General features: G+C 35.7%; 1 long non-coding RNA gene across 1 annotated transcript; it reads right to left on the bottom strand.

Moving 5' to 3' along the window:
• Positions 1–14981: 14981 nt before the first annotated feature.
• LOC145671828 (uncharacterized) lies at positions 14982–43799 on the bottom strand. Its single transcript, XR_014128535.1, has 3 exons — positions 43455–43799; positions 20094–20206; positions 14982–15746 (listed from the first exon to the last, which is right to left on the bottom strand). It is a non-coding gene; the product is annotated as an uncharacterized LOC145671828 (long non-coding RNA).
• Positions 43800–72089: the final 28290 nt, after the last annotated feature.

Genomic DNA, 72089 nt, shown 5'->3' with positions numbered 1-72089 from the left:
AGAATTACATGAGTCTCAAATAACTCCTTAACTTGATCTAACGCTCTCTGTTCTTCATCACCCCACCTAAATTGTACTTTAGGAGACCTCATTCTATTTAATGGTTCTACTACTTCTTGAAAATGAGGAATAAACTTAGCATGGTATTGTAGAAAACAAAGAAGGCTAATTAATCCCCTTCTATTAGGCGGAGCTGGTAACTTTCTAATTACTTCAACCCTGGAAGGATCCAGTGACATATTCCCGTTCTCTAAAATATATCCCAGATAAGATATTTTAGTCTGGAAGAATTTTGATTTATTCAAAGAAATTGTTATACCATACTCTTCAAATTTATTTAAGACCTTATCTAATAGTTTCTTATGACTCTCGACATCGGGAGTGAATAATATTACATCATCGTAGAACCATTCAAGACCTTCATTTTTCAAAGGATATAATATGTCAGTTAATACCTTGGACAACATAAAACTACCAGAAGATAAACCAAAAGGTAAAAATTTAAATTCCATCAGACCTCGGTGAGTCATAAACGCTGTATATTTATACGAATCTTCTGATAATCGTAAATGTAGATACGCTTTTTAATATCAATAGCGGAAAATACTTTCCCACCAGATACGTTAGCTAATACATCCTCTATACGGGGGTAAACTGCGGATTTAAATATAATCTCCGATTAAGACATTGGTAATTAATAACAAGACGTTTCTCTCCAGACTTTCCTTTCACTAAAAAACATGGGAAAGACCAATCACTATTACTCTTTTGAATTATTCCCTGTTTTAACCAATCATCTAAAATGGAATCAAGTTGTTTTTGATCGCATCTACTCATAGGATAAGCTTTCTTCCTTATAGGATCCTCATTGTTCACCTTAATTTCATATTGATATCCTTTAATTTCACCTATTTTATCTTTAAACACACTAGGAAATCTATTAGGGAGACCATCAACATACCTTTCCAATGAGGGATCATCTTCAGCTAGCAGTGGATCGACCCATATCTGTTTGGATGGCTCTTTTACTTCCGCAACTTGAAACAAATAATATTCCCTAGGACATTCCATATGGTTGGCAACACTGCTGGTCTGCTCCCTTGTTCCTTGTACCTTATCCCCTCGGTCTGCTATAGAAGACTTTAAATTGCCCGTATGACTCGAAAAGCTACGGAATAAAAATTTTACGGCAGAATCATTTAATTCTTTAAAGTCACTATTAGGATAATAACTTATGGGAATGACCACTTTTTCACTTGCCAGAACTAATTTTTCTCGATTAAGTCTATAAATGCACGCATATATTTTAATTGCTGAATTCCAATTATAAAAGTGGGCTCTAACTGGTCCATCAAAAAGAATTTAAGTCTATAAACTTTAGAGCGAAAACGTATTGGAATAATCACATATTGAGTCAATGTTATTGTTTGTCTATTAACACCTGTCCCTGTAAACTTTTCATTCATCACTTTAACAGGCACTTTCAATTTAGTATTCCAATCCAAAAACTTTCCACGATTTATAATCGAAACCGACGCACAAGTATCAATTCCTCCAACATAGTCATTCCCTAAGACGTATCCCTTTATAAACACTGCTACCAATTTATCTGAACTGTCCCTCGGTTTGCTAGTCGCATTATTAAGTTTATTTAATGTTGACCCTGAAGCACTAACATCCAAAGGATCATTCAATTGTCCAGTCAGTTTACTATCTTTTTCTCCCTTTAAAGTACTTGTACCTAACCACTGCACCTTTCTCCTCGAGGTAGTCAAGTCTTGTTGTTGTTTTAACCGCCTACGTAAATAACAGTCTTTTTCCCTATGTCTTCCACCGCAGGAATAACATTGAATAGGTTTTTTCTCAGGAATCTGTCCCATTCTAGTGATCGCCTGGTAAACCTCAACATTCTTTTGATATAATTCATAACGCTGCACTTCACTTATTAGTTCATATAAAGTTGCAGGTTTTGAATAACGGAATAGTTCGTGTTGTATTTCCGGTTTAATCCCTTTCCGTACATACTGAAGTATGTCTCTATCATTACGTATACCCATACATATAGTATAACTATCTACTATACTGTTAATATAAATAGAGGTCAACTCTGTAGGTGATTGTAACCTATCTACATAACTATGGATTAATTGCCTTTTTGCCAAAGGCGATATAAACTTATCAAATAGTTGACCACATATCTCAATCCAATCATGAGTAATACAGAAAATATTCATTAATTCCTGATGCAAACAATTACTAGTTTTTCCTAATGCAGCTATTAATACAGACTCAACCGGAAATAAGTTCAGTTTTATTATCTTATAAACCTCAATAGCATACAAAAACAATTTGTGGTGCTCTGTTGCATCACATTCTGGAATTTTATTTATATATTCCTGAAAACTATACTTCGCTGCATCAACGGTCAGTTTAGAAAAAGAAGTGCAAAAAGGAACAAACGGGTTACTAGTATTATGACTGGGAAATTCTTTAGTTTGTTTATTTTCAACGCCTGAATTCCTTTTCAATAAACTACCAGAACTAACACTTCCTAACAAGCACCTGCTTTGTTCTTTTTCCTGACCTACCGCAAACAGTACATCACCACCAGCTGTTCCCTGGGTCATCGCCCGCTGAGTCGTACCAGCTAACACCTCCGGGCTGTCGCTCATCGCAGTACTTCTCCCCACCCCTCTTTCTACAAACGAGGTGTTTTCTTGCAGAAATGCTAAATCCCAAACATCGTCTGTTCTATCGACAAACAATCCATGATCACCATTATCGAAATTATTTAAATTCAACTGAGAATGAGCCATAACTAACAATAAACATATAATCTTAACAACCAACATATAAATCTTGATAATTTATACAAAATACAGCTATATTAATATGGATGTTATATACGGCAATCATATATACTGCTGTAAATGAAAACTGCAACCGAATGTTGAGATAGTCTCTTTCTTATTCTTTCAACAAAATGATAATTGATTACTGTCAATCGGTAAGGTATTTCTATACTTTTCCTTCCACTAATGCAAAGTCCATATAATAGTATCAAATTCCATATAATGTACCTCATAAAACCCAACCTGCTTCTAACTGCAAAAATGTAAGCAGTATAGAAAAGATAAAGAAGCTATATTTTTTATGTAACGTACCTACTACCCGATATAAGTTCAGACTTCGGTATCGTTCCTGGGAAAGGGAGCGTTTAAAACTCCCTCCATATTTTATAATTAATAATAAAGGCAAGTATGGGTCTATCAAAAGGAATATATATATTCTAACTGGGTTAACCAATCCCCATAAACTATCGCAAATACGAAAAATTCCGCTCTCTCGTAGAGACTGCAAAGTGAATTGATTATTATACATAAATATATCTTTAAATCTAAAAACACAGTGGATTCTAATTGAGGAAAAAGAAAAACTATATCCATGTGATTTAATAACAAATTTATATGATTAAATATCAAAATTGAGTAGATCCAACAATAACTTTGGCGTTATCTTATTCAAATAGGACCTTACAAAAAGCCTGAAGGGCTGGTTACTACATCTCACTTAAAAGAAAAAAAATATATGCAAATTGGTCCCAATTATCTTACAAATTAAATATTTTAAACAATAGCGATATAATATGTAAATTTTACAACTTACCAATACTGCAGATTAAATAAGTACGTAATATATGAAAACTGTGCCAACTTACTTACTTCACACTTAACAACATCGAAGATTTTAATTTAAATATCACATCTTTTAATTTTTCCACCCATAACTATAACTTTTAAGAAACGTATACCATATGGAACTAGGATGAACTACACATGAGTTGAATACACAAATACACAACCATGCACTTAACTTTTATGCTTATATTGTGTTTTATAAATTTGACTTCCATTACATATCACAAACGTAGACCCGAAGGTAACCATGAACTAGTACAGTAATTCGACGTAATTCATTATCAAAATCTGATGTTCCCAGTTTGAAATATAGCTTCATTATGACGCTCGCCTGTTATACACCAAATCATGTACAGGATAGTTCATCATAACGCCGCTAATGGCGCTACTAGTTTTCCACTAATCGTAACAGGATTTTTTTTCCGAATAAACATGTAAGTCATTACATCAACTAACACCCCCCTTAAAATCATTATGATTTTCCGGAAGGATGATAGTCTAGTTGTCGACAATAGTCATAATTAACCCAAGAATCTATTCTACTAATACTAATTCCAATTCATTCTACCATTCATTCCAAATAATATATAAAGAAATTAAAAATATCCCCCTAATAATCCATTCACGCAAACATTCATTCATCCTTACATTCTATCTACATCTATACCTAATATTAGTAAATTCTAAAGTCCCAGGTCAAGCCCTTCCTAGAAATTCATAACCTTACTTGTACAAAATGAAAATAGAATATATATATCCATTAACCAACCATATACATTATAAATAAATATCTTACTTTGAATATCCATAGTAATCCAAACAGGTCATGCATGACGTACATATATTCATAATATGAGACATACCAATCTAGGTTACAACTCCAGTAGTCATTCCTATTACAATCCATACGTATATCCAAAAAATACATATATGATATTTTCCACGATTACAAACATTCAAGGTTTAGGGATTTTTCCAGGCCTGGAATTTAAAAACAGACATTAGCACAGAATAACAAATACATTGACAAAAACATAATAACAATATTTATATTTTCTAATATAATTAAAATTCAAAAACACATTAAAATCCTCTAAAAACCATTCATTTGAAAGAGACTAATTAAAACTGACTATTTAACGCCATAACATCTAGTTGCAATTATTAAATAATAATATAACCAAAATATTATCCATACACACACATATATATGTATGTATAATTAGACCAAAATTAAGAATATACCCAAAATTTATTATTGTTTATCGAAATACACTTCATGTTACACCTGCGTTACGAGGTTGACGGTACAGTTTAGTTTGAGAAACATGAGCCTTCCTAATATCCAATGGATCGTCAACAGATTTTAATTGAATTGAGTTAGTCCCCAATAGTCTTTCGATCCGATAAGGGCCCAGCCACCTTGGGCACAATTTCCTGGTTATCTTGTCAGCCAAAGACGACTTATAATGCGACTTTAATAAAACTTGGTCACCCACTGAATATGAAGTAGCAACTTTAGACTTATCATATATACGTTTGCGTCGAGACCAAGCTAGTTCCATGTTCTTCATGGCATTGGCCCATACATTAGGGTCTTTTTTACGTATATCTAACTCATCTATTTTCCAGCGGATATCCATTGGGTCGCACACATTATAATTAAATGTCATCTCCATTGGGGAACATTTTAATTCCGAATGTTCGGCAGAATTTATTGAAAACTCTATTTCATGAATGCCTCTGTCCCACATCGTCTGTTCGTTGGAAAAATAAATTCTAAGACTATCACCCAATACTCTTAGATATCTTTCAGCATTATTAGAAGCACAATGATATGGAGAACTACGAATATCCTGTATACCATGGCTATACAAGAAATCTTTAAATCTAGCTGATACATATACTGACCCATTATCATGACTGATCGAGTAAGGGAACCCAAACCTACACATGATCTTATATAGCTTATTAATGATCGCTTGACTCGATAATATTCTTAATGGTTCCAGCCAAACTCGTTTAGAACAAGAGTCAACTATGATCAAACAATATCTTCCCGATTGGGATTGACATAACGGTCCATAAATATCAGTGTACCATCTTCCATTCACAGTTTTATCCAAAGTGGACACTAATTGACCCATTTTCTTACGATTATCGCTTTTATTGAGCTGACAAGATTTACAACAGTGGACATATTCACGTACCTGATCTACCATCGAAGGCCATGTATATCTAGCGGATATTCTACTAATAGTTTTCCTTGCTCCCGAATGATTTCCCGGCAATATCGAATTATGATAAAATTCTATAATAGGTAATACAAGTTCTTTCGGAATACAAACTTTCCATGGATTCTTTTGCGCTTTAGTTTTCTTACATAATGTACCTTTAATTAATTTATAATCATCAATTTTTTCTTTCTTTTCTAACCTATCGATTATATTCATCAATTCTACATCTTTTCTTTGGTGTTCATTAATTGACATACAAGCATATGGCATGTTCCACATATTGACTAACAACAAATTCTTTACCTCATGATCGTGTGTTTGCTCTATCTCCATAGGTTCGAACATTTCTCGATCATGGACCCTTGATAGGTAATCTGAAGAAATATTTAAATTAGATGGTACATGTTTGACATCAAAATCGAATGAAAACAATCGATACAATAAACTGCCATATTTCTTAATACGCTTAATATTTCTTATGGCATACATTAACCCTAAATTATCTACTCTCAGTTCGAACTTTGAGTACAAATAGGTACTAAAGCGTTCAATAGTCTCAACAACTGCCATAAGTTCCAACAGATAGATTGGTTTATTTAAATCATAAGGTTTCAAACGTCTGGAATAAAACCTAACAGGTCTTAATATATTATTCTCAACATATTGTTGTATCGTTCCGCCCAAACTTTTGAGTGTTGCATCAGAACTGACGAAAAACTTAGCATTTAAATCTGGTAATTTCAGAATTACATGAGTCTCAAATAACTCCTTAACTTGATCTAACGCTCTCTGTTCTTCATCACCCCACCTAAATTGTACTTTAGGAGACCTCATTCTATTTAATGGTTCTACTATTTCTCGAAAATGATGAATAAACTTAGCATGGTATTGTAGAAAACAAAGAAGGCTAATTAATCCCCTTCTATTAGGCGGAGCTGGTAACTTTCTAATTACTTCAACCCTGGAAGGATCCAGTGACATATTCCCGTTCTCTAAAATATATCCCAGATAAGATATTTTAGTCTGGAAGAATTTTGATTTATTCAAAGAAATTGTTATACCATACTCTTCAAATTTATTTAAGACCTTATCTAATAGTTTCTTATGACTCTCGACATCGGGAGTGAATAATATTACATCATCGTAGAACCATTCAAGACCTTCATTTTTCAAAGGATATAATATGTCAGTTAATACCTTGGACAACATAAAACTACCAGAAGATAAACCAAAAGGTAAAAATTTAAATTCCATCAGACCTCGGTGAGTCATAAACGCTGTATATTTATACGAATCTTCTGATAATCGTAAATGTAGATACGCTTTTTTAATATCAATAGCGGAAAATACTTTCCCACCAGATACGTTAGCTAATACATCCTCTACACGGGGGGTAAACTGCGGATTTAAATATAATCTCCGATTAAGACATTGGTAATTAATAACAAGACGTTTCTCTCCAGACTTTCCTTTCACTAAAAACATGGGAAAGACCAATCACTATTACTCTTTTGAATTATTCCCTGTTTTAACCAATCATCTAAAATGGAATCAAGTTGTTTTTGATCGCATCTACTCATAGGATAAGCTTTCTTCCTTATAGGATCCTCATTGTTCACCTTAATTTCATATTGATATCCTTTAATTTCACCTATTTTATCTTTAAACACACTAGGAAATCTATTAGGGAGACCATCAACATACCTTTCCAATGAGGGATCATCTTCAGCTAGCAGTGGATCGACCCATATCTGTTTGGATGGCTCTTTTACTTCCGCAACTTGAAACAAATAATATTCCCTAGGACATTCCATATGGTTGGCAACACTGCTGGTCTGCTCCCTTGTTCCTTGTACCTTATCCCCTCGGTCTGCTATAGAAGACTTTAAATTGCCCGTATGACTCGAAAAGCTACGGAATAAAAATTTTACGGCAGAATCATTTAATTCTTTAAAGTCACTATTAGGATAATAACTTATGGGAATGACCACTTTTTCACTTGCCAGAACTAATTTGTTCTCGACTAAGTCTATAAATGCACGCATATATTTTAATTGCTGAATTCCAATTATAAAAGTGGGCTCTAACTGGTCCATCAAAAAGAATTTAAGTCTATAAACTTTAGAGCGAAAACGTATTGGAATAATCACATATTGAGTCAATGTTATTGTTTGTCTATTAACACCTGTCCCTGTAAACTTTTCATTCATCACTTTAACAGGCACTTTCAATTTAGTATTCCAATCCAAAAACTTTCCACGATTTATAATCGAAACCGACGCACAAGTATCAATTCCTCCAACATAGTCATTCCCTAAGACGTATCCCTTTATAAACACTGCTACCAATTTATCTGAACTGTCCCTCGGTTTGCTAGTCGCATTATTAAGTTTATTTAATGTTGACCCTGAAGCACTAACATCCAAAGGATCATTCAATTGTCCAGTCAGTTTACTATCTTTTTCTCCCTTTAAAGTACTTGTACCTAACCACTGCACCTTTCTCCTCGAGGTAGTCAAGTCTTGTTGTTGTTTTAACCGCCTACGTAAATAACAGTCTTTTTCCCTATGTCTTCCACCGCAGGAATAACATTGAATAGGTTTTTTCTCAGGAATCTGTCCCATTCTAGTGATCGCCTGGTAAACCTCAACATTCTTTTGATATAATTCATAACGCTGCACTTCACTTATTAGTTCATATAAAGTTGCAGGTTTTGAATAACGGAATAGTTCGTGTTGTATTTCCGGTTTAATCCCTTTCCATACATACTGAAGTATGTCTCTATCATTACGTATACCCATACATATAGTATAACTATCTACTATACTGTTAATATAAATAGAGGTCAACTCTGTAGGTGATTGTAACCTATCTACATAACTATGGATTAATTGCCTTTTTGCCAAAGGCGATATAAACTTATCAAATAGTTGACCACATATCTCAATCCAATCATGAGTAATACAGAAAATATTCATTAATTCCTGATGCAAACAATTACTAGTTTTTCCTAATGCAGCTATTAATACAGACTCAACCGGAAATAAGTTCAGTTTTATTATCTTATAAACCTCAATAGCATACAAAAACAATTTGTGGTGCTCTGTTGCATCACATTCTGGAATTTTATTTATATATTCCTGAAAACTATACTTCGCTGCATCAACGGTCAGTTTAGAAAAAGAAGTGCAAAAAGGAACAAACGGGTTACTAGTATTATGACTGGGAAATTCTTTAGTTTGTTTATTTTCAACGCCTGAATTCCTTTTCAATAGACTACCAGAACTAACACTTCCTAACAAGCACCTGCTTTGTTCTTTTTCCTGACCTACCGCAAACAGTACATCACCACCAGCTGTTCCCTGGGTCATCGCCCGCTGAGTCGTATCAGCTAACACCTCCGGGCTGTCGCTCATCGCAGTACTTCTCCCCACCCCTCTTTCTACAAACGAGGTGTTTTCTTGCAGAAATGCTAAATCCCAAACATCGTCTGTTCTATCGACAAACAATCCATGATCACCATTATCGAAATTATTTAAATTCAACTGAGAATGAGCCATAACTAACAATAAACATATAATCTTAACAACCAACATATAAATCTTGATAATTTATACAAAATACAGCTATATTAATATGGATGTTATATACGACAATCATATATACTGCTGTAAATGAAAACTGCAACCGAATGTTGAGATAGTCTCTTTCTTATTCTTTCAACAAAATGATAATTGATTACTGTCAATCGGTAAGGTATTTCTATACTTTTCCTTCCACTAATGCAAAGTCCATATAATAGTATCAAATTCCATATAATGTACCTCATAAAACCCAACCTGCTTCTAACTGCAAAAATGTAAGCAGTATAGAAAAGATAAAGAAGCTATATTTTTTATGTAACGTACCTACTACCCGATATAAGTTCAGACTTCGGTATCGTTCCTGGGAAAGGGAGCGTTTAAAACTCCCTCCATATTTTATAATTAATAATAAAGGCAAGTATGGGTCTATCAAAAGGAATATATATATTCTAACTGGGTTAACCAATCCCCATAAACTATCGCAAATACGAAAAATTCCGCTCTCTCGTAGAGACTGCAAAGTGAATTGATTATTATACATAAATATATCTATAAATCTAAAAACACAGTGGATTCTAATTGAGGAAAAAGAAAAACTATATCCATGTGATTTAATAACAAATTTATATGATTAAATATCAAAATTGAGTAGATCCAACAATAACTTTGGCGTTATCTTATTCAAATAGGACCTTACAAAAAGCCTGAAGGGCTGGTTACTACATCTCACTTAAAAGAAAAAAATATATGCAAATTGGTCCCAATTATCTTACAAATTAAATATTTTAAACAATAGCGATATAATATGTAAATTTTACAACTTACCAATACTGCAGATTAAATAAGTACGTAATATATGAAAACTGTGCCAACTTACTTGCTTCACACTTAACAACATCGAAGATTTTAATTTAAATATCACATCTTTTAATTTTTCCACCCATAACTATAACTTTTAAGAAACGTATACCATATGGAACTAGGATGAACTACACATGAGTTGAATACACAAATACACAACCATGCACTTAACTTTTATGCTTATATTGTGTTTTATAAATTTGACTTCCATTACATATCACAAACGTAGACCCGAAGGTAACCATGAACTAGTACAGTAATTCGACGTAATTCATTATCAAGGTCTGATGTTCCCAGTTTGAAATATAGCTTCATTATGACGCTCGCCTGTTATACACCAAATCATGTACAGGATAGTTCATCATAACGCCGCTAATGGCGCTACTAGTTTTCCACTAATCGTAACAGGATTTTTTTTTGGAATAAACATGTAAGTCATTACAATATCTATTAGGGAGAAAGTGTATCGTTGGTTAACCATTTATGGCTTTTCAGAAAGTGTAGGGTTCAACTACATTTTGAACTATAAATTCACTAAAAGATTTTGAGCTTCTAAGTTCTTGTATTCTACGTGCTTATACAAAACCAAGGTTATGAACGACATGATGCATTATTAATGTGGGCTCCGTGCCACAACCGGTGGTTTGAATACAGTGTAGTTAGTGGGTGCACATACCATCATGTAAGATCAACCTTCACAGTACTGGTCGTTCCCCACCCGATTACAAGGGAGCTGAATTACCGCATATGGTTCCCACCCTGGCCATCACAAGATTGTCAAGTTAAAAGTAAGTAATAAGATGCATATACGAAGAAAAATGTTTGTATCTTTTGAGAGACTTAATAATCTCAAACAAACTAACACCTTTCTTAGTTTTTTTTCTTTTTAAATTTCATTTACAGTAGTCTACTACGCGAGTACGTTATTTAAAGAAATAAACGGAATATGTAAATCTGAGTAATTGTCGGATCATAAACATATATACGAAGACAACGTTCACTGACTTGCCAAAACATTATGACCTCCTACTTTATTAACGAAGTCGTTAGGCTCACATAAGTCAAAGGGGGCGAAACAGAACCGCTTGCCAGAAGATTACAGAGATCTCATTCAATCACTCAGCTGCGTGTATAATGGGGAGGGCCAGCGATATGTCAAGAGTTTGAAAGGGGTCAGTTTGTGATGACCAAACAACTACACTCTAAAAACGGTATTGTTATATTCAACCATAATTATGGTTGAATGTAACTATACAGTATTGTTAATATAGCGCCAGCAAGAATTATGACTGGGAGTACAATATTATATTGTTAAAAAAATTTAGCTGGGTCAACAATAATTATGGTTGTCCTAGACATATTTATGATATTAACAACTATGCCAATTATTGTACTTGCAACCATACAGCTGCTATATAGTTGGAAATACTATATGATATGGTCATCGGAACTATCCAAAAATGTATTGTGTTTGTCCCTACCATACAATATATGTTGTGACACCAACATGTATAGTTGTTGTAACTATACTCGAAGTGCTAAAATAGTTGGTGTGACGTGTCCTGATGCTTTCACGACTATACTTTATGGTTAGTATAAATATCTGCGTTGTTAGTAAAACTATATTGTTGTGCTGCACTTACCATAAATATTGTTGTCCAAGAAATGTGGTATTGTTATCGCAGCTATAGTTTTAGGCTGTCTGTACTATGCATATCATGTTAATAACTATACCAGTATTGCTAAGGCAACAATACTGGTATGGTTATGGCCATACTATTATTGTTGCCCTAACAATACTGGTATAGTTGCCCTAACGATACTGTTATGTTGTCTTAGCGATACGGGTGTAGTGAGTGCTGCCATACTGTGAGGTTATACGCGCCGAAAAAACCTACGAACTTAATGCAATTTTGGCTAAGAAAATTATCTGACTTGGTAGACAGTGTTGTTTAATTTTGAAGACGGAAATATTTACGCATAGGCATATGTGGGTTCTGATATTTACTGTTGGATCGCTTCCCAGCAATAAAGACGAAACCAAACAACGCTGTCTACCAAGTCAGATAATTTTCTCAGCCAAAATTGCATGAGGTCCGGAGATTTTTTTTTTCGACGGGTTTATATTGCATGGGATTGTTATTATGTAACATGTCTTAAGGAAGGATGTTGACACACACAACTATGCACAAGTATTAAACTAGTTTAATGATAGTTAGCATTTTAGATGCAATCTTGTGCAGCAGCTCTCAGACTACAACGGCACCAATATTGCATATAGGTAGATTGTATCTAAAATGGTAACGATCCATGGTGGTATGTGTCGTCATCCTGTTTCTTAAATGTGTTACATAATAGCAATGCAGTGCAATATAGGTAAAGTCCACAGTACGGCAACAGTCACTATAACAGCACTGGAATTGGCACAATGAACAGCAGTAGTAAAACTATACAGCAGCACCTGTAAGAATAATGTACAGACTACATGAGTTGATAGAATGCATATTTAATAATCTGATGAACCTTCCAACGTCACTTAAGCAACCGTTTTATTAATTTATCCCTATACATTTCGATGATTTCTTTATCATCATCCGTGGCTCAATGGTAGAGCGCTCACTTCTAGAGCGAGGGTTTCTGGTGTGATCACAGCTCACATGAAGTGGCCTTTTATTGGATAAACACTATGTACGTGTCCTTTCTCGTGATTTCACCATTTCCTCAAACCTGATTCATCCCACCATGTCGTTCATTATCATCATCATAGTTTTCATTTGCCTGGAAGCATATACGTGTGACGTTAAACAAAGAAGTGACTTTAATGAATATTTATATTCACGAATTCACATAATGGTAAATTTTTCAGTCGTTAGAAAGAAGAAACACTATTATATTTCATTAACAGAAACCACAACTGAGGATTTATAACTTGAATGAACCGCTTGAAGTGTACAACTTCGACGTCACACAATACGTGACTTCCTGTTTGCGTCCTCGTATATAGTATATACATTCCTAAACTATATGTAAAATTAGATGGCTTACCAGCAAATATTAAAGTTGAAAGTGCAACAGCGATTTTTAAACAAGAAAATCATTGTACAATAATATAATCGAACAACAGACTGAAAATTTAAAAATTTAAAAGTGGAAGCAACTGCTATTATAGTAATTCGAACTCAGAAAGCGTTTAGAATATGGCCTCAGCATTTAAAAGAATTCATTCTTAACCTACGAATTATTTTGCTGTAAATGTAAACAGAGGGCCACGAACGCGGAAGTTCGTCAATCATTCAAATTCTTTACTGAACTGTTAAAATGAGTGTTTCTTTCTTACCAAAAAAGTGAAAAAATACCATTGTGAGAGACCTTAACACTTACTGACGATAAGAACTTGTCAAAATGTATATGATTAAATTAACTCAAAACGTGCTTAATTGAAATTCAAAGAAAGCGTTTCAATATAAGCTATATAGTCAAGTTACACTTACCTTCTTATCTTCATTTTTTTTTTTTTTGCACTCATGCTTTTTATTTTTGGTTAATTAAAAGACCCATACTGCCTATAGTCCGCTTCATCCAAACTGGCGTGTGGCATCAGCCAATAAGCTCATAGTGTGCTGTTACTAAGCCTTCAGGGAGGAATCTAATCATTCTTAATTGTCCACAAATACGAATAAAATCAATTATGAATGATTCCTCCCTGAAGGCTTAGTAACAGCACACTGCGAGCTTATTGGCTGATGCCACACGCCAATTCGGGTGACGCGGACTATAGTAATATAGACTTCGTTTAGTGCAATACCAATACTAATAATATAGGGTGTTGTTACAACGCGAATGGATGTTCAAGATGTTTTGTACATGATTGTACACTGGAAAACTTCTGGGATATCTATTCTCGTATAAATATAAATGTCCACATGCTGATATAATTCTTTTTCCTTTCCTGTATCGTTACATTGAAAGAACAAACCCTTTAAATTATTGAGTATTATTATAGTGATTGTAGATAAGTATAATAGAGCTTTTAGATAATAATGGAAAAACTAACTTACTTTAGAACAGACTAATCCTTCTATAGGTAAGAATTCAAGTACATTCGAGGGATAACAAAAGTATACAACTAGACCGGGAGACTTGGTTGTTCTCTGAGACCTGGGTTCGAGTCTCGAACCAGTTATTTCATATTTTTCATTCTTTGAATATGATGGAATTTGCACTCTGCATGGTAAGTCAGAGACCCAGGTTGGATTCCTGTCATAATATATTGTAAGATAACTCAGATTAAGCAAACAGGAACCCCCAGAGGAAGTTAACAGAAATCTCGTAGTAACGAAAATTAAAAAAAAAAAAAAAATCGTCTCATATCATACATAAAAGTACGCAAATATGAAGTTGTTAAGATACTTTGAATAAAAATTACTACGATCCATCAGAAGCTATTAAACAAAATGTCATGAGGAAACTTTGCCTTTAGTGTACATCAAAACAATAATTTGTTATTTATCGTAATTCCTAGTTCTTTTAGAATAGTAAGTAATGGCTAATGAACGCACAAAGCAGACTTTATCAGAATTCATTTAATTGTATTTATTTTTTCATAACCAACACAATATATTTTATATTAAATTACAACTTAATATAAGTAACGTATACATTATATATCCAAAATATATTTGTCTTGAAACAAAGTAATCTTTTTAATAAGGATTAACAAGTTATATTTCTTTACTTTAACAAGTTATACTAGTAACAACACCATCCCTATATCAACAATACCACCATTCTTGTGCAAGTTAGCTTTAAATCACCAAAATATCTTCTCCGCTTTCGTTTTTTCCACAAGTTGTAACCTGTAGCAAATATCGACGGAGAAAAATACTGCTTTCGTGATTTTCTAAATATTAAGTCGCTTAGAAAACATCTCCAGAAACACGAACAGCCTAACAGGTGTTTACTGCAAATGTTTCTCACCATAACCTCGTTGAAAATGTTCCAAAACCCGTTGCTTCAGCTGTGACTTATGAATTGGTGTACACGTTCTTTCAAATTTTAATGTAGAAACTTATGAAGGATTAACCAATGATCATCCTTTCCAAGATTCGATGTAGAAGTTTATGAAAGAATAATTGGAAAAGACGTTATGCAAGTTTTATTCTTTTTAAAACCAAACTTGAATAGCAGGCCAGATATACAAGTGTGCATTATCAGAACATTGTCGATTACATAAGGAACTTTTTGGTTGTGGATAGATAGATATTCTGAAGGAAAATGTATTATAAAAATTGTAGCCTTTACATTTATCCTTTGAGAATATTCTCATCTTCTATGTCCTTCCGCTCAGGCAGCAACTCATCTATAGCCTGAAACCAAATATACTCAATAAGAAATTGTCCATAAATTGTAAACGAAGTCAAAACCAATCTTAAAGCTATAAACTCACACACTCACACACAGACACACATATATATATATATATAATGTAGAGTGTCTCGAAAGTCCCCTGACATAGGGTAACACTGTTATTATCAGAGTTTTAACAAAACGTAAGAGGGAAAACTATCTCCAAATATGATATTTTCAATCTACAGTGAAAAGAACTTTTAAATGGGACGAGCCGTTTGGGCTGTGCACTCTTTATGCACCCAACGTTAAACGAAACTTCAACGTTGCCATTTACCTGGACCCACAACATAAGTGAATGAAGTTACTGTCTTTTACGCTAACATGTCGACGGAGAGCCCCCCTTTCAAACAGTAAATTCATTCACTTATGTTGTGGGTCTAGGTTAATGCCAACGTTGCATTTTCGTTTAACATTGGGCGCATAAAGAGTGTACAGCCAAAACGGCTCGTCCAATTAAAAAAAAAAAATAAATCCTTCACTTTAGAGTGAAAACATCATATTTGTAGATGGTTTTTACTCTTACATTTAGAACGACAGCATGTATTATTCGGCATGCATGAATTATTCTTTACATGCACCATTTAGATATTTTAATCAAAGGTGTTATAGCCAACTATTTAATTATTTTATATAGGTTAGAAGAAGAAGTTATATATATTTTAACTATATAAATATTTTGTATTTTAGAATGTTGATTCTGTAACGATAGCAACGATATAACATATTGTGGTATGATGGCTGTAAACAGCCTAGATATAACTATACAATAAATACATTCGAATAAGCAACATTTGCAGTATTTGTGCTAATTTAATACGTGTGCAACTCACTTATTTGAACTAGGGCTCAACGATTACGTTGTACATTTTGTTGTAACTCTGATAATAACAGCGTTACCCTATGTCAGGGGACTTTTGAGACACCATATATATATATACTAGCAGCGTTCACCCCGCTTCGCTGCGGTCACCCCGGAACGCAATAAACTTTGTTACTTAGATAATTTTTACTTTTTCGCTTTCAAGTGATATGATAAAAACCATAGAAGATTGCAGTAAATGTTAACATTATATCGCCTGTCATTTATGTTAACCCGCCCCGCTTCGCTGCGGTCACCCCGGAACGCAATAAACTTTGTTACTTAGATAATTTTTACTTTTTCGCTTTCAATTGATATGATAAAAACCATAGAAGATTGCATTAATGTTAACATTATAGCGCCTGTCATTTATGTTAACCCGCCGAGTGGCACGGTCATGCGGGTTGCATATAAATACGTTTATTTTTATACCTATGATGAACTAACAAAGGATTTGTACGTTATGGACACTTGAATGGTCAATTATCTCAAGACACTGGTAATTAAAAATTAAAGTGATATGATAAAAACCATCTAGGGTCCAAATCCTAATAACCCCCCAAAAATAAAAGAAATTGGTTCAGCCGTATTAGCGTGATGAGCTAACAAAGGATTTGTGCGTTCTCTTTTATAATATATATATATATATATATATATATATATATATATATATATATATATATATATATATATATATATATATATATATATATATATATATAAGTGTTAATGAACAGGTGACTCCTCACATGAAAGTAAGTGTGGTCGAAAGAGCATAGTTTCGGAGTTATAAGCTACCGAAAACGCGAAAAAATTAACTTCAAAGTTCCGCAGCTCCACTCCTATGAAGCATGTTTCAATTGGATCCGAATATCTGTTTCAGAATCCTCCGGTACTTGTGCGACAATTTTTAGAGAAGCAGTTTGAGACTAGTTAAAATTTTATGAGTACTCCCAAAATGCCTGTCTAAAAATCGTTATGCAACAACTGGAGAATTCTCAAAAATGGATATTTGGATAGGGCACATACTAATGGAGCTATGGACCTTTAAAGTTAATCTGGTCACTTCTTCGACAGTCTTAACTTCGAAACTATGCACTTTTAACCGCAGATTCATTTTTTTAAATTATAATGTGAGGAATCACTTGTTACAGTTTGTGGTCTAGTTCATTCACACGCTGTACAATATATATATATACATGGTGCGTCATTTATAAACTCCAATGATTACAACGGGAAGACCAAAAGAGAGGAAGAGGAGCGAAACTTCGTAGGATGCAAGTAGGGGGAGGGGGACACATTAATCTGTATTAGGCATCAACATCCAGTGAACAGTGATGTCAACCCCATATAAAATTAGTTTATTTTTAAATAACACCACATTAGGTTATTACAAATTTAAAATCTGCATTTAAAGAGAAAACAAACAATGCCAAACTTATTGTTCAATGTTGCAAACCAACAATACTACAATATAGCAAACATGAAAAAGTAACAAAATTTGAAGGTTTTTACAATAGTAATAACGCAAATAAGACAGACGGGGCAAGGCATATCGAATGTACCTTTTGGTAAAATACTACCATGAAGATTTGACGTATTTCGAAGAGATAGGAACAAAATTATAACAAACTGAAAATTTGACTTTTCAAAGGCTTTATTTTGGAAAGTTTAATATGTAACTATCACATTTAATTACGTACATTGCTTTCGAAAAACATTAAAACCTTAATAACTTTATTGTTCTTTGATATCTCAAACCGTTCGAGAGATAATTTTCGAGAAGAACATTCTGAAAAAGTTCAATTTTTAATTTGTTACAATTTTGTACGTATCAATATGTCAAGTATTGAGTGTACTGTTTGACAGTAAGGTACATTCGATAAGCTTGCCTCGTATCATTTCTATTGTAGAAGCCTTCCAAGTTTTTTCTTCTTTCCATGAAAATGAAATCTTAAAAGTTTTACGTCCCACGTTTATGCCAGTTAGGCTAAAGGAGATGGTGATGATGAGAAATGAATGAAATGGTGGAATGAAGAAAGTGGGAGGAAACGGGAGAACTCCGAGAAAACCTATGAGTACGATGTTTGTCCACCACAAAGTCCACACGGCACGAGGTGGGATCGAAGCAGGGGACCCTAAGCACCGGAGGTGAACGCTCTACCACTGAGCAACCGCGCCCCCTTTTTTCTTTTCATGTTTGGGAAACTTTTCATGTTGTTAGTTTCCACCACTGAACGTCAATTGTGGTATTGTTTGTTTTCTCTTTAAGCGTAGATTTGCAATTTGTAATAAGATGGTATGCAATTTGCTTTCTGAAAAACCTAACTTTATATTACACTAGCAAGACTGTTCTCCGGGTGTTGATGCTTAATATGTGTGTAACCTTATCTTCTAGTTGCTTTGTCACAGTTTCGCTTCTCTCACTCTTTTGGTTTTCCGTTTTAAGGTTGAATATTATAAATGACTCACCGTATATATAAACTAGCAATTAAAAAAATAACTGTGCAATTGTAATTAGTAATATTAGATTTGTTCTTGCTGTTATTTATAATTCGTGACAAACTACACAATTTATGAATAGTGTCTTATAATTTCTTAAATTACCTATTGATGGGATATATTGTATGCACAAACAAGTAGTACTGCCACGTGTACACCACGTGAAGGAGTTTGGTTTGTATGCCATAATATTTTTTTTCAATATTACAATCGAAAATTATTGTAGATTTCTACCTCTCCTTTTCTTCGTATATATTAGAAATAGAAAATACTATTGAGACGCTAAATTTATTGTAGAAAACCGCTTCCTGCCATCTATTACCGTTTCAATTCTATAGCGATCAACGTTAAAACCGGAAGTGGTTGATCTTTGTAACTTCCGGTTTGAATACGGTTTCAAGATAAAAAATGGGTACTTATTCTTGCAATACTAAATTGATTGTGTAAAGCTGCTTCTCGACATACCTAAGTGTTTGCTCTACGTAGATTAATATTAAAACCGGAAGTAGTAAATTTCCCCCACCTCCGGTTATAGTAAGGAAGTACAGTTAAGGATGCTATATTTTAGTTATTAAAATACTCGCCTCCTAGTGTTAATAACTTCACCGATATTTCGTAATCACTATCAGGATTCCTTCAACGGGGCTCTGTGGCTCGTTATTATGAATATAAGACCACATGGTCCATTTTTTTAGAACAGTAAAATATAAGTTTTTTCCAAGTTTTATATCAAATAAGGAGTGAATAATTGGTTTGTACACGCCAGTAATATAACTATCTACATTTATTGAAATAAAAATATTAACTCATTACTTAGACTATTTCTTATTGATAAAATTAGATGATACCATCCCATCCTTATCCAAATTCCCTTTATCTGTGTTAAACCTAGAATTTTTTGTTCAGATGAAGCAGAGTTGAACTACATTCTCCCACTTCTTACTTTTTCGTATTTTGTGGGTCTCCACGTTCCAGCTGTGTCTTTCTTCTTCGCAGTTGATGTTACTTCAGGAAAATGTCTTCTCAATAAAGTAAAAAGGACTGTGCTTCTTGTATCTGGAAGAAAAGAATAAGCATTCAGCATCCCTTTCAAACTTAAGAAAATAAACTGTGAAATATTCATTATCGTTCTCTTTTAGTATAAGGCATCTCCTTGGAAATACTTGTTACGTTACATAATCAAATTTACAGCCACTGTGTCACTATTTTAAACCACAAATTATTCGGTAGTATGTGTTATCATGCTAATAAAAAGAAAGCGAAGACTTCCCACGAATAAACTTTATTTCCAAGGCATATTCACAAGTAGTAAGACACTGTAAATATATATTTTGAACATATGTCACCATGCTCGTCAAGGCAATTATTCCAGGGGTACAAAGCATGGTAACTACATAAAAAAAAAACACCTGGGTCAAGTCTCTGAAGCAATGTCACGATTGCCTGCTCCATTTAAAAGACAAAGCATGCTCTTCTGACCCTAAAAGACCCAGTTATTTTCCATTTTAAACTAGAAGTATGACAGTTTAACACTGCTCAGCTAAAAAGGATTGACTCGTAACCTGTTTTGTAATCAATAATAAGTCAATGACCTATAAAACATGTCCTGAGGTCTTGTATTTACTTTCTTAGCAGTTGAGTTACCATGAGAAAAGTGCTACCTTGAACTACTGTAACTGAGCTTCTCCCGCTGAAGGTACTACCTTGAGAAACTATGGTGGGAAATAGCAAACTCTATACCAAAAATGTACATACTTGCTAATCCACGCTATTAGATACATTCTAAATAAAAATTACATACTGCTCTTGGAATAATAATCATTTCTGACCAGTGTATATACACTTATTTATTAAAAACTAAATTAACTTAACGTTGTCTTCATCAAACACTAACTGAAAGAGATCTTCAGAGCATAGACATTTATATTATAGAAACTGTTACATTGTATTTTAGTTTCAATATATAAGTGTATATACTCTGGTCAGAAGTGTTAATTATTCATTGAGTTCCAGAATCATGAAGGATAGAGATACTGCTCTTGATGGCGCAAAGTGTAGTTTTTTTTTAATTATTTTGATATTTCAAAAGAAATGAAATCTGAGTTTTACATTCCATGGAGCTGCGTATAGGCTAAAGCAGACATCGATTATGGAAATGAATGAAGAGGGGGAATGAAGAAAGTGGAGGGAAATAGAATAACCCCGAGAAAACCTCCTCACACAGTGTTAGTCCACCACAATTTTCAATAGGCGCGTAGTGGTATCGGAACAAGGGCCCCACGCACCACAGATGAACGCTCTAATACTGATCAACCGTAGTCCCTTTTTGATATTTTAAGAATGTCTTATAACAAGAAAGAAGAAAACAAGAAGAACAGCAGCGACAGAAAGCTATTTACGAAGATACCAAAGAGGGTGGAAATAATTTCAAATAAAACTAAACTGATGTGACTTCCTTCAAGATAGATTGCAGCTTAGTATAAAGAGAAACAAACTTTGTCGTAGGCTTTTGAGTAGGAGATGAAGAAATCGAACCTTCTATCGATAAATAACATTAAATTCAAATAAGCCACAATAAAAGAAACAACTGAGCAATGGTGGTTCTCTAGGAAAGTCACAATGTTAAAAATAAACGTTTTATTGGTATAAACTAAGGAAGTTGATCGACATTTCATTGTTAGCGTATTATACAAAGATTAGTAAGATACATTGAGTTTTCTTCTATTAGACGGTAGTGATAAAATGGCAATTCTTTCCGATGTGACTTCCCTCAAGAGCCACCACTGGAGTTTTAAATCTCTCTTGCACTACTGTGATGATATGGATATCTAAAGATTAACGTGGAATATTTCAGTCACACCTCACAAATGCCGGAATGGAATCTTCTGTACAGCCAGTGAATATTCTATATTCTCTACACTTCGACTTACCCAAATGACGCAGCACAGAATATAATATTAATAATAGTAATTAACACTATTGTATCATACACACTGAAATAAATCAATTTGTATTCCTGCAATTCTGCTATTACAACAATATATTACATTTATTTGTTGAAAACGAAGCAAAGGCAAACACATTCTCCTTATGGGGAAAAAATATGAACACTAACCTGAATTAAGATTTTCTCTTTTCAGTACTGTTGTTAAATATAGTGTCTCTGGCAAACTTCTAGGTTTCTTTACCAAAATTTCCTCAACTTTTGTGTTCAGGTTTGGCCACTTCTCTAAGAGACGTAATACTTTGTATTTATTTGTGAAATCAATCTCAATCTATCAGAAAAATGAAGGAGTAAATAAATATGTTTATTTCAAGAACCATTATTTTTCGTAGCAAAATATTTAAATTTCAGTGGGCTAGGTAACAAATAGGCTTCGAATAGTTATGCATTTTCCATGTTTCTTATGCAAATGCATATTTATCGTATTTTACGAGACACTGAATATTTTATAGCATCTGTTTTTCTTCTAATGCACATTCAATGGTATCTGCTGCAAAGAAGACCATAATTTGTAAGTGAACATGGAAATATAACTCATTTATCGATGATTTTTTTTTTAACAAAATTGCCCCTGCTAGGACGGAAATTCTATTTTTGCACAGATTTTCTATCTTGTTGAGTGATCAGAAATCTGCTACGAAATGTCACTGACCAAATTCCTTGCAATGGAATCCAGTTGAAACAGGGGTCACCTTTATCTATTGATGATAACACTCCAGCAGTTTTGAAGAGACAAGTAAGCTAGTTATGTGTTATATATGATTGCAGTTCGGCATATCAACAGAAAAGAGGACATATTTGCATGCATATTTTGAGGTTTTTAGTGCATGACTATTCGAAGCCTTTTAATAAAACATTTTGTATTATGTATTACTAATCTAACATTTTTCCACATCTTTTCTTTCAATATCCCTGTTCTGCGCCTAAACAGTTTTTAAAATATTATACAACATTTTTAATTTTGCACTCTAATCACGCATAGAGCCGGATTTTATGAGGAAAATGGAAATGTTAGCTTTTTTGACTATTATATGTTTTCAAGTACGACCTTCATTTTCCTGTACTAAATTGTGAAACGAAAGAAGTACCTTTAGAACAAACACTACTTTTTAATCATAAGTACCTTTACAACATACACTACTTTCGAATCCTATTCCGACTGCCGCTGGTTGTCTTTATTGGCTATTGAACCGGTATCTTAGTATACTAGAGCCGCTAAGTCTCTGGCTCCGACAGTTTTGCACGTGGACAAAACAATGTTGCCAATTTGTCGTGGGTTTAACCGTATACAGGTACACTAAGAATAAACAGAAAAAGTAAGCGAATTTAATCGAAATGAATTGCTTAAGAAATGCTGAATATTCATGGCTTTTTTAAACTTTCCGTGTAAGAAAACTATACAAAAGTAACTTTTTTTGCCTGGAGTAACCAAAACTGCAGAAGGAGAATTAAGTTCTTTGGAACATTTTTAGCTTGTTATGTTCTAAACAGTGGATGTTCCCACACGCAAGACATCAGCAACTCTGTTCACCACACTGGTCACAGGAAGAAGAGGACCTCCATTATCGCGCTAGTTCTCGAAATATTCACGAAGTCTGCATATAAATTCTCGGTTTTGTCCTTTATACACTCCTATTTTCTGTGGCTTCGGGTCTGAAGAACTAACCATTGTCACCAATTAAATACAACAATATTCTTAAGAGCACACCCAAAACACCCAAAAAGGAAAGGAAACAACTCAAAGTTGCAATAATCGAATACAATCTCAAAGTACTTTTCACTCAACTATGCACAAACGAAAGGAAGAAGACAGAGTGGCAACAACGTCTGCTTTCCGTGTCAACGCGGTGACTCATTGGGCCTTGTGGAGGGGGGTGTCAGTGTAGTATAAACCCTCGCTTTCTTTTTCGCATAGCTGTCAGAGCCAGGGATACAGCGGCTACAGTATAGTGGCCAGCATGTGCAAGTTGTGCAATATTCGTTGCCTAACCAATATCAAGTTCCTGAAAATCTTGTCATGTGTAGTACGGATTCAAGAAATTCAAACAGGCAGACAAAGAAGCATCATCTCCAATCAAGAAATACTTTATTATCAATTTCAGATACTCTATTAAATTCTAATATAAGTTTATTACTCAATGTTAGAGCCATTAACGGCCATGTACATAACGTTATTTTAACAGTAGTAGCATTCGAAAATGTAAAACTATGCAATATTAGGAGTTATACCGCTGAACACTAGTTCACCGATTAAATTACACATGAAATGAAATCATTAAGCTTTACATCGCATGGTTATGCCAGTTAGGCTAAAGGACACTATGATGATGAGAAATGAATGGAATGATGGGAATAATAATGGGAGGAAACGGGAGAACCATGAGAAAACCCACACATGGTGCGAGTTGGGACCGAACCAGGGACTCAATGCACCAGAAGTGAACGCTCTACTACTGATCAACGGTAGCCCTTTTGATATTTTAAGAATGTCCTTTAACAAGAAAGAAAAAACAGGAGTGACGAGAGAAAATTACGTACAAAGATACCACACAGGATCAAAATAATTTCAAATAAAACTAAACTGATGTGTCCTTAGTATAAAAAGAAACAAACTTTTTCCCAGGCTTCTGAGTAGGAGGTAAAGAAATCGAACTTTCTATCGATAAATAACATTAAATTAAAATAAGCTACAATAAAAGAAACAATTGAGCATTGGTTGTTCTCGAGGGAAGTCAGAATATTAAAAATAAACGTTTCATTGGCATAAGCTAAGGAAGTTGATAGACAATTCATTGTTAATGTATTATACTAAGTTTAGCATGGTACATTAAGTTTTCTTCTATTGGACGGTGGTGATAAAATGGCAATTCCTTCCGATACGACTTCGCTCAAGAGCGGCCACTGGAGTTTTAAATTCTTCTTGTACATGTAAAAAATGAAAAGAAATCTTTAAGTTTAACGTCCCACGATTATGCCGGTTAGGCTAAAGGAGACGGTGATAATGAATGAGAAATGAGTGGATAGGGTGGAATGAAGAAAGTGGGAGGAAACGGGAGAACCCCGAGAAAACCCACGAGCACGGTGTGTCCACCACAAAGTCCACACGGCGCGAGCTGGGATCGAACCAGGGACCCCAAGCACCGGAGGTGAACGCTCTATCACTGAGCCACCGCGCCCCCTCTTGTACATGTAAGTTCACGATCCTCGTTTATTTGTATACCTACCATCGCTGACGCGCCTGCTCCCTACGGATGCACCCCTCCCTACTGTTCGGATATCCCTTTACCCTTCTGCCCTGAATCGGTTAAATAGAGGTCGTGCTTTTTAGTGGCCACCTAGCACAATTTGGTTCATCTTTTATTCACGGAAGTTTTTTTATGCCACATGTCCTAGTATATTTATACTGAGCCTTCCTCAAGTCATCTGCATTCAGGGGTATAGGCAGAAGTTTTATCTTGGAGGAGCCCATCGCTTTTGAAGCGGGAGCAGCTACAATGTACAAAGCCAAAAAAAAAAAAAAAAACAGTGTTACAGGTAGTGATTTGAAACCTGAAAAAAAAAAAAAAAACAGGAAAATTTGGTTTCCGTCCACAAAAATAAAACACTGCTCATTTATTTATTTATTTGCTTTTATCACCATAAATATTATGTACCAGTTTGTTTTAATTATGCGTAACCAAGAACTAGTGCCAGGACCAAACGTTATACCTTTGTGCATAACTATTTCAATTTAGGCTCTTTTACACAGAATCTATCTACAGAAGACGGGAAGGTTCTAGAACGCATGTTCCCCTATATGGATTAGTAGCTAGATTGATTCCTCTCTGTACACCAAAGTTTGATGTTTAATCCACATAGTATTGACGAACGAGCGTTAGCGTGTGAAGGCGGGTTAGATCCCCGCTGGGGCACGTTCTTTTCTGTCTTTATTACAGCTAAATGAGAACGAGAACCTGTGTTCTAGAATCTTGTCCATAAACTGATTTTTTTTTTTTTAATTTCACTTAATTTCCTGACAAAAATATTTATTCATTATTCGTGACTAAAATAAAAACACCATAATTATTTTACTAACAGTTATATCTCGCTTCCTGTTTTACATCAAGTTGCGAAAAAAAAAAAGCGAATGAGATCCGAACTGAGAAACGGAATAAAAATATCGTTTTTCACCAAATTTTCCAGTTGATAAAAATGTATTCTAAACCACTAGTTACAGCATATAAAAAATATAATGTACTTACAAATCAGTTTAGCACAATTATTTAATGGTAGCAGTGTTGGGTAAGTTACTTGTAAAAATGTAACGCGTTACAAGTTACTTTACTTTCTCTTAAAATGTAACGCGTTACTTGCCCCAAGAAAGTAACTGTTACTTTACTTCGAAAGTAACGCGTTACTAACACGTTACTTTTAGGTCCGAAACTTTACATGTGTGAAAAAATATTACTTCAATTTTTCCGTACTACTATTATTACCGCCATTATTATTATTATTATTATTATTATTATTATTATTATTATTATTATTATTATTATTATTATTATTATTATTATTGCACTTCTGAATCGCTTTATGTAAACGCAAGGACAAATTTTTACTTGTTATATGAACATTTTCATATAATGTAACATTGTTAAAATGCCATACTGTGTTACTCGTCGGGATGGGCACGAGCGAGTTCGAGCGAGTTTTCTTTGAAGCTCGATTCGACTAGAAACATACATCTTTGAGCTTGACCCAAGAACTCGGCTCGAAATATTTCCTCCAACTCAACTGAAATTGGGGTCGAGTTTCGAGTCGAGTCGAGCCAAATCCGGTGTGTAGTTTCGAGTTCTCTCTTTACGTATATTACATAGACAACACAATTATTATCAATGACACTACTACTACTACAACTTTTATTATTATTATTATTATTATTATTATTATTATTATTATTATTATTATTATTATTATTATTATTATTACTATTATTATTAATTAATTAATTAATTATAACAACACTCTATATAAACATGAAAGATAGGCGGTTTGTATTTGAATACTAAAAAACTCGTTGATTGCCGACCTCGGTAGTCGTGAAGTCTAGGAGTCAAGGATATTGTTCAAGAGATTCTGAATTTGGGTTGAGGGTCTATGTTGAGTATTCGAACTCGAGCTAAACACTGTTAAAAGTTATAGGGCACTCTTCAAAACTGGTCGGCCCGGGTTTAGAATAGTCAAAGACTTAAGCAGCTCGGCTCATAGCTCATTCACTATCGACCCGAAGTGAGCCGAGACAGCTCACCCAACCGAGACTCGGCTAGAGCCCTTGGCTCAGTTGAGCCGAACCGAGCAGATGGCTCATCCCAACCAAGCCAGCTCGAGCCGATGGTTCACTCCAAGCGAGCCGGCTCGAGCCATCTTCTCAGTTTTTTTTTTTTTATTTATTTATTTGTATTGAAGGCCTATGGCCCATAATACAATTCTACACGTTTATGACACACTCCTAGTTTGAATATACACAACAAATACAACTAAATAGGTACACTAAAACATTAATTTACAAATGTTTGTTTTCTTATGATGGAGTAGAGGGTGCATTGTTCTCCTCAATCTCTTTCAAAGCTTCTTCCCGTAAACGATAAAATGACTGCAAAAATTTCGCCAGAGTTGAGAGCTTCTGTTTGTCAGTTGAATTTAGAATTTTGTTTAATTCTAAGTTTTTGTCATGGATCCTATCCCCTATCCTTCCCCTATTGCGTTCTTCCTCTAGCACCTTACATTCGAATACAATATGTATTTCATTTTCAATCTCTCCACATAAACTACATAAATAATTTCCGTTTTCATTTTTCGGACTTTTCCACCTGTATATCCCCATTCGAAATATTGCTATAGCGCGTCTTTGGTCCCTCCCTAGCTCGAGATATTTTTCTGCCCCCTTATTTGTTTTAATCTTTACATATGTTGTCAAAGATCGTTTAGTCTCGCAATCAGCTTTCAAATTTTCAGTTGCATCTGAAATTACTTTTTCTCTAATTACTTTACACATTTCTTTTGATTTCTTGTTTCTTTTTTCTAACAGGTCGAACATATTTAGCTCGTGCAATAGTTTCCCTACTCCCATTATCCAAAAGTTATTACTTCTCTGTTTCATTTGAAAATCAAAGCATTGCTTCTGAATTTCCCTCCCGTTTTCTGATTCGCACAGGTTTAGCCAATATTTTAGAACCCTTATTTTTATGATTGAGCTGACGGGATTCCTCCCTGTATCGAGTAGGATCGCGCTGTTAGGTGCCGATTGTGGTACCCCTAATATTTGTTTAATGAACTTGGTTCCTGCTTTATTGATTATGTTATCAGCACAGTTTGTACCCCAGACTTCACATCCGTACAGAAGTATGGGCTGCAGTAGTGTATTAAATGCACGCATGGCCGATTTGAACGGAACGTTGTTATGTCTGTTCAAGGTTTTTCGTGTTGCGAATATGCTTTTTTCTGTGATAGCTGCCGCTTTTCTTTGGTGGTCGATCCAATTTCCATTATACGATATGTTCACTCCCAGATATTTAAAGGTTTTAACTGTTTCCAACTCTTCCCCCTGGTATGACCACCTCTCTCCTTTTGCAAGTTTGTACCCCTTTTTAAATACTACTACTTTCGTTTTCTTTACGTTCACTTTGAGATTCCATTCTTTGCAATATGCTTCTAAAGCATTTAATGCTCTCTGCAATCCCACTACTGTTTGTGACATGATTGTCAAGTCGTCAGCGTACAACAATACTGGAATTGATGTTTGCAGTACATGCGGAGGGTGGCTATCGGTTTTATCTAGTGCATCAACTACGTCATTGATGAATAAATTAAATAGTATTGGGGAAAGTTGGCACCCCTGTCTCAGGCCTATGTAAGATGGTATGGGTTCGGACATTTTATTTCGTCCGCTTTTTACACAGAAATCGACCCGTTTGTATATTTTTTCGATGCTTTGAAGTGTCTGAGTGGACATCCCGTACGTTCTTAGTTTGCACAATAAAGCAGTTCTGCTAACGGTGTCGAAAGCTTTTTCAAAATCGACGAAGCAGCTAGGGATGCATTCGAGTCGAGTCGAGTCGAGATTTAAGCCTGTCTCGACTCGTCTCGAGAAAATGTTGTCTCGACTCGTGTCTCGACTCGAAAATATGTTTCTGTCTCGACTCGTGTCTCGACTCGACAGTCTCTGTCTCGACTCGACTCGAATTCGAGTCGAGACGTCTCGAAATTCGAGTCGAGACAAAATGTACGAGTTAAAATATACGCACACATCAGCCAGACCATCATGACTACCTACCTAATTGTCAGTATGTCGACTTTTAGCATGGATAAAAACGGCGACACGTCTTGGCATACACGCAATGCTCCTTGATAGGTCGCTGTAGAGAGCTGGCACCACATGTGCTCACTCAGGTCACCTAATTCCCGTAAATTCGGGGAAGGGGGGCGATGTGTTCTGACGTCACGTTCAATCACATCTCACAAGGGACATCACTCAAATGTTCGGCTCCAATTTCAATGAAACTTTTTTTGCTGATAGAAGGCATGTATGCATCATTACTTGTGATGACAAATTTTTGCCATGGTGCATGTTTTCTATTTTTTTTAAATAACTTTTAAGAGTTGTGATGTGGTTATTAGAGATTACTACAGAAGTCCCTTACTACCCTTTGTAAACGGAGCGTTAATGAAGAAAAGAGAAGAAAACACGCATGTGGATACATATAAGTCCTGGGGGGAAGTCGTATGGTACATATGACCTTGATGGCAGCCATCTTGAAATCCGCCATTTTGAATTAAGGTCAAGTTTTCAAAATGGGAATAGGGTAATATGATACATAATTTCGGGCTAGAATTTAATTAGAAAAATAATGGTAAGGTTAGTTTTAAGATACACCCATTTGGGGGAAAGTTACAGGCATATTAATTGTTTTTATTTACTGTGTGCGTAAGTCCCTTCTTACTTTCGTCTCAAGACCTGTAAATCGATCGCAACGGCAGAGCCCGGTTTCGCACTAGTGTTTAGTAATCTTTAAACTCACTTGAGGCAATATTTGTGAATTATTGTATTGTATTTTGCCTTTAATTAAATTTGAACCCACTTCATGATCTTGTGTAAAGTATCACTACAGCAGATTTCAGATGAGAAGCGGCATGGCCTTGAGTTGGCTTTACGCGGCGTCCAATTGGCTTTGAGCGGTGTTGACAATTCGCGACAAGCAGTTCTGCACGCTGACTTCTCGCGCTACTGCGAATCTTGACAATAGCAGAGGCGCTTATTAGAAATATTGTATTAGCACATTAACTGCTCACTTTACGAAGTAGAGAAAAGAATTACGAACACATACGTGAAAACTACATCTTTTTATGACAACTGGTTGTCATGATACACGCTTTGAAAGGTTTCCATATAAAACAATTAGTAAAACGAGCGTTGAGTCCCGTCTAATTTCCAGTGGATTTTTCTTCGATTTGGAAATGGAACTCAACTTTTATTAAAGGATAATCAGGGGTGTAACCAACAGGTTGTTCTAGGGGAACATTACTTTCAGCGGGAGGAAAGCTTTTCACACATTAAAAACAGAACAAATGACCTCTTTCAGAATATGAAAGCATTTTAACTCACCATGTATACTATACACATATTATGTTTTCTCGATGCTACCTTAACAAAAGACGGATCTTCACAGTACTGAAGTTGTAAAGCGGATTGTAAGAGATAAATCAATAAGCTATTCATAAGAAAACAAATGCTGTTTCTAGCAGTCTGTTTATCCGACTTTGTGTTTATGTAGGTTAAAATACTAAAAGGAAAAAACTCGAAAAAATATCAACTCAGATATTATTATGCAATAATATAGTAGTGAGAGATCCTGGGGGGACTGAGGGAGCCAGGGCCCCTCATTTTATTTGTAAATGTGCAATATTAGGCATAATTTGAATACAGTTTGTCTTAAAATCATCATATATGCTTTCTGCATCTGAATGCACCCTTCCCCCCCCCAATTTACAGAGAAATCAGCGTCCTTGTAATTAGGTACAGTAACTGTATTGATGATGTTTTCTTTTTTCTTTTTTTAAAAATCTTATTTTATTATAAACGTTCCTAATTTGCATTAACTATTAAATAAGTTTACTAAACATATACTAGATGAACCTCATTTCGGGGCTGGAAATAGTTTGGAAAGTCAAGGCCCTGTTTTCCCCGTTTCTACACCCTTGAGAATAGTAAGCGATCGAATTAAATAACAAGCCTCTGCAATTTGATTCATATATATATATATATATTCGATTCCCGGCGGGAGCTCATGTGGAAGAACAGAAGGTATGGGACATTCGTAATATTGTTTTAAAATTGCCTTCATGCAAGATTCTTCCTTATTCGACAGAAGAAACGCAGTATGATTTTTTTTTCTTCGTTTCAATACCTTACGTATGTGTGGCCAATTACGTACTCCTTCTTTACTCCTCTAGTAGGGATGCAAAAGCACCAAGCGTCTGAGTGGTGTCATAAATTATTGTAACCCAAAACAAACTCGACCATATCGTGTTGCTTACGAATCAGATGGATTGTTGTTGTGAGACCTACATCAAGTATAAGAGTATGTTATTATAGGAACAGACATGGAAGCAAAGGAGCTGATTGTGTGTGTAGGAACGCAACTTCTCTTCTTCTAGCATAAACAGAATTCATCAGTGTCTAGGTTGCTTTCTTGCGTGGTAGTTCATTTGTTCTCCAAAATTATAGTTGACAATGTCTTTAAGGAAACCGAGTACAAGTGCGGAATTTTCTTTAAAAAAAAAAATGCTACGAAGAAAAGCTCGAAGAATTATTTTTTGTGTTTACAATTTTTGGAACTCATAACAAAAAATTTACAAGAGTCAGATTCAGACTATGGCGAAATATTAATTGACATAGACGATAGTGAAAGTAGTGTTGAAGACGAACGTTTAGCAGTTCCACTGGAATAAGTTAATAGGTAGGTTATTCAGTTGCTATATATACTTCTAGGATACACAGCCAAAATCTTTGAGTTTGCTGGAATAGTATATTTACATTGTGAATAATGTTGCCAATGTATGTGTAATAATTTCAACTAGAGGAAGAGCGAGAAGGGAAAGGGGAGTCCGAAATCCGGAAACACCGCGCGGAATATCGCACAGCATTGGCTACTGCCCGTGATGCTTTACATCTGAAAAACACAGTAAAAGAGAATTTCTGTTCTTATGGAGAACGTAAGCATGGCAATTATAAAAGGTGAGTAAGGTGCGTATGTATTTATAAGAAAGTTTATTTTACGAGTCTTTTGTGGTTCCGCCAACCTATTCTTTAGTTGTTTTGTTTTTCAAAATACTCATATCTCATAAATAAAAGAGCTATTATAAAATCTCTTACCACTATTCTTTAATACTTATAAAATTTTATTTATTGTAAAAGCACTGGCGAGATATTTCTTATCGCCCACTAAAATTATGGTGGAGCTCCTTCGTGGCTAAGGGTTAGCATACTTGCCTTTGGCGTGGGAAACCTGGGCTTGATTCCCGGTGGGAGTTCATGTGGTTCGGATTCCACGTTAATCAGTAGGTCCACGTCTCACATAGCCTCGTTGCTGAACGGGACGTTAAACTCAGAATCAAATTATGGTTATGACTTGATTATGATGTCATTAGTTTAAACACCCAACTGCCCAGTAATTATAAACATTGACTACATTATAAAATTGTAATTTGTGACGACTAAAATATCAGAAATTAAAGATTATTCTTTGGGTTTTGGAACATTTTGAAAAACGTGAAAAACTGGTACTGCACCGATACAACACACCTTTTGGATTTGTCATAACATGTCTTACATAGCTTTGGTTCGATTCTCAACACGGACTGCAACTTCCCGTTAAATTGTGCATCCGAAAGGCACTCTTTGTTAAACCTCGCTTATCACCGTCATCTTAATAATATATATAACTTCACCGCGAAGCAAATGTTGCATTTCTCTCTTTCATCCTAACACAAAACAAAACTAACCACAGCTGTGACACGAAGGAGCTATTTCGAAAAGAAACAAGCTGTGCTTCATAGAGATGTGTACCCAATGATAGAAGTATAAAGTATTGTTTTCTTTCCTGTTTATTGATATCAGTTGGTGTTCTTAATGAGTTTACTCATTAGTTTAGAAAGAGTATATATGGAATTTGGACATATGTTGTACGTATTCTCCTGAGAAATTGATGAGACCAGAAAAGTTATAAGGACAGATGGAATAGGTTTAAGCGCATCTACGTGACTTTATCAAATATTTATTCTCCATAATGGTACCACGCGGAAAACTTGGTATAGGCCTACTTTTATCTTTGCCTCCCTCTGTTAGCTGTTTCGTATCATATATATCGGATGCTTTTGATATTTCTTCTGATCATTAAAACAACAATGGTACCTGAGTGCGTGCAGAAATGCAAAAGCACAAGGTAACTTCCTATTTGTTTTGGAAACAACAAACCCATTTCACGTGTGTACTTTGGGTAAATAGGCACATTCTAGTGATTTTTTTGCATTTTTTTTCTGATGCAGACAAATGAGAAGGAAATGGTTCTTAAAATAAAAGGAAGAAGTATATTGCAGTTCAAAACAAATGTAGAAACCTTAAATTATTTTTTCTTTTCCCTCTGACTGAATGAAACCCCTGCTGTGTAACGACCTTAGGTAAACAACGGCTATCTTTGGTCCGCTACCGAATACGCGACAAAACGTACTAGCGACAAAACGTACCACCGACAAAACGTACCACTTACCCTGAGGGATGCTTGTGAAGGGTTTTCTAAAAACACTTTAAATAATGACAAGCGACAAAACGTACCACTTGCCTGGAGGGCTACTTGCGAAGATTCTTCCAATCAACCATCAAATAATGACAGGCGACAAAACGTACCACTTGATAGGACGGTATATATATATATAGGCCAAAATAAGGTTAAAAGTTGAACAGATTGGTGCTGAGAAAAGTACCGATGCAAGACCAAGACTACGACTAAGGCTAAGACTAAGACCATGCCTGCAAGATTTTCGCAGCACCAAGACCATACCTGCAAGATTCTCGCCAGACCAACACCAGCAAGAATCTTGCATATACAATATTTGAATATTTGCTGATTTCCATCACACTTTATCCAGGCTTTGGACCAGAGACGGATAGGCATTATTAAAGGGGCGCGGGCGGTTTCTCCCACAAGGGCCACCAGCATCTCAATGTCACAAATCAATTGCACAGTTTTCTTTCTACAGTAAGTCAATAGTATTAACAACTGACACTTAAAATCTGATATTCTTTGATCAGTATATTATTCTGAATTGTTCAAAATAATATATGAAGTTCAAGGAGAACGTATACTATATTACAAAATTAGCAGATGTTTTAGTGTACTAGTTTTTGATGCTACTGTATCTATCACTTTTGCATTCGAAATATTTTTTAATAAATCTTTTTCAATAGACATCAACATAAATGTTTTCAAATGTTCCTGAGACATGGTACTCGTTAGCCTATTTTTAATGTACTTCAGTTTATTTCAGTTTTGAAAAAATTCTTTCACATGTTACCTGAGTTACGGGTAAAGTCAATAAAAATTTGTATTCTGGAAACCTGGATAAGTATTACTGCAAAATTTACAATTCTGCAAAATTAAAAAGCAGCACATTGGACAATTTTGCAACACGTTTTGCATTTGCTTTCCTTGTAAACAAATGTATTTTCTCCTAATTCTGAATCACTTGCACCATCAGCACAGTAATTTTTTTTCGGTTGTGCTCGTCATCAAGACTGACTTTCAAGGATATCCACGTCCTTCAAAAGTCCAAAGAATACATTTATAGTATTGGAAAATTCTTTATTGAAGTTTTTCAGAAAATATGTAAGTTTATCGAAAGGCACGTCTGGAAGTTCTGTTACTTGGTTGAAGTGTCTAGGGTCCAAATAATCCATAAAGTACATTGCTTCTTGAATCTTGAAGAAATACTCGAAACTACCATGTCCAATATTGTGTTGAATACGTCGATGCAGTACTTGGTCATTGGATAGAAGCAGCTTCATCTTCATATTCACAGGAAAATCTTTGTCCATCTCTGAAGGCGAATTGTCGACAGGTCAATAGGAAAAAAAAGAAAGAAAGAAAGAAATCACGTTCTAAGTCTTCAAATTTGTTATTGGCCCATTCTGCAAAGATTAATGCTGCATTCTTAACGGATTCAAAATCATCTCTCTACTTTTTCACTTGGAACAGAGTAGTCTGCACCATCCGATAGGACTACACTAGCAGCACCCTCTATTTGGAGATAGTTTGACAGAGAGGTCGTCACTTGAAATATCTTAAGGAACATTTGTGCTGTCCGAGTTGTTTTTGAACCTGAAAAGAACTTTTATATATCCTTTCGCTTTACACCTAGCTTTTGGTTTGATATTTTCTGTAGAAGTAATTTTCTTAATTATTATGGTCTACTCTATATACAAAGCACTTTCTGGGTTCGAAAAATGACCAAACTTTTTCTGAAAAACAGTGTGTTTTCTACCATCTTGTTTCCACAATAACTGTAAGACGCCTTTGTTAACATTTGATCTTCCAAATGTCCATTCGCTGATAAGATTCACGCATAAATATCGCAGTCATTCAGCAGATCAATAACACAGAATCAATGCAATTTTTTGTCAGATCACATATGACATGATTGAGTATATGAGCGTAACACCACACGTGTAACTGAGTTTCTTAGTGGTTAAGCGGTTAGCGTATGCGCCTTTTTCGTGGGAGACCTGGGTTCGATTCCTGGCGGGAGCTCATGTGCTTCGGATTTCCCGTAAATCAGTATGTCCCGTCTCATATAGCTTCGCTGCTAAAAGGGCAGTTAAACTCAAAATCAACTGAATCACACGTGTAACTGATCATAGGTGAATTGAAAAAATCCGAATATTGTCCTTGCATGTTACTTGAGCCATCGGTTGAATTTTCAATACACTTCTAAATATCAAGGTTCAACTTCTGCAGAATTTCCAGCAGTAAACCGCAAGGACACTGGCCTGTGGTAGAGTGCCAGTGCATTTTACAATGACAACAATACTTTGTTTAACAACCATTTTAACAACATACCGTAAAACAACAGAGCACTGGCCTGAAACTACTATATCTTGAGTAGTGTCTAATAGAACAGAAAATATTGAAGCTTGAGAGACTTCTCTGATAGTAAAATCTTCTCTGATAAGTGTGTTGATAGCATTCAAAACATAATTCACCGTGTTTAGTAAAAGTTATGCGACCACTATCCTGCTTACTTCCTCGTATATGACTCTTCTCGGTGACCTTATCTAAATTACTTTTAAGCGGAAGATCAAATTTGCTTAAGAAAGGAATAATATCCAAAAAGTTTCCATGACCTATAGCTGTCTCTTTCAGTTTATAGGCTGCTACATTTTCTCTGTAAATGAGCCCTCTTTTACCAATGAGTTTCTGCATTTTGACAACTCGATACATTACCTGTCTGTTCTTCTCAACCTTATACTGCCGTTGTTTTACCTGTTCATGAGGAAGTAGTTTCTTAACATTATGTTCTCTTTTGTTAGATATGTAAGCATGTTCGGTCCCAGCCCCCGCCAAGTGAACTTTGTGGTGGACAAACACCGTGTGCGTGGGTTTTCTCGGGGTTCTCCCGTTTCCTCCCACTTTCTTCATGCCACCATTTCATTCATTTCTCATAATCACCGTCTCCTTTAGCCTAACCGGCATAACCGTGGTACGTAAAACTCAAAGATTTAATTTCATTTCATATGTAAGCACCCACATTGGTCAAATGTATTTTGGAAGACACTTGTTTTCTTACTCGCTGGTAGACGTGTTTAATGTTACGTTTGTCACGTACAGAACCTTTAAGGGAAGTTTGTTCGATCTGGAGAATAATCTGTGAACACGCTGAAAAAAAAAAAAAAGCTTGAAGTGGTACGTTTTGTCGCGGATTAAATATCCGAAATACTTTAATTAGTCCAAGACAGCTTGTAATTTATATAAGTGGTACGTTTTGTCGTGGAATAAATATCAGAAATGCTTTAATTAATGCATGACAGGTTGTCATTTATGACAGGTTGTCAAAAGTGGTACGTTTTGTCGCGAAAATTCAAGTGGTACGTTTTGTCGCTGGTACGTTTTGTCGGGACACCCCGCTACCTCCTTTTGTTAGCCGACATGAGATGGGTTACTTTTTTTTTCTGGAAGAAGATGAAGAAATAATTATCCAGTACATTTACGTTTTGTCAGGCATACAGGCGCAGTCTGTACTTGTTTCCTAACGAATTTTAGCAACATAACATAAATGAAACATATGTACCAGAAAATAGAGGCAGTACAAACGGAAATTTTCATCTGTGATACATTTGATGAGAAATATAGTTAGATGTCACGTGCAAGCACTCTAAACATGTCCTATCCTGTAATTCTATTCGTATGTTTATGTAGGTGAGACAGAGAAATCAAGAAACAATAATAACTGGTTTTCTTCCAGGGGAAAAATCTAAATGTGAAGGGGTGTTACACTGGGACTTTAATTGCGTCCTTTGTACAAGATTAACAAGTAAAAGCAATTTTTTAATTTATTTTAGTTCTTGGGGAGAGGAAGATGAAAGCAAACCCTCGTAAGGACCTCTGCAAGGAAACATGAATACTATCCGCCACTGTTTGTTACATTACACAAAATAGTTTTATATATATATATTGAGTTTTAGTCAGGGTTTTCATTCTGCAGGAGAGGGGGGGATAGTAATACCTGACGAACATTTTCTATTCTCAGAGTGTTGCAATGATAGCATTTCCTCCATTATAACTTGGCCAAGCTAGTTGCATTATATGTAAGGATTAAGTTAGCCTAAAAAGCTTAAATTTCTATGGCTGTTTTACTCTGTACCCATGTTTCTCATTTTCGGTCTACGGGACTCTGTGTCCGGAAATTTTCGATGGCTTCCAAGTCAAAAAATAAGTGTATCAAAGGCATATATATTATATCTATGGTTATATGAGGCATGGATCTACAGTTTAAAGTGGGATACCGGTAACAACTTCATGAGCTTCCACCGTAAATCGAACCAGAGTCTCCCACGATCAAGGCGTATGTGTTAACCATACAGCCACAAGGAAATTCACATAAACACACACATATATATTGTTGAGTTGATTTTGACTTTACCGTCTCTTTCAGCAGCGAGGATATATGAAATGTACACCTACTGATTAACGTGGAATCCGAACTACATGATCTCGCGCCGGGAATTGAACCCGAGTCTTCCACGGCAAAGACGCGTACACTAGCCGCAGAGTTCACACACACACACAGAATCAGAGTCCTCACACACCAAGGGTGAGAGCTGTGCCACTGAGTCACAGCGGTCACGGGGCTAGGTCGAGTCCACTTTACGTTCATAGTTTCTTAGTACATAAATGTTACGATTATGAAATAGATTTTCCTTAACGAGCTGCATAAAAACAAAAGCTTTCGAAATGCATTAAACAATTAGCTCGATTTGAGTGTGAACTTAAAGTTATATCAGAGTGTAAATACGGATACGCACTAAAGCTCGAAAACTTAATACACTATTTCTCCTATATAGTCAGCATGTATCAAGCAATCGTTCAGCTTTCATTTGAGAGGATGGAAATCGAAGGCCCCTGAACAACTATGTTACTAATGTGCGGAATGTATTTATCTTACAGTGAACTGCTTTGATGCCAAGTGGCCTAACTCCAAAATTGAAATTTTCCAGGAGTGAAAGTTGAAGTTCAATATCTCATCAACAATCCATATTTCTTTTATGTTGGGAAACAAAACCATAACTACTGTATGTAGTTCATTGTTTTATAACTTAGTGTTTACAAAAATCCTTTAAAAAAAATACCTATTCATAGAAGTGAATGATACTTATCTGTACTAGTTCTTGGCATCCAAGCAGTCCATTTATTGTAATACTAGCTTAATATATCCATTCTTCGCATGGGGGCTGTATTTGAAAGTCAACACCTGTGGAAGTATCACCATTCATTTCAGTGACCGCGAAAACTATGGATTTGACACTAGTATCAATCAATATGGGCTATTTATACATGTCTCGGTATTCCTCACCCGCTGATACCCGGCCCGCATACAGTAGTAGCTGAATTTGCAAGTCATCGCTGATGGAAGTGTCACCATTGATCTCAGCGACCGTGAAAACTATGGATTTGACACTAATGTCGATCAATTTGGATTACTTTTACTACATGTCTCGCTAAACGCCCCCCTGAGACCCCCTGGTTCCAATTTTGACAAAAACGCTTCGCCTTAGACTGGGACCTGGACCAAGGTATCCGTGACCAAAATTTGGTAACTCTCGGTCAACTTGTCTGGTTCCCAGGTCGGTCCCAGTAAACGTCCCCCCCGAGACCCCCTGGTTCAAAATTAAAAGAAAAACGCTTCGTCTTGATCTGGGGCCTGGACTAAGGTACCCGTGACCAAATTTTGGCAACTCTCGGTCCACTCGTCTGATCCCCAGGTCGCACACAGACAGACAGACAAACACACAAACAAACTCTTTATTTTATTTATATTAGATAAGATATACTATGTAAAATAGTCTCGTATCATAATATGTGATGTACAACAAATGTTACATTATATATTATCCGTAGCTCGTGATATGCTGCAGCATAGTAAAGCCTCAGAATAGTTGGGCAAGCGAATAATCCAGAAGTTACGTAACCCTATTGCGTTCATGGGAACGAAAACACAATAATTATAACTATGCTAAATTACTATAGACTACCAACTGCTCATTCAGAGAATTTATGAAGTTCACTTTATCGCAATAGTTTTATACAAACTAGATTTAGACTACGGATAATAGTTTTATACAAACTAGATAATCAATTATTATTATTATTATCATTATATTTGCAGTACAACCAAATACAACGACATTAACTATTAGTTCTATTAACTGAATTGAGCTGAAAATTAAATCTTGATCTTTAAAGATTAACTATTAATTTTATGCGTTCTGTACCTTTCTGAAGGAATAAAAGCTGGAATTGGTTTCAAGGCTGTTTCTGAGTGAATACTTTCTTCAAAATAATATTAAAAATTATAGAAAGATTTTCGAGACATTCGAGTCGAGTCGAGATTTTTAAGAGCCGTCTCGACTCGACTCGTGTCTCGACTCGAAAATTCGTAGTTTCAGTGACATTTTCCTAATCTAGGAAAATTTCAAAAGTAAATTTAGCGAAAAGGGAAATTTTATGATAAAACGTCAAAATCTAGGGAAATTCTCGCACTGACTAATTAAACAATATAAATGTTTAATTGTTGACTTGAGTTTATCGTCCCTTTGCGTAGCGAGGCTATATGAGACGGGACCTACTGATGAAAGGGTGAGGTTCTAGATTACTGGTCCCCCATGTAGGTTAGTAGCTATGTTGGTTTCTTTCTCTACTAAAGTTTATACATTTAATCTACACAGTATTGCCGAGCGAGCGTTAGCGAGTGAAGGCGGGTTAGAGCCCAGCAGGGCACGTTGTTTTCTGTCTTTATTATTGCTCAATGGGAAGGGGGACCAGTAATCTAGAACGTTGCTGATTAACGTGGAATCCGAACCACATGAGCTCCCGCTGGGAATCGAACCCGGGTCTCCCACGCCAAAGGCACGTACGAAAACAGTTTAGCCAAGAAGGAGCTCAATATAAATGTTCCATTTTATCTTTGTTCTTCAGAAATAAACCAATTCAATAGCCAGAGTTTAGTGTGTATTCAAAGTAGCATAATTTGCGTCAATTGTTGACTGGATGTTTTTTTCTTTTTTGTTTAAAAAAGTTAGAAACGAAAAGGAAATGAATAAAATAAATGTAGTTCATACTTCCTTCAATATATTGTCTAACTAAATTAATCTTACAACATACCGTGCATCATAGGAATTAAACACTCAACAAACTAGGGAAAGAGCTCTTCGTGGCTAACGGTTAGCGTATTCGCCCTTGACGTGGGAGACCTGGGATCGATTTCCGGCGCATGCTGATGTGGTTCCGATTCCATGTTAATGAGTAGGTCCACGTCTCATATAACCTCGCTGCTAAACGGGACGTTAAACTCAAAATCAACTCAGTCAACAAACTAGGGAAAATTTGACACGAAAAGGGAAAATTCTGTTTCAGTCGGGGGAAATTTTCTTAAGAGAACCTACGAACACTGTGTGGGATACGAACTATGTGAGCTCCAACCTGAGTTAACCACAAATAAGTTACATACGCTAAACACCCACCCACGAAGGAACATTTTGAGTTCCTTGGGGCATTACTCGAGCAGACAGTTCTACCAAATTTTCACACATTTCTTACATTTTCAGGTAAGGTTAGAGGTTTGTGTTTCTTTTAGCAGAGAATGCACTAAATGAGTAGCTCCATTACTACTTGCAAACTCACTTTACGGTGTCTGACTGTAAATAGTGTGGATGTATCGCATAAAAACTAAAGTGCATAAACCATGAACCAAATTGTGCCAGGTGCTCACTAAAAACCAAGAATGTTATCTAACCGAGTCAGAGCAGGAGCGCAGCAGCAGGCCCGACGGTAGCGAAGGGTGCGTCAGCGAATGGGGTATACGCATAAACGAAGGTAGTAGAAGAGCACACTTACACATACAAAACTTACACTATCACTCAAAATTCAACTCAATACGCTGTACACTAATAGTAATTACTTCTATTCACACTCTCATTCCTTTATGAAAAATATTTCACACTGTATTTTACATATGAATTTTCTATTTTGTATAGGGCTAACCCGTTTGCTCGAGCAATCCTTTCCCTGGGGCTATATAACTAGAATAACCCGGATTCTACGTAGAGTCGCCCGAACGTGAGATTCTTAGCTCGAACCTGTAGTCTTCCCGTACCCGTCTCACAGCGACATTTAGGCAAGAGCACATATATCAACATTTAGTTATAATAATAGAAGATAACATGGCCTGAGAAGTTTTAACCTGCCTTCACTCGCTATCGCTCGCTCAGCAATACCATGTGAATTGAGTATTTATAAAGATAACTCTTTACTTTGGGCAAGACAGTGATATACTGTCAGTACATATAAGTGCCAAGCGAGCGTCAGCGAATGAAGGCGTGTTAGAGCCCCGCAGGGCACGTTGTTTTACGTCTTTCCTTCTTGGAAACTGTAATTATAATGGCGGGAACCGGTTTCTGATTCATTGCTTATTGTCACTGCCGTGCCCAAAGTAAAGACTTGCTTTGATAAAGAAAGGAACCAAACTGGATACTAACCTGCCATGGGGGTGAGCATTCTATAACCTTCCCCAATATTTATTCTGTGAAACTTACTTTGTATCGTATAATGAGTGGATTGAGTATAGCCCGCTCCCCCCAGTGATTTTTAACGAATCATAGTGATTATAACGATTCATATTAGTTCATAATGAATCGAAATCGCATGTTATAAAGATTTAAGTTGTAAATCTTGTGGTAAGGAAGCTTTAGTATAAGTAGTAGTAGTAGTAGCGATTGTAGTAGTAGTAGTAGTAGTAGCAGTAGCAGTGGTAGTTAGTAGCAATAGTAGTAGTAGTACTAGTAGTAGGAACGGGTTAGAAGCTTCGCAGGGGTTGGTTGGGTTTTGTTCTCGATATAAGTAGTAGTAGTAGTAGTAGTAGTAAAGTAGTAGTAGTAGTAGTAGTAGTAGTAGTAAAGTAGTAGTAGTAGTAGTAGTAGTAAAGTAGTAGTAGTAGTAGTAGTAGTAGTAGTAAAGTAGTAGTAGTAGTGACTCTTCCAGTTCCGGTGACAAAGAACTGGGGGGAGCGGGCTATACACAAGCCTAATGAGTTGCTATAGTAACATTTTCCAACTTTTATCTCCTAATATGCAATTACCCAAAAGCCCAACCCTCACCACAAATTTTCCTATCAGTTAACTCTAAATGCGTTCCTGAACCTTTATTCCATTATGTAACTTAGGCAGATGTTGAGGATGGAAATGGTAACCTATGCCTGCTCCGTTCATTATAGGGTGCACAATACAGATTCTCCACTAAGAAAAACTTTCTAAAGCACTAAGAGTGTACTTGGCACATGAATATAAGTATGTTCCCCTAAAACAGGAGAGTACGACAAGCTGTACTTTAATATACGGCTGAGATAATATGAATTATGTTAACTGTTTTAGAAATTGAATTACTCCATTACATAAAACTCTATCATAATTTTGTTTAAGTTCTAAAATATTAAACCTACCTTTAAATAAATGTATCATATCTTCGAGTTCCTATTTCGCAGGAAATTAGCTCTGGAACAAAGCAAATTTAAACAGTCGAGAGCAAAAATAAACTGTGTTCATAAACAGTTATACGAAAAAATAAATGCAAATGGCGGACGAAGTTTATGGTGATTCTAATGTCATTGTGCGCATGCGTAAACATGGAATAGCTGAAACAACTATACTTTTCTTTTAATGGAACTATAAAGATGATCCTTATGACAATAAAATCGTTAACTATGTAATATTTTTCATACAGCACATATGAAATTTCTCTTATCATTCTGGTAACATAGCAAATAAGATTAATATTTTTTATGTCACCACAATTATATTTCCAACGACAATGCCAATTTTAACTATTTTTATGCTTCTCAAAACCTTACTCGTTTTTAGAGTGTAGGAACTAGTTTCTCGAAAACAGACCTACTTCTCGGGGTTTCAGAAGCTACCGTACTTAATATTTTCCTAAGATGCAAAACGAACGATTAACCCAACCTCAAACCACAGGACATGGAGCGGCCACACCACACCTCATTTAAGATGTCGGACGTCGTATATTGTCGAAGTTGGTAGAACAGGATATAGCGCAAACTGTATCAAAATTATCAACAGATTTTAACAGACGTTAACAATGGACAAAACAATGAGTGTATCTGAGTACATCGTTGGTTGTAAACTATTAGATATTGGCCTCCACAGCCGACATTCCATATGTGTACCAGTGTTAACCGTGCTGCATCATCGATAACGAACAGAATGTCCACATATCCATCGCCATTGAGCCTCAAAGCAATGACACTACGATGCATAGACCGATGAATCAAGGTACTACCTTAATCTCATCGATGGTCTGGTCTTCCAGGGGAACAGTCATCGATGGCCTGGATGACCAGAATATGTGCTCTTCCAGGGGAACAGTTTCTCAAGATGTGCACAGCAGTATGACAACAGGTCAGATGTCGCCTCATTACGCTTTGGGTAATCTTCACATGATCATCTATTTGCTCGAAAGTGAATGTGGAGGGCGCCATGATGACTCCTAGCTATTGTTGATAATCTATACATATTCGTGTCAGACATTTGTCCAGCTAGAAACTTTTTAGTAGAACAACGCTGTTCAGTATTAATGTTTCTTTCTCAAACTCGCAAAGGAACTGTATATTTCATTTTATAAATATTTTGTAGTGGCTTTGAGCATTGCATTCTGGGTGAAATATGAGAATGAAATTTTAACGAAACTATTCTCATACCAAATGTAATAAATACAAAGGTTGTGCCTTGGTCTCTAGATTGAATTTGAATTGTTGTCATTAGTATATAAAGTTTACCTGGGGCCGCGGTGGCTCAGTGGTAGACCGTTTACCTCTGGTGCTTGGGGTCCCGGGTTCGACCCCAGCCCTCGCCAATTGAACTTTGTGGTGGACAAACACCATGTGCGTAGGTTTCCTCGGGGTTCTCCCGTTTCTTCCCACTTTCTTCATTCCACAATTTCAGCCATTATTCACCACCACCGTCTCGTTTAGCCTAACCAGCATAACCGTGGGACGTAAAACTCATAGATTTTAGTTCATTTTTAAAGTTTACCACCCTAATGACCACTAGTTATGTCACCGTTACTCGTGAACCGAGTTGACTTCATTGATGAACTCGGCCTAGCTATCTATTGTAAAAAAAGAAATAAGAAAATCGTTTCATTTCAAGGTATCGTGCAAAGTAACGGACGGACGGACTAACGAACTAATAGTACAATGCTATACGTCCCAACGGCGTGACGCTGATAACCATACTGAACAAAATAATAATTACAGAATTAAATCCACCAGAAAAGAAATGACTACACTCCTTTATTTAGGTGTTTTTCATACTTTTTTTTCTTTTCATCGTTTCTGAAGATTGCTTCAAGTCACAAATACAAGTTTCGGACGAATTTATTTATATTCAATAATAAATTATAATTAGCAGACGTAAGGTGTCTTCCAGTAAGATAGTTTATGTTTTCCATTGTTAGTTACGTATTTTCGTTTTTATTATTATCTATGAATATCAAAGTAAAAAAAAAAAAAAAAAAAACGCTGAAATACTTCCCAAACACATATCAGCAGACATAAATATATTATTCCAACCCACAAGCAAGAATTCTGTCGAGTCTTATCTATTCATGTTGCCTTTCGCCATAATGGTGTGGTCTCAAGATGGTTGAAAATGGTAACTTACATCATTGAATACAATGAAAGGAAATACCTAGAGAATAAAACTAATACTTCTATTATTACTAGTAATTATTGCGGTTGCTGTTTCCATTGTTTTCCTGCGATAGGCGCGCGGATTTTTGTGACATGGTTAGTAGCGCGGGCTACCACTGTAGCCCATTTGTTTTTATTTTATTATATTGGCAAGTTTGTTAATATTTTTATCTTTCTTGTAGAGAAATGTATTTATAAACCCTTTTAAGGGTCTTATACCCAATTTAAGAAATATATTTGTTTTGAAAGCTATGTATATACAAAGGGGATCAATGCCATTTATTTTTCAAAAGTAATACACGAATAGGACTGTAAAAGTTATTTGTGTTAAGCAATAAATGCACCACTCTGGTGCATTTCGAACTTTTCTTCATCGTAAATATTTATGTCGGAATTCTTTAAAAAAATACGCATTACTTTACCAAAAGTTTACAAACAAAGGTTACAATAAACGTATCATCTTCAAAACATACCTTTTCATCGAAATACTTTTTATGATTTCCTGCTACCAAATTTTGATTACGATCTTGCATAATGATACATATGCTATTTACTCTCATATATTTTACTTTTTTTGTTTTCAAGATCCTCAAAGCATGTCCTGCACGCAAGTGATTGATTGGTCAATGCGCACTTTCCTTCAAGCATTGACCTCCCATCAAAAGCATCAAAATACCAAGAAGGGCACGTATTTCAGTCTCGTCTGTAAGTTTTGCATCACAGTCACGTACAAATCTCTTTCTAACTCTGTCAATGTAAATACTGCTACAATCAACTATAAGTATGAAAATGTTTGCATCTAAAAGCAATTCTAGACATTCAAGTTACGACAACGCAGACCTGGCCTCACCTTTAGGTCCAGGAAAACGAAGCAAAATATTATGAGCACGAGTACAAATATTACGAGTATTAGTTTTTTTTTATCTGAAATTGTCTTTTGCTACATAATAATTTACTTCAGAACTGTATTTATTATCACTATCATCAACAGGTATCAGTCATTCCTGCCACCCGGAATTCTCAGTAACATCATCTGAATTTTTACTATTTCTGTGTCCGAAAAATGCAGTTCTTCCGCCCCAAAATATTCTTCACCTTCACTATCGCAATCTAGAAAACATTCCTCATCAGGATTGGCATTCTGCTAACTCATTGACCATCTGATCAACGCTCAAACTATAATGAAAAAAACTTTGACGTTTTGGAACATTCGTGACAGCAATAGTCGCGCGGGCTACAGATGTAGCCCATGAAACTTTCAAGCAGAATAACAATGAGCTCGTTTCAATTTTACGTTCGATCACACACTAAACATGCAGAATGATAGTTGATAGAAAGGTACGCAGACACAATTTGTGTTGGCATCTCAAATTACCTTGCGGCAAGGAAAACAAAAACGCTGGGCTACAATGGTAGCCCGCGCGCGTATTGCAGGGTTAAATCAATGCACTTGTGGTTAGGAAGCAAGTAATAAGAGTTGAGTTGGATTTCTAGTTGCCTCCAGGAACCGATTTGATCAACACAGTTCATTGTTACCACCCAAGTGACAACCATGAAATATGCCTTTCTGCTAACCACCACAACCACATTGTTAAGAAGAACAGTTATTAGGAGAAATGTCTCCTCCAGGAAAAACGAGGATAGGTCTAGCTGCGAGTGTGTGCGTGATATGAATCTGGACATGAAATAATTTACTATACCGTACTCGAGATAATTTCAGGTAATGAGCTGTAATGGAGTTTTATATCTGTGAAGAAAACAATACTCATTTGTATCACAGGAACAAACTTGGAACTTGTTTCTGTTGTAGAAGATTCAAGAACCAGGTCTTGTGTCTTCGATCACCTCATGAACAGAAATTAAGAGAAACAAGTGAGTTTCGTTTCACAGTATGAAAGTACGGTACGCTTAAAAACTTATCGTACGATACACCTACTATGGGAAATAAATACTCAAACTTGAAGCAGTACATTTATAACTACCAGTTTCAATAGATTCATAAGATTAAAGATAAAATATTTTCCTCGAATACTAAATTTACATCAGAAAGCAATTACTCGCTATGCCTTACTTCTTTTCTTCTATGTCGATAAATATTAAAACTGGGAATCGTTAATTTGAACGAATTCCAGATTGATTAGATGGTTAAGGGAGGAGATTGAATCTTCTCTTGGCAATCTAACAAGATTGCAAAAAACGCCGTATCGATATATTTTACCGTTTTTGCTGTACCGAAATCAGTATTGAAACCGGAGATAGTAGTAAGTGCCAACTACTTCCGGTTTGGGGTGAATGTTGTGGGTTGTGATCGTATTTTCTCTCGAGACTGTGAATCGTTTGCAATAAATAAATAAATAAAAATAAAAATAAATTGTCACTATCTAATATCAAGTTCTTCTATGATGATAAATGTTGAAACTGAAAATCGTTAATTTGAACCACTGCCGGTTTGGATATAGTGTCAACGAAGGACATGGAACCTATTTTGGGAAGCTGAATTAATTGCAAAAAAGAAAAAAGGAAAGAAAAAGAAAAATTCCTCTCGATCTTTCTTACCGTTTCCACTTTACGAAAATTAGTATTGAAACCAGAAATAGTATTAAATATCAACTACTTCCGGTTTTGGTAGAATATAACAGGTTGTGACGATACGCGCTCTTGACACACTGAATCGATTGCTGAATATTGCTATTACTATTTTTGTTCTATGACGATAAGGCTCATTTGAACCACTTCCGATTTGAATATAGGGTTAATGAAGAAGATGGAATCAATTTTTGATACAATGAATCGATTGCAATAAACCATATCTCGATATCTCATACAGGTAAAAATAATAGTAATAGTAAATTCGAACCATTTACAGTTTTAGTAGAGTGATCGGGAGGGTCGTAATAGCTTGTCTTGGAACTATAAACGATATGTTCTTTCGAGACCCTAAATCGATTGCAGAAAACCGCTATTCGCTATCTGTTATCATTTTTGTTCTATGGTCATAAATGCTGATACCGGGAGTGGTTAGTTTGAACCTCTTCCTGTTTGAATAGAGGGATTCCGGAGGAGATTGAACCTATTCCTTGGGCCTTGAGTCAATTCCAAAATCTGCTTCCCAATATATCTTACAATTTTTGCTCTGATACTTTTCGTTATCGTATATTACCATTTTTATTCTATGGCGATGAGTGTCGAAACTAGGGATGCGCACGAGACAAGTCTAGCCTGGATTTACCTGACAAAATTCGACTCGAGACACGGCTATTCTAATAGAGAAATATACATTTTTCGAGTCGAGACATCACTTTTACACCACATTTTCGAGACGAGACAGCCACAAATCTTGTCTCGTGCGCATCCCTAGTCGAAACCAGTCGTTCTTTCAGAAAACTTGTTCTGGGGGACCACACTTAGTATTCCGGAGGGGTGGTACTTTTCTATTTATTATTATATTATAGACGTATTAGGGGGTACTCTCAAAGCTCCGGGGGCAGTGCCCTTCCAAAAACATGCCTGAAAGAAACACTGGTTAAAAACCGGGAAAGATTAATTTGAATCGCTTCAGAGTTGTTGAAAAAGATGGAACATATTCCTGAATCGATTCCAAAATCCGGTTCCTACTATATTTCACAGCTTTTGCTCTAATACTTTTCGCTTTGTAAGACTTCCACAGTATAAGCCGTTCCATAAGACTTCCGACACTTTAAGCATACCATCATTTGGAACTCTAAACAGTAGTGAGAGATAGAGATGCAAAGTTTTCTTTTTTAAATAACACTTTTCTAAAAAAGAAAAAAAAAATAAATAAAATAAATAAATTCTACACGGCTATTTTGCCTGAAAAATTTTGTACAATTTTAAATGTTTTCCTATTAATATTCAACTTTTGTTTTCCCAGTATAAGACGAAGAGAAGTGTTATTACATTATTGATTTCTGATGGGAAATTGCGAAAAAAAAAATGCCAGTAGTTTCGGTTCATAAGCGATATATGTTAAACTCTATAAAGACTGTCAGCAATTTAATGTTGTGTTAATGTAATAAATTTCGTGAAACAAAATTATTAGTTTATTTACATGAAAACAACAGCAATTTCACTGTAATTTATCGACATTTTTTAAAAACTCATTTATATATATTGAGACCGTTAACATTAGAAGCTGAGAAACTAAAAAAAAAAATCACAAAAGTTTCTTATTTGACTTCTTTCGCAGCGATACAACAGTAAGAAAACTGGATTTTGTTTCTTGAATGATAAAGTTTTAGTACAGTGATATGGGAATACTTTAAATCCTGAGGATGCTTTAATTAAAACTCTCAAAGTGAACAGTCACCTAGTGGCACGCATACAAAATATATCATAGTTACGTATTTCTGCGAATGTGGAAGCTCTGAGAATCACGTCACGTACTTACGACACAGCGGTCGACTAGTTCGCAGGTTTCCCTCCCAGAAAGTGCTTTATCTGCAGTTAAAATACGTATAAATTTGTAAGCATAACTAACGTCAGTCGGAGACGGGTTATAGGACTTTTGATATTTTGACTGCAAAATTGATGTTATTCGATTTTACTCGTCTTACTTAGTCTACATACAGCAGTCACGTGCAGCCGCAGCCAGTGAAACTTGTCGAAACCAGTTGAGAAAAAGGCCTCGTTGTGTTAAGCCGGGTGAGTGTCAGTGTGTGATAGTGCAGTATTCGATACCCGAGCGTGTTGCCATTGTTGAAGGGTTCATTCTCACTGGATCTTTTGTGAAAACAAAGAATTTGTTTCGAGAGAAATTTCCAGGACGTTCTGTGCCAGCAAAAAGCACCATTCAGGAATTGATTGAAAAATGGCGGCGTACAGGATCGGTTCAAAATGCTCCCAGGAACAGACGACCATCTGTCTGCACACCTGAATTAAAGATGCAGGTGGAGGAGATAATGACAAGAAGTCCTCGAAAGTCAACCAGGAGAATGAGTCAACAGGTTCATGCGAGTGAGAGAAGTTGCAGAGGTGTTTTAAGGGGACTGAAGTTAAAACCGTACCGGATAAGTGTTCTTCAAGAACTTAAGGAGCCTGACCTGCAGAAGAGGGTGCATTTCTGTTCATGGCTGTTGAGCAATGTTGCCAGTGGTTTCTTGGATCCACTAATGCTCATCATGAGTGACGATCCGTGGTTCCACCTGTCTGGGTACGTAAATTCCCAAAACAACCGGTATTGGTCGACAGAAAATCCACACGCAATCCACCAGGTACCCTTGCATGTGAGAAGATTGGTGTTTGGTGTGCCATTTCCGCCACACGCGTTATTGGGCCCATATTCTTTGAGACGACAGTGAACAGTGACGTGTATATGGGAATCCTGGAGGAGTTTTATACACACTTGACCGAAGAGGAGCATCAGTTATGTTACTTTCAGCAGGACGGTGCAACATGCCACACATCAGCTGCATCATTGTCCCTTGTGCATGAGATGTTTTACCAGAGAGGACAATCAGCAAAGGCTTGTGGCCTCCTCGGTCACCAGACTTGTCCACGTGTGACTTTTACTTATGGGGACTGTTAAAGGGAAGAGTGTACGAAACAAATCCACACACAATTGAAGAACTCAAGACCAGGATCCAGGATGTCACCAATAGCATTACAACACACGAACTGACAAGGGTATATATGAATCTCCTCAATCGTGCTCACATGTGTGTTGAAGTGGGCGGAGGACACTTTCAGCACCTGCTGTGAAGGCTGCTGTGAAGGTGAGTAGTCATATTCAATACATTACATTTCATTTATGTGTTGTAGTTAATCATATTCAATACAATACATTTCATTTTATGTGTTCACTTTACGGGCCGGTTTTACGTGCCGCACCCTGTATATACCAATTGAACTGAGCATAACTACTGTTTGGTACGATAGCTCTGAGAGTATAGGAAAAGAAATGAATGCAATATGTATGTGCTCATGTATGTTGCAGAAAAGACTGAAGGAGAAAATTTGATCACACAATAGGGAATGTTGCTCCAGAGTATTGTACGTACCAAACGAAGAGAAATACGAATGCAACGTCATAAACTTTTCTGTGTTATTGTTTGATGTATCTACGCTCAGAAGTAGAATTTAAGAACCGCAAATAAATATAGGTGAGTCGTGATAACGGTATCACATGCAGAATAATGTTGTCTAGTTCACTACTTGTCCATTTGCGATTACTTTTATCCATTGTGAAGATACTGCAGCACAAGTGTCAATTGAGCGGTAGTTGAATGTCGTACTAATGAATGCCTTGAATTCAGCCAAATCTGTAAATCATGTAGGGTTCGCAGGAAAGAGGCAAGGAACATGCTCTATTTTGTAGGATTGTTAATTTGTGTATGTGTGTGGGAAGTTCAGAGAGAGAGAGAGAAAAGAAAGAAGAGAGAGAGAGAGAAAGAAAGAAAGAAAGAAAAACCGACGTTGATGCACAATTCCATACTTCTTACGTGTTTCACTATAAAATGTACTAAAGATCATCAGTGTTCTTGTTCCAGGAACATGCCCGCAAACACAAACGAGTACTTGGGAGCCGTCCATACCGGCACTACCTTGCGGATCAGATAGAAGAAGCGTTAAATGCCATGGTTGGCGAAACTACCTACATTCGAAAAGCATCCAGTAAGTACAACATTCCGTTCGGGACTTTGTATAATAAGTATAAAGGTAAGCGTGGAGGTAGACCTGGTCGTCCTACTACATTTACAAAGGAAAAGAAATTGGCATTTCTAGATTCTGCTGAAAAATGTGCAGATTGGGGCATTCCGTTACAATTATTAGGCATTAGAATGATGGCCATATATTATTTAGATAAAAATACAAAACAAATTAAATGTTCGAGAACAATGTTCCGGGCGTGAATTGGACCAACAGTCTTCTAGAAAGGCCACCAATATCAAACAAACACGAGCATCTGTTTTCAGGGAGACTCTAGGTTCGTTCCTTGATAACTTGGAAACAACCATTCAAGACTTGCCACCTTGTAATGTATTCAACTATGATTAATCCAATTTATCAGACGATCCGGGAAAGCGACGTGGAATCTACAGACGAGGAGTAAAATACCCACAAAGATGATGAATCATTCAAAGTGCTGCACCCACCATGGTGTGTGGGTCACCCGATGGGACGTTATTACCGCCATATGTGGTTTATAAGAGTCTTCCCCTGTATTACACGTGGGAAAAAAATGGACCACGAGGATTGCCATGTTGTGCCAACTTGGTACAGGATACAATCGCACGCAAACCGGATGGATGGATGGAACACCGTTCCGTCACTGGTTCAAAACCATCTTTCTATCACACGGGAAACATTTAGAAGGTCGAAAGACGTAAATCTGTGACAATTTGTCATCGCATTTAGATGTTAAAGTGTTGTCATTGTGCGCTGAAAATGCCATTGATTTTATTTGCTTGATTCCTAACTTCACACATCTTCGCCAGCTGCTGGATGTTGCGTTTATCAGACCCATGAAGGAAACCTGGAGCGCATGTCTCACTGATTTCAAAGTACGAAATCCCAAGCTTAAGCACAGTTCCAAAACACATGTTCTCTACTCTACTAACGAGAACTCTGAAGTAGAAGCACATCCCACACATATTCATGATCACAAATGCAACATGACATCAGCAATCAAGAGAAATTTGAAAATGGATTGCGAACGTATGGGATATGTCCCATTGATCCACAAGTGTTTAACAGATTTACCAGAGAGCATGCTACAGAAGATCCCACCCACGGAGTTGAAGATGCTTTCCTACTCAAAGGGCATAGATTCGGTAGCGGTACGTTAAGCAGACTACCCACAAAGAGTAAAAAACAGACTGGATGTTGCGCCTGGATGTAGCATATCAACGGCTGAAATTGTACCAGGAGACACTGAGAGCGACGACCCCATTGATTTGCCTGGAATATTCCCTTGTTAGGAGATGCCGCACACGCTTCACTTGTCTAACAGCAGCCAACATCACAGGCTTACGAAGTTAGTCAGTAGGGCCTATATTGAAATCAAATGAAATGAAATCTTTGAATTTTATGTCCCATCGTTATGCCAGCAAGGCTAAAGGAAATGCTGATGATAAGAAATGAGTGAAATGGTGGAATGAAGAAGGTTGAGAACCTCGAGGAAACCCATGCACATGGTGTTTCTCCACCACAAAGTTCACTTGGCGGGGGCTGGAATCGAACTCGTGACCACTAGCACCAGTGGTGAACGCTCTAACAATGAGCCACCGCTGCCCTAGTCTGTAGTAAAGTTTGCTTCCCAGCAAGGAAAAAAAAAACCTCACAAACATTTTTGTCAAATAACAGACACTGAACTAGAAATAATTGCCCTAGGTCTCAAAAGGATTGGCGTAGATAAAAGAGAGTTCAAGCATGTTGCTGATGGTTTCTGCATTATCCAACTAGACGATATAGCTGAGATCCTTCCGAACCCTTCTCCTAATGTAGACTGCGATGGAAACATATATTAGGTCTTTCCTGTGGATGTCGAAGTGATTGAAGTTTAAAGTTTTTTTTTTTGTTCACTTTTCTTACTTTTCTTCTTTTCTTTGTCATTTTTTTTTTTTGGTGCAATGTACTTTGAGTGAGGAGCCAAATCAGTAGATGAAACTACAAGCTTCGTGAACATCTCACCACATTTTTCCACATGTTTCATGTTTGGTATCGTTATATATTTTTAGCTCTCGTATCATCCAATGTTCCATATTGCAGCTTCATTCTCACCATAAACAGTTCATACATATTTGCAATGTCATTTGGTTTGGTCATTTACTACCTCCATTTTCTACATATGAACTTACGATATACTAACGGACATTTCCTTTCCGTTTTCTAGCTCTTACGATGGGTTTTCTGCGATATTGTGTGAGAAAATCAAGAAATTAAAGTATCCTCACACCAAATATAACTTTGGTGACAAATATTTCCTTTTATCGGCAATTTGTCTTTACAGTCACAGAATATGTAGATACAGTAAGATTAATCTGCCATGTTTATTATTATTATTATTATTATTATTATTATTATTATTATTATTATTATTATTATTATTATTATTATTATTATTATTTTCTTTCTAATTTGGAAAGCTGCGGAGATATTGACTTTTACAGATAAAATTCGATCAAAATATCCCCATGACAAAGTGCCGTGTTAAACAAACATTGTACACAAAATAACTGTTTACGGCTGTAATTTGTAAATTGAATTCATATTAGGCACTAACACAATACCTAGGGCTCGGAATAAAGTGTTCTCGAACGGAGAACAAAATTTAAATCGACTATTATACCAAACCAAAAATCATTTTGCTTCTGTTTATTGATTTATCGTATTTTCGTCTTCATTGCCAATTTGAATTTAGGCAATTGGGGGAGCGGTGGCTCAATGGTAGAGCGTTCACCCCCGGTGTTTGGGGTCCCTGGTTCGATCCCACCTCGCGCCGTATGGACTTTGTGGTGAACAAACACCGTGCTCGAGGGTTTTCTAGGGGTTCTCCCGTTTCCTCCCACTTTCTTCATTCCACCAGTTCATTCATTCATCATCACCGTCTCATTTAGCCTAACCGACAGAATCGTGGGACGTAAAACTGAAAGAAATCATTTTTTTGAATTTCGGTAACAAGTAAATTACAATATGACAAGGTGTGTATAACTTCCAAACACTAGTAAACTGGTTAGGCAACGCAACACGACTCTTGTGATATGATAGGTTGCATACTTTACAACAATACAATGACAGGTTGGGAACCAATCAAGATAGCCAGTCCTGTACTTATGTAATGTGAATATACTATTTTTTTTTTATTTTGCGTCCATTGCACGGAAACAAAGTTGGTAGTTCGATAGGAAAAGCAGAACTCTTTCGTGGATAAGCGGTTAGCCTACGCGCCTTTGACATGGAAGACCCGGCTTCGATTCTCGGTGATAGCTCGTAGGTTCTTAACCCACGTTATGCTGTAGCTCTACGTCTCCTATAGCCTCGCTGCTTAAAGGGGCACTAATATCAAAATTAAGTTAAAACAAAATAAGATAATAACAGAAATCCAAACGACAAAAATATCCATTTGTTCCCCGTAAAAGTCAGGTTCTTGTGAGAGAAAAAACGCTCTCTTTTACACATCTCTGGGAAGAGAAAGAGAGAGAGAGAGAGGCAGTTTCAGATAAGGTACTTTCTTGTCAAAGATAAACAAATTGGTTGAGGTTGGAAACGTTCTTTCTCAATCTACTGATTCCTTGCTTTCGACAAAATATTTCGAAAACGCCATCCGAAACATACCAGAAACAAACATCTTTTAATACTTTCATTTTTTTTTTTTTTTTCAAAATGGAACGAAGAATATTTTTTTTTTTTTACCTCAAAATATTTATCCCAACTCTAGGACTCTCTCGATGATTTCATAAAAAATTATTGTTTGTAAAATTCTTTTTTTTTTTTTTTTTTTTTTTTTTTTTAAAGTATGGTCTCTACACAAAGTGCTTCTTCTATATTCGATAAGAGTAAATTTTCCCTTTTCCTTGTTTATCCACCGACTTTATCCCTATATTTGCAAAATCCTTTTGAAATTGAATTGTGGTATTTTTATTTTTCAAAATTACTATTAAGGAAACAATAATAAAATAGGAGAACATGGAATTATTTCACTACTGTCTTTCTCAAGGCACCAATGTCTCTTTTCTGTCTAGTCTCTGTCTGTTCATATAGCCAATTGAAAATGGAATCTACAAAAGGTTTTTGGTCTTCTCTCTAGCTGATCATGTGGTTTACCGTGAATTGAATCTCAGAATTGTTTTTGGTCTGGTCTCTGTCTCTTATGTGGTTTACTCACTCAGTTATATTCTTCTCTCTCTCCCTTTGATGAAAAGATAATTATCTTATAACTCGGGAAACAATTTTCTAATCAGTAATAGCGCTCCGAAGTAGAAAGAGAAAATGGATTCTTTCCTTTTGTATATATACTATGGGGAATTTCTGTTATTATAACTTTGAAATATAGACATATATACAACAATGTATAGATTTAAAATCATAGTTTTGTAGCTGCTTGTTAAATGTTTATTTACTAGTTAAGACATTTCCTTACCTACTTGGTAACTAACCTAAATCAACAGGCTTCCGCTTTTTGCTATTAGTTTACTTCACAAGCCATAATACATTTCTCCTTAGTCATAAACATTCTTTCGAAAAGATCATCGCCATTTGCATTTCGTTTTACAACTCTTTCTTTTCTTTTTTAGATGAGTGCATATGTAATAAACCATAACTCTTTCTGCCCTCAACACTGCTGACTTCTAGATAGTTCAAACTCTTACTTTTCTGTAAATTCTTCCCCCTACTCTAGTGGATACAGCACATGTCTTTGATGTAAAAGGTCTTACGTTCGATTTGCTGTATTGCAGAATTGGACACATTACATTGGTTCTCTTTCCACTTTAAATTGTAGATCTTAGCATATATAATCTCTTTGCTGGCAAAGGTTATAAATAAATATAAATATTTTCATAAAATTTGGTCATTCTGTATCCGGAATGAAATCATACAAAGATATAAAATAGATTTTCTTTAAAGTCTAAATATCATATTAATTCCATTGAAAATCATTTCAAGGATACCTAACTGAATACATTAAAGCATGAATAAATTTTATCGTATACTAAAAAATACATATATGTTCATCCCAATAATACATAAAATAGCTTTAAACCGTATGGTGGAGGAAAGAGCCGAGCTGATAATTTAATTCTGGAAACTAATTGAAAGAGTTCGACGTTATGTGAATACGTGGAACATACATTTCTCTTTTCGTTTGATATTAACACTCCAAATACCACAGCACTCCAAACAAATGGTTTTTACTCAAACACAAACAGTTTAAACTAGTTCCAATTTTGTTTTGTTTGCACAATATTTGAATACATACAGACAAAGGAAAATCATTATTTAATATCGTTCTTTTGTACTGTGCTAGTTTCAATTAAAATCGTCAAAATAATCACATGACGAGTGTACTATGACTTAAAATAAAAATGGTACTTCAATTTTAAATGGGTTGCCTATAAAAATAATTCAAAAAAGTTATCATAGTTCAGTGAACAAAATTGCTAAAATGAAAAACTTTTGTATGGCATTTTTTTTCTTTTATGAAAGTGAGCGGGTGTAAGCTAATGGTTGTCGGTGTGGTGTAACCGAAGAGAGCGAGCGGGATTAAGCTCAGTTTGCCGGTGTGGTGTAACCGAAGAGAGCGAGGGGCAGTAAGGTAGTGGTTGCTGGTGTGGTAGCCGAAGAGACAGGGATTCAGCTGACGATCTTCAGACGAAACTCGTTGGAAGTTCAAATCGTTCCGCCTGATGTTAGAGCATCAATGGCTTTTCAACTTTTTGGAAGTTTTTTTTTTTTTTTTTTGTGTGTGTTCCTATTCCTGTCGTGAAGGGTTATCTTGAAAGCAGAATAAATAACACTGTCACGTGTACACCACATTAAGGAGTTTGGTATAAATGTTGTGATATTTTCTCAACTAATATTAAAACCCGAACTGGTAGGAGATTGCTATCACTTCTGATTATGGTTGAGAGATGAGAGTGGAGATGGGATATAGTATTCTTGAAACATTTAATTGATGGCAGAAAAATCACATCTCCGTTCTCTCCCTCTTTTTACTCTGTAGCGATCTATTTTCGAACTGGAAATGGTTGAATTCTGTCACTTTCCATTTGAATACAGTTTTAAGAGAGAAGATGGTAATTTTTCTTAGAACGGTAAATGAATTCCTATAAAAAAGAAGAAGAAGAAGAAGAAAGAAAAAAAGAAAAAGAAAGAAAAATATTTCCCGCTCTGTTATTGTTTTTGGGTTCTTAGATCAATAATGAAAAATAACATATTTCAGTTTAATGTTCCACATTTATGCTCTTTAGTCTAACAGAGACGGGTGATTAAGGCAATCGAATGCCAGGAGATCGAACCAAGAACTTCACGCAACAGAGGTCACTGAGCCACCGTGCCCTCACCCCCCCCCCAGAGGAATAATGAAACTGAAAATTGTAGTGGTAGATTTTTTATGATTTCTGTCTTTAATATAGATCGAAGAATGGCGATGAAATATATTCTTGGGACGCTCAATCGATTGTAGGAAACCGATTAATCGAATTTCAATAAAGAAATAGCAGATTACATTTGAAATTGAAGTTTAAAATCCTTGTTTTGCTTATACAGTAAAAATATTAAAGTATACCATCGTAGCTCTTGCCTTTGGTGTAAACGGTCTCGAGTTCGATCGGGGACGCTCGGTCAAAAAAATATAAAAGCTTGTTTAGGTTAGCGATTCGTATCAGGCAAATGGAGGGATGGTACCTACCTTAATGGTCCCATACTTCCTTTCATATTCATTTCATCCTCCTCAATTCCCTGGGTAGTAATCATCCTTCGTACGTCACGCGCTGACATGACATTAGATGCCGAAAGACCAGAAATCAAATTCCTACTCCTATTCCTAAAAATACGAAAGATACCATCTTATTTTAATACGAGTATGTTTCTTTAGCCTGATTCTGAATAACAGCAGAGAACAACTGTCAACGTGGTTTATCTGCTTTTAACACTGCTCAAAAGAAGAAGAGAAATACAAACACGAACTGAGGAAGACAACTTTCCATTCTAAGTGACAGTTGCCTCTAACAATCTTTTAAAATATAAAAGTGTTATTCTGGTAGTCATTTCATTTTAACTTGATACTAGAATCCTCATACATTTGTCATTATACGTATAATTTCTCAGTTTATTACTCGGCATTAAAGTTATATTTATTTAGCATTATCTTGGAATTAAATAAGAACACTTTTCTCTGTCTCTAAGTTCACAACTGTCCAGTGACTGTTCTTAAAGTTGAACAGGTTTAACACTAGAACGGCGGTGTTTTTGATACTCTCTAGAATGGCGGGTGTGGGTCAAAAACGACCCATTCCATTTTTATTAAATATTTGTATTCTAAACCACTAATATTTATTGCATAATAAAACGTGACTTTCATTCAATAAAACAAACAACTTCTTTGAACTCTAGCTTAATATTTATTGATAAATGTGTTTTTTGCCAATAATACAAATTTAAGAAACATGCTATTTTGTATGAATATAATATTATTAGAATGATATTATTGAATGTATTATATACAATGTCAGTTTATTATATAGTAATGTTATATATCATCTAATTCCTAGATAGTTATTATTCTTAGATAGTTTGTTCAAGCGCATGACCTAACTGAACTAAACTAACCTAATCTACACACATCTAAACTTGCAGTCTTACACAGAACAAAGTTCAGTCACTCCTCTACAAGGAGAAGGGTCATACAAAAACATTGTTCACAAATAAAAACGTGACGTATTACACAAAAAATATTTTACTAACATTGTTGTAATACGCATCTATGCATTTCTATAACTTTCCTCTCCCTATTTAGAATTTGTGGAAACACATAACCTGACATAACCTAAAATAGCTTACATAGTCGTAAACTTGCAACAGTTCAAACCAGAAAAGTCAGTATAGAGTGATTGTTTATAAATAAGATATGCTAGGTTCTAATCATTAAAGCTCTGACATGAAAAGAATGGTAAACTATCTGTTCTTTCGAACAACTCCTTTAGAGATTCTACTTCTTTGGTTGAAATATAATTTATCCAAACATAAGAGAAAGTAAGTTGTCTCCCATTTAGACCTCTAAACTTTTTGGTTTCGGTAGCTTTGAAATTTCTGGTTACGCCACAGGCTAGTAGTCAAACAATTCTTGGCAGCGCCGGAAACTGAACTCGGGATCCCCCAATCCGTACTCAGCCACGTTCACCACTAGACCAGCGGGGCGGTTATATAGTGGCGATCACACTGAGAGTTTCTGCTTTCTTCTCCCAACCCGTCTGGTATATAGGAAACTTGTCCCAATCCGTCTGGTCAGCGTGGGAGCAGTAGACCAAATCCTCCCTCCGGGAAGAGGCCTCATCCAATAGTGGATCGAATATGGCTGTGGTTTATTTATTTGTGCTATGAGACATTTCAACATAGTGATACCAGAAAAAAAAAAAAAAAACACACTAGCTATATATTTTCACAATAGCATGCAAATTGTTTGCAAATTTTTTGTTAAAATAATTGAAATTATTATGAATGTTTTGTTACAATGTAAGACATATAATTTGTGTTTAATAATAATAATAATAATAATAATAATAATAATAATAATAATAATAATAGTCTTACCTATTTTACGACGCTTATTTGCAGAAGTATGGTTTTCTGTGCTTATCTCTTCCTCTTTCAATATTTCATCCGAATCACCATATTCGTTGTTATTCGGCAGGAACTCTTCATCTGAAGAAATATCAAGGCATTCAGCGTCAGACTCGGCCTCACATATGTCATTGAAATTTGCAAGTATTTCATCCAGTGTCATCAGTTTCTTGCTCATAATGAGTGTTTGAAATAGTACATCGGTCCAAATAAACTGAGAAAATTGCTGAAAAGCTGGTCTTGAACACGAGGTGGAATGGGAGAGTATTATGAGAAAGAACGGTCGCAAGATAAAGACGCTAGCCAGCAGTGTTGCTACAATGCAACAAAACATCACTAACAAAAAAGTTGGGTCAAAATTGACCCACGCCGCCGTTCTAGTATAATTGTTTGTTATTTCAAATGGCAAAGTGTGGATAAGAGTGATACTTAGTACAAATATTTCTTCAAGAGAACGAGTAAAAGTCACAAAAATTTGATCCGATTCGTAAGAAAATAAAAAAATTGTTAAAACGTAAAGTTTTAAATGGGTCAAAAATGACCCAGCCGCTGTTCTAGTGTTAAACATGTTTTGTAATTATAGTATGTAATTCGTCAAACATGATATTAGGAAAAAGCAATAAAATATGGTAGTTTTGAAAAATAATAACAAGTGTTCTTGTTTGTACAGTAATTTATTAATTCGTTTCCAATTTTACAATAATTCATTTGGAAAGCCTTTCCTCCCAAAGTTACATGTGCAAATATTATAAAACTAGAGAGAACTCGTAGACTACAACAAAATAGATCGGGCAAATTAATTCAAAGAAAACTGAAAATTAGCGCGAAAAGTAACATATTCAGTGGCGGAAGATATGTAGGGCTCTGTAGCAGGCAACTTCATTGCTCGATTGAAGTCAATCCCTAATAAGGAAGTGATAGCTGTCACTTCCTATGATACCTCATTTTTTTATTGTGTGCATGGAAGACTTACATAAATATTTCACTACTTTTTTGCTATTTGAAACGTCAAGAATATTAATTGGTTACTTGGATGCTAAGTGGTATAACTTCAAAATAGAACTTTCTTTCAGGAGAGAATTTTAATCTTTAAACGCTCCATTGAGGCTGTTCTTCAAGGATTTAAACCTCAAGAACTCAGCCCCTAACTAAGCTAGGAAGATACTTTTGATATCAATGTATTCCTGAGTGATGAATCTTTCCGCCAATATGCATTTTTGACTTTTTTTTAACGTAAATTACATATCTTTTCAGGACGACGAAAAGGATGGGAATTGCACAAATGCCTTGTTACCTCCTTGGATTTTGTGTTTCATAAGCTTCCACCGATATAACAGTCATGGCGCTGTGATAATTAGGGGCATCACTCAGGTGGCGAACGCGAAGGTCTGCAACAGCCGTTCGAAAATGATATACCGTATTCTCTTTTCTTTTGCGTTTTAAAAGAAATTTCGTTCTGAACTTTGTAGGCAGCAATGGCTACCATTTTTTATATTATTGTCACAAATGTATCACCTACATATTAGTCTCGTTTCGACAACGAGGGTTACTGCAAGTGTTGCCAGGGCACATTAATTTTTTTCTAATATTTTTCGGACTTTTTATTTCTTCTTGTACTTCTACGAATAGAGGGCGAATAGCATAAATGTTACTTCGTTGTAATCTTTGTTCTATAAGCTTCCCAACGATGTATCAATCTGACTCTGTAATAAATAAGGGGTCACAAGGGCTCCCATCAAGAGAGTATACAATTTCATTCAAATCCCTGCCAGACGTAGAAAGGTTAAAGTTCAATATACGCGTATCATGGAATATTCATATTTATTTTATGGTTTGAACTAAAACCATAATTATGAAGTTTATTTTTTTTAAATATAATGTTGATAGTAAATAACCTTCTCTTGATGAGACTTATTTATTTATTCATTTATTTATTTACCCCCAACAGAGTACAAGCTCCAGTTACAGGAGGCTTACACAAGGTACATTTGTATACATAGTATGCAGAAACACAAAAATACAAAAAGAAAAACACACACAAATACAAAAAATGAAATGAAAAATACATAAATTTAAACAAACTAAAATATCCATATTATTTGTAAGAATGTAACATCTAAAAAGCTTCACTTTTCACTTCTACAAAAACTAAGTAAAAATAAATTTAAAAATTCACTTGATGTTATTAAAATCATTATGTACTCATTTACAAATAAAACATGTTATCAAATCAGTTATAAAATATTTTACATTTTATAAAACTTGTCTAATTTCTTCTTAAAATTCATGATATTTTCGCTAAAATCCAAATCTTTCTCTTTCTTTGTCGAAATTATTAAATTATACTTCGAACACATTCTTATAAGTGGCGAATTTCTATACATTTCTGTTCTGGCTACCTCACAATAAAATAGATCTCTACTTCCTTAATTATTTTGTTTTACATTAAAACTAATTTTATGTAAAAAGGAACTGTTTTGTATTACTCCATTTATGATTTTATAAAGAAATAGTTGTTCAAAATATTCTCTCCTGTTAGTTAACGATATAAATTCAAACTCTTTCAACAGTGCAACATACGGTATTATATTTTCATAGGCAGACATATTGTATTTTTTAAAATATAACCATCTTAAAAATTTATTTTGAATTTGTTCGAGCTGTCCCTGGAGAAATTTCTGATATGGATTCCATATAAGAGAGCAATATTCTAATTTTGATCTAACCATAGCATTGTAAATTACAATAATGGTATACAAGTTATGAAAATATTTTGAATTTCTAATTACAAACCCTAATCGTTTATACGCATCTTTTATAATGTTTCGTATATGGTCATGAAATGACAAATTAAAATTCATTGTAACTCCCAGGTCTTTTATTGAATATACTCTTGATATAGCATTACCATTAATTGTATATGTACGTCTTTCATTGTCTGTTTTACTTACATACCTTAAGTAGTAACACTTTCTGAAATTCAATGGGAGGTCATTATCTACACTCCAATTGTATATAGTAGTTACATCATCTTGTAGTAGCAACGTATCTTCGTAACTATTAATTTCTTTATATACTTTGATATCATCAGCATATAGGAGACATTTTGAACTTTTAATTTTGGTCGGAAGGTCGTCTATAAACAACAAGAAAAATAATGGTCCCAAATTGGATCCTTGTGGAACTCCTGAGTTTACATCATATTTAAAAGATTCTACATACTTATATATTACATACTGTTTCCTATTACTAAGATACGAAGCCACAAGATTTAACATTTCAATAGACATACCAAAGTTAGAAAGTTTTCGTAATAAGATATCATGGTTAATTTTATCAAAAGCTTTAGCAAAATCTATATATACAGGGTGACCGCTTGACTATGTTACAAAATTTAAGGGATGATTCCTGACACGGAAACAAGAAAAAAAGTTCAAATAAACTTTTGTCCAACGTACCTAATTTCGGAGCTACAAGGTGCCGAAAGCGTGGGAAACTGACATTCAAAGCTCTATAGCTCGACTATGGTGAATGATAGAGCTAATGCGGCATGGTCACGTCAAAGACACCGAAGCTGCTGTATTCAAAAATGCTTAGGTCGAGATCGTGCAATTCGTGCACAAGGGATTCCCCAAAGGAGCGTAGGGATTCCCGGATAATCTGTCAAGAAAGATGGGTCGAAAAGGATACGGATGAATAGCTGTCCCAACTGCTAACAATAATGCGTCTGTACTAAGTCGATATCTCGCACAAGCACAAATTGGCGAACAGTTTTATACGTGCCATGTGTGGTTGCATAACGCGCACTAAATAAGAATGGGAAACATGAAAGGAAAATGTGAATAATTTAGTACAAATGTTAAATACATGATATTACGCTGTCCTATCATTGAACATACGCATTTAATAAAAGGCAATAGTCATGAAACGTTCTAAAATGTTGTAAAGGGATCACACTATTAGTCTTTCTTCCATGTATTGTTGTCATTGAAAACAAATAAACAAAACTGAGCGAAACAACCATAATGCAAAAGAGGTTGTTTCCTAAAAACAAAAGTCACAAGAATGGGAATAATGTCTTCAATCAACATTTTACAGCAGGATTGAGTGCAGCCAAGAACATCATCAATTACCTGTAAACGAGACAAATCTCCCAATTATCCTACAATAGGTGATGGGCATGGCGTCCCTCTACTTCAACACAGGCGTTACAGCGTCGCAGTAAGTTCTGACGCATCCGCTGTAACAACCCAGGATCTGTTCTTATAGCATCACAGACAGCGAGTATTCGTGCTGAGTTCTTCTGGGTTGTCTATAAACGTTTCATAGACAAGTGTTTTGACATGACCCCACAAGAAAAAATTAAGTGGAGTCAAATCTGGGGAATGTGCATGCCAATTACAAGGACCACCTCTTCCAATCCATCTGTCACGAAACGTTTGATTCAAATACTCTCGAGCACTAGCTGAAAAGTAGGCTGGGGCACCATCATGTTGAAACCACATCCGTTGACGAACACCGAGAGGGACATCCTCTAATAACTCTAGAAGTATGTCTCGCAGGAATCTCGTATACACTGGTGCAGTTAATCGTGGTGGTAGTAAATATGGACCTATTATCTGATCACTGATAATACCCGCCCACATATTTATGGCGAATCGGTCTTGGTGGCCCCTTTCCACAATTGCATAAGGATTTTCGTCTGCCCATACATGACTATTGTGACTATTAAATATCCCGTCTTTCGTAAAACAAGCTTCGTCGGTGAAAAGCAGGTAGGAAGCAAACTGAGGATCAATTACAGAGCGTTGGAGAAACCACTCTCAAAACCGAACGCGAGGTTGAAAGTCAGTTGGACGTAAGGCCTGAACACTCTGCGGGTGATATGGGTGTAACTGTTGCTCGTGTACTACTTTCCAAACAGTATCTTGTGCTACTCCCCTTTCACGTGTTACTTTCCGGGTACTTACTGTTGGGTCTTGGGTGAAACGGTCAAGCACTTGTTCTTCAAAGTTCGGAGTACTTGTGGTTCTTCGTCTTCCTTGGTCGTAGTATAACTAACTAACTAACTCTATGGCCTATGGAACCCGGAGGTTCAATGCCGCGTTCACAAAAGCTCTCCACTGACTTCTATCCTTAGCTAATTGCATCCAGTTTCTACTTTGTATTCCTATCTCTGCGAGATCCATCTTAATATTATCCTCCCATCTGCGCCTAGGTCTTCCTAATGGTCGTTTTCCTATGGGTCTACCATTCAAGACTTTGAAAGCGTTTCTACTTTCTTCCATTCTAGCTACATGACCTGCCCACCTAAGCCTCCTAGACTTGGCGACCCTAACAATGTTGGGTAAACCGTATAAACTATGTAGTTCCTCGTTATGAAGCTTCCGCCATTCCCCATTCTCGTTCCTCTTGGGTCCGAATATTCTTCTCAGGATCCTGTTCTCAAATACTTTCAGTCTATGTTCTTCCCTCAGAGTAAGCGACCATGTTTCGCAACCATACAAAACAACAGGCATGATTATCGTTTTATATATTTTAAGCTTCAAATTCCTCGACAGAATTCGCGACGACAAGAGATTTTGAACCGAATAGTAACACGAATTCCCTGCTTTTAGTCGACATTTAATTTCTTCGTGAATATGATTTTCGTCTGTTAATATTGATCCTAAATATTTGAAAGTATCCACTTTATCAAAAGTATTATTTAATATTTTAACGCCTCCACAATTTGCCGTATTACGGTCCCGACGCACTTCCATGTATTTAGTTTTCTCTGCATTTACTTCTAAACCCATGTCCCTGCAAGCGTTTAATAATATCTCTGCATTTATTTCTACTGTTCTCCTATCATCCCCTATTAAATTTACATCATCAGCATATGCCATAACCTGGTGAATGCCGTTCAACTCTAGGCCCTGGTTGCTATCTTTGATTTTCCTTACGGCGTATTCCAGCACAAAGTTAAATAATAATGGCGACAACGCATCTCCTTGTTTCAGGCCATTTTCGACGTGGAAGCTCGTGGACAAAAATTTTCCTACCCGCACTTTACTTTGGGATTCACTTAAACATATCTTAATTAATCTAATTATTTTTCTCGGTATTCCAAGCTCTGTAAGAACGTTGTATAATGTTTCTCTCCTAACCGAGTCGTAAGCCTTTCTAAAATCAATAAATAGTTGATGTACCGGGGTATTGTATTCCCACTTCTTTTCGAGTATTTGGCGAATGGTAAATATTTGGTCGATAGTTGATCGATTTCGTCTAAATCCGCACTGATAATCTCCAATAATTTCATCTGCGTATGGGGTCAATCTTGCTAACAGAATATTTGAAAGGATTTTATAGGATGTTGACAGAAGAGAAATGCCTCGATAATTATTACAGTCAGTTTTGTCGCCTTTCTTGTGAATTGGAACAATGATTGACTCTTTCCACTCTTGTGGCAATTCTTCCTTGTTCCAGATAAGGAGAATGAGTTTGTGTATCTTGTTCCACCATTTTTCGCCTCCAGCTAAAATTAACTCAGCCGGAATTTCATCTACACCCGGAGATTTGTGTTTCTTTAATTCCCGTGTCTCGTAAGCGTTGAAAAAGTCTGGCAAACATAGTATGGGCTGGATGTCTTCTTTCTGGATACTTCAGTCGATATAACCTATTAGCTTGTCGACTGTTGCCATTTGCTTGACCGTATACAAATATTATGTGCGCAAGTTCTGCTATCTAATACTCCATTTGATCTCACATTCGAACAAGCAAAGCACAAACTACACTAAGGAACTCGTACGCTACGAACAAAACCACATGAAGAATGACCTTCCACCTTCCACAACACCTTCTAGTAGGGTTGTCTTATACTTTCTTTACCTTCAATTGTTTTCTACGACAGAAGGAAGAACAAATGCTTGTGATCGAACCTGCAAACTGTGGTGTACTTCAGGTGATAGCACCGTCTGTGAAAACAAAATATCTTCTAAACGATAACAATACGACATGTTAAGCATTCTAGACAAAATCTCGGAATTAGTCCTGCAAAACATCGGAACCAGCGACTAAAACAAACGTCCTGATAAATTGTTTTTCCTTGTTCTTTTTCAATGTTCGGGTAACGCACATTACGGCTAATGATAAGAAACGGATAGTTTACTGTTGTTCTCTGGCAGTGGTCAAATTAACATGGGATGACGGAAAAATCCTCCTCTCGTAAAAAGTATCCTCGGCTCGTATCATCAAATGAAATAAAGTTTCTGCCTGGAAGAAAGCACCCATATCCCCCGGTTTTTCCCCTTAGTTTTACTTGCTTTCAATGACAAAACTACATGAAAGAAAACAATGATAGTGTGATGTTTGTACAACATTTTAGTACGTTTCATGATTATTCCCTTTATTAAACGCGTCTATACGTACAATGAACAGGACAGTGTACTATCATGTATTTACCATTTGTACTAAATTATTCACATTTTCCTTTCATATTTTCCCCACTCTTATTTAGTGCGCGTTATGCAACCACACATGGCACGTATAAAACTGTTCGCCATTTTGTGCTTGTGCGAGATATCGACTTAGTACAGACGCATTATTGCTAGCAGTTGGGACAGCTATTCATCCGTATCCTTTTCGACCCATCTTTCTTGACAGATTATCCGGGAATCCCTACGCTCCTTTGGGGAATCCCTTGTGCACGAATTGCACGATCTCGACCTAAGCATTTTTGAATACAGCAGCTTCGGTGTCTTTGACGTGACCATGCCGCATTAGCTCTATCATTCACCATAGTCGAGCTATAGAGCTTTGAATGTCAGTTTCCCACGCTTTCGGCACCTTGTAGCTCCGAAATTAGGTACGTTGGACAAAAGTTTATTTGAACTTTTTTCTTGTTTCCGTGTCAGGAATCATCCCTTAAATTTTGTAACATAGTCACGCGGTCACCCTGTATAGTATCCACCTGTATTTTTCTATTAAATGCATCATAAACATCCTGAGTAAAATTTATTAAGTTAGTTAATGTTGATCTACCCGGGTAGAAACCATGTTGGTTTTCAAAAACAAAACATTTGATATGATTAAAAATACGCATATATATGATTTGCTCTAATATTTTCGCAGGTGCACATATTATGCTTACAGGTCTATAATTTTCTACCTTATTTTCTTCTCCCGACTTATAAATTGGAGAGACTCTTGTAACTTTCCAGAGACTGGGAAATGATTGTGTCTTCAGGATTAGATTGTAGATTGTACATAAAGGATACATCAATATTTCAGAGCAAGCCTTAAGTACATATGGTGGTATATTGTCAGGTCCACTTGCCCTTTTGGGTTTTAATTTTTTTATTGCTGCTTTATATTCATCTATCTTTATGGCGTGTAACACTAATGAATTATTTACGTTCATTTTGCTAGATTCACATATGCTGTAATATGCTTTGTTCTCAGAATACACTGACCTAAAATATGTTGCAAAACCATCAGCTATATTTTTATCATCACATAAATTCTTATTATTTAATGTCACTGGTTGATTTATAGATGACGACCTTTCTTTTTTATTTTTAATAAACTTCCAGAATGCATTTGCATCCCCTATAATATTATCTTCCATTTCCCTTACGTACTCTTTATATGCTTTATTCAGCATTATTTTTAATCGTTTCCGGTATTCTTTATACAACATTGTGTTATATTCAGATTGTTTTTTGTGTTTTCTATAATATTCCTTTAGCCTAATAGTATCCAATATATCCTTATTGAACCAACAGGGAAATGTTTTACTTGAGTTCGTTTTCCTTTAGGGTACGGTTATGCTAAAATTTTCTTTTATTGCTTCATTAAACCGCTGTACAGCTATATCTACATTATCAATTCTCTCCAGATATTACCAATCCGTTTCCCGAAATATTTCATACATTTTTAAAAAATCCGCTTTTTGAAAGTTATACCTGTACGCTGAATTATTTTTCGTATACCGGTAATCGTTATTTTTATGAAAGTTTACTTCGATTATTAATGGAGGATGATGTTCATCTGGTCGAACTATTGGTGAGTCGTCTTTAGTTACTAAAATATTTTGTCTTAAATTTGTTAAAACTAAATCCAAAGTTCTTCCATTTTTGTTCCTAACATTATTAATCGATCTTAAATTATAAAAATTCATAAAATTATCAAGTGTTCTATAACTTGGTCCTTGAAGCTGTAGATCGCATTCGACACCCGTAATTAAAGGAAGATTAAAATCACCTGTTATAATAAAATTACTATTATGAAATGGTACATTATTTTCGAATGAATTAAAAAAAAAACTAATACAATCCTCTACCTTAGATCCTGGAGTAAAATACACAATGCCAATATAATAGTATTTTTCTTGAAAATTCACCCGTACACAAAGATTTTCTAATTGGTCATTTAGTGTACATCTACAGGTACTATATTTGTTTTTTATTGCAATTAGAACACCTCCTCCTCTTTCTTTAACACCTCTATCCCGTCTATATACTGTATAGTTATTACTAAATAGCTCGCCATCATAAATACTATCATTTAACCATGTTTCTGTTACCAATATAATATCATACTCATTCAAGGACGTATTAGCTAAAAATCATTTGTTTTCGTCCTTAATCCCCTTACAGTCTGATAATAAATTCTGACTTCATTTGTCTCATACATTTAGTACAACTTCTCAATATCTTCAATCGCTTTTATTACAATTACATTATTATCATTTTAATTTTTCTTTAATTTAATTGATCCAGCATGATCCACCCACAAATATGCAAAATTCCTATCACGTTTTAATTTCCTAGCTTGACCAAACAAACTCTTGCGGTAAGGAGTAAGGCTATGATTTATATACACAACTTCACTAGATGAAAAACCCAAATGTCTTGAGTTTAGATTTCTTTTTACCTTTCTCCTTTGCATGAGCCTATCTTTATCCTTTCGCCTCAAAAACCTTACAATAATTCCCCCTGTCCTCTGGTTTGGAAGTTTTTTTTTAAACCTATGACACACGTCGTTCATTTCGTTCGTTATTTCCATGTCTAAGGCCCTACCAATGTTTTTTACTGTTTCACAAACATCTTCATTAGTCTTTTCAGGAATCTCTTTTACTTACATGAGATTCAAGTTCAAAATTCTCTCCTGGAAAATGTCAATTTTGAGTTCACCACTTAGCATCTAAGCGGTCCATTTAATAATATATTTAATAAGTTTTAATTCTTTCTGTTTACAATGTCTAGAAATCTTTAAAGCCTGATCCAAATCGACATTTCACGTCATAGTAAGCTTCTTTATCAGTGGAGAAAAGAGTCAAATTAGGTTGCTTATTATGATATTACAAGTGATATTATCATCAGAAAAATAATAGTTTTGGCTGAGATGTAATCCAAATTACCATTCGGTTTATCGGTCGTGAAAGGTTTTAAATAACGGAAGGAGCAGAAATCTATTGTCAAGGATTTCAGGAGAACACTACTCGTAAGTTGTGGTCATTTCAATTATAGCATGCTGTTTTCCTTTCGGACAACTTTGTCGGTTGTTTGGAAGCAAGAGAAAAGAAGGAACATCCTGATTGAATTAAGGCCGAATAATATAAATTATTGAAAACAATTCTTGAAGAAACCGCAACCATCAGAAAGGAAATTGCGTGAAGAGAAACAGAAGAGATGATCACAGAGTCTATAACATATATTTTAAGGACTTTGGAACGGTGTCACGACACGAAATGAAGGCTTCTTTATAGTTCCATCTACAGGGGCATAATTTGCGTCTTGCCTTATTCGAAACTCTATATAATTCGCACAGGAAGTGGTTATGAATACGTAATAACAGAAAACATGTATTGAAGCGTAATGGTCGGTAATGGTACCAAAGAAATTGGAGAAGTTAAATGAGCTAGAGTTAAAGGTACTAGAAGGTGCTGCTCAGAATATTTGTACAAATAAAAGGAAACTTACGGTAAATTATTGGTGCAGCGCTCACCTTCGCTAGCAAGTGCACCTTGACAAATTTAAATCCATGTAGAGTTTCTGATGTAGAGTATCATTTGAAGGGATTTTTTTA

This window comes from Thermobia domestica, chromosome 15 (genome assembly GCF_964235325.1).
Source record: "Thermobia domestica chromosome 15, izTheDome1.hap1.1, whole genome shotgun sequence".
NCBI lineage: Eukaryota > Metazoa > Arthropoda > Insecta > Zygentoma > Lepismatidae > Thermobia > Thermobia domestica.
This window is presented reverse-complemented; position numbering and strand designations above follow the sequence as displayed.